General features: G+C 47.4%; 2 long non-coding RNA genes across 2 annotated transcripts; one reads left to right on the top strand and one right to left on the bottom strand.

Moving 5' to 3' along the window:
* Positions 1-11,685: 11,685 nt before the first annotated feature.
* On the bottom strand, positions 11,686-47,349 carry LOC113929145. The gene is made up of 8 exons (XR_003522116.1): positions 47,199-47,349; positions 27,312-27,529; positions 23,990-24,202; positions 15,657-15,797; positions 14,771-15,209; positions 13,946-14,120; positions 13,399-13,516; positions 11,686-11,819 (listed from the first exon to the last, which is right to left on the bottom strand). It is a non-coding gene; the product is annotated as an uncharacterized LOC113929145 (long non-coding RNA).
* Positions 18,969-23,995, top strand: LOC113929144. The gene is made up of 3 exons (XR_003522115.1): positions 18,969-19,211; positions 19,850-20,058; positions 21,734-23,995. It is a non-coding gene; the product is annotated as an uncharacterized LOC113929144 (long non-coding RNA).
* Positions 47,350-71,904: the final 24,555 nt, after the last annotated feature.

Genomic DNA, 71,904 nt, shown 5'->3' with positions numbered 1-71,904 from the left:
CAGTTGGAGCAAGGTTTCAGGACACAAGGTTAATATACAAAAGTCAGTTGCTGGGGCCCCTGGGTGGCTCAGTCAGTTAAGTGTCTGCCTTTGGCTCAGGTCATGATTTTGGGGTCCTGGGATCGAGCCCCACATCAGGCATCCTGCTCAGCGGGGAGCCCGCTTCTCCCTCTCCCTCTGCCTGCCGCTCCCCCTGCTTGTGCTCTCTCTCTCCCTCTCTCTCTCTGTCAAGTAAATAAATAAAATCTTTAAATAAATAGAAGTTAATTACTTTCCTACATACTAAAAATAAACATGAAATTTGAGGTTAAAAACACAATACCATTTACATTGGCACCCTTTGAGATAAAATACTTGGGTATAAATCTAACAAAATATGTGTGAGATTTATGAGGAAAACTACAAAACTTTGATGAATGAAATCAAAGAACTAAATATATGTCCATGGGTAGGAAGACTTGATATTGGCAGAATATTAGTTCTATAGAGTCAATGCAACCCCAATCAAAATTCCAGAAAATTATCTTGTGAGTATTGACAAAATGATTTTAAAGTTTATATGAAGAGGCAAAAGACCCAGAATTACCAACATAATATTGAAGGGGAAAAAAAGTTAGAGGATTGACACTACCTGACCTCAAGACTTACTTGAAAGCTAAAAAGAGCTACAGTCATCAAGACAGTGTTGTGTTGGCAAAAGAACAGACAAATAGATCAATGAAACAGAATAGAGAGGCCAGAAATAGACCCCCATAAATAAAGTCAACTAATCTTTGACAAAAGACCAAAAACAATACAGTAGAGAAAAGATAGTTTTCAAAAAAACGGTGCTAAAAACTGGACATCCACATGCAAAAAAAAAAAAAAATTTAGACATAGACCTTATACCTTTCACAAAAATTAACTCAAAATTAATCACAGACTGAAATATAAAACTCAAAGCTATAAAACTCGTAGAAGACAACAGAGGAGAAAATCTTCATGACCTTGGGTATGGTGATGCCTTTTCAGATACAGCACCCAAAACAGGACCATGAAAGAAAGAATTGCTAAGCTGGACTTTATGAAAATTAAAAACTTCCGCTCTACAAAAGACTGTATCAAGAGAATGAGAAAACCAGTCACAGACAGGGAGAAATATTTGCAAAAGGCACATCTGATAAAAGATTGTTACTCAAAATATACAAAGAACTCTTAAAACTCACAATAAGGAAACAAACAGCCCAATTAAACAGTGGGCCAAAGACTTTAACAGACACTGACTGAAGAAAATATACATATTGCAAATAAGTATTTGAAAAGATACACCAACATCATATGTCATCAGGGAAATGCAAATTAAAACAAAAATGAGGAGCTCCTGAGTGGCTCAGTCAGTTAAGTGTCTGGCTCTTGATTTCGGCTCAGATCATGATCTCAGGGTTGTGAGATCGAGTTCTGAGTTGGGCTCTGCACTGGGCGTGGAACCTGCTTAAGATTCTCTCTCTCTCTCTGCCCCTCTACCCCTCTAAAGAAACAAACAAGAATGAGCTATCACTACACTTCTATTAGAATGGCCAAAATCCAGAACACTGACACCACCAAATGCTGACAAGGTTGTAGAGAGCCGCAGGAACTCCCATTCAGTGCTGGTGGGAATGCAAACTGGTACAGCCACTCTGGTCAACAGTTTGGTGGTTTTTTTATAAAACTGAACATATTCTTACCATAGGATCCAGCAATCGAGCTCCCTGATATTTATGCAGAGGAGCTGAAAACTTATGTCTACCCAAAAACCTACACAGAGATGTTTACTGCAGCTTTATTCATAATTGTCAAAACTTGGAAGCAACCAAGATGTCCTCCAGTAGGTGAACGAATACATAAACTGTAGCATATGCAGACAATGGAATATGATTCAGCCTAAAAAAGAAATGAGCTATCAAGCCATGAAAAGACATGGCGGGACCTAAATTCATACTCGTAAGTGAAGGAAGCCAGTCTGAAAAGGCTACATACTAGATGACTCTCTGCTCTCAACCCCTTCTCCTCCATGGTCCCTGTGCCGACCAGCTTCCCGAAAAGTCCCTCACACCTAGCCTGGGTAACTGTCCTGGGCAGTGACCACCTTGACCTTCAGCAGTCTCCAAGCTCCCTTGGTAAGGGAGCAAGACGGAGGGCACAAATGCCAAATCTCTGTCGGATGAGATCAGCTCCTTAGGATGGAGGGAACAGTTAATCTCCTCCTTGCTCTGACAGGAGGGTTGTCAAATTTAGCAAATAAAAATATGGGACACCCACTTAAATTTGAATTTCAGATAAACAACATATAATTGGTTAGTATAAGGATGGCACATTTTGCCTGGGACAGTTACTCGGGTGTCCTGTATTCTCTCTGGCCGCCCCGTCTGACAGGGACACAGCAAAGTTAGGTTCAGTGCCATGGGAAATGAAATTGACTTTAGCAGTGGAACTCCTGACTCTTCTTTCCGAGCAAGGATGTGGCTATTCAAACTCAGGGTGTGTTTTTCAGGAGTGTCCCTGATCTGAGAAGTGGCTGGAGATTACCCTGTGACAGAAGGGATATGGGGCCGCTGCCCCCCAAGCAGGTCGGTGACTCCGAGTCAGATGGCCAGGTCTACGAATAACAGACCTGAAATTGTGAGAATATCACCTCTTCTCTCTGACCCTCTTTTTCCACCTGTAAAATGATAGTTCCAAGGTCCTTGGGTGGTGTGAACATTAAATACGAACACATAGGTGTAAAATGTATGCCTAGAAGTCAGTGGTGACTTTCCCTAAGTTAGGTTTTTATCGTCAGCCATTTAGAAAAAAAGACATTTTCCCCAACTGTTGGACCTGCTCTGCTGGAACTGGCAGCCGGAGGATCTCAGGTGCACATGCATGGTCACCAGCTGGGCACCCCTCCGTGTGGAAGCCTCTGTTCTGTGTTGAACGTGCCTGTCATCTTTGTTCCTGCAGTAGGGGTTGGCAGGTGGCCCGCTGGGCTGTTTTTCCAGGGAGCCCCGGTGGAGGCCCCCCCCCCCCGGCCCCGCCTGGCCTGCGACAGCTGTGGGTTCCGTGGCCCCGGAGCGTAAGCTGCTGACGCCCATCTCCCGCCCTCCGGGTGGCCAGCCCTGCCCTCAGACACACCAGGCGCGTCCCTGGGGCTGCTTCCACCTGCCGCTGCAGAGTGACCACAGCATACTGAGACGTGGGTGGCCCTTGACACCGTACGGTATGTCTCCAGTGAGCCCAGCAGCCCCCGCTCGGGCGTCAGCACACCCACTTCTGCGGATGTGGAAACTGAAACTCAGGGAAAGAACAGCTACTGCTTGCTGGCACCATCTCCGAGTTGAGAGCAGACAGGTGTCGTTGTTACTCCATTAACGTAATACAGGCTAGCCTTAGAGAAGTATGATAGTATGAAAAATAAGTCTCCTTCCTCACGTTCCAGAGCCCTTCTCTCTCTCCATAGCAGGCTTTTCTCAGCCTCGGCACTATGGACATTTGGGACCAGACGGTTCCTTGCTGGGGGGGAGCTCTCCTGTGCGCTGTAGGATGTCAGGCACCATCCTTGGCCTTTGTCCCCTAGATGCCGGTGCCACCCCTTCCCCCCACCTTCCCAGACAACCAGAAATGTCTCCAGGTTTTGGCAGATGTCCCTGGGGGCAAAATCACCCCTGCTGAGAACCACCACCGTAATCAATGTTAATAGTTTCTTGTAAATCTTTTTAGACTATTTCTAAGCACATGTGTATGCCTTACCTTTTTCTTAAAACAAAGATGGAAGAATGTGTACAACGCTTCTACCACTTGCTTTTTTACTTAATATATTGTGGCCATCTTTCTGTACGCACACAAACTTGCATTTCGCCTTCCAGCAGCTGCATGCTATTTCTCTGTGGGTCCTGCCAACAATCGATAGGACCAGTTCCCTGACAATGGGCATTTGAGTTCTTTCCAGTGTTTTGTGGTTAGAAGTGATGCTTCAATCAGCATCCTCTCACATAAATCTTGATAGATCCCTGGGATAAACTCCTGAAAGTGGAATTGCTGAGCCAGAGGTAAGGGCATTTGAAATTTGATCTGCCACATTGTTATCCAAAATTGTTTGTACCAAATATACCCCACTGCCACTAATCTCTTGATTTAAAGTACCAAATATTGAGTGAGCACTTACCATATTTCATGTGCCATGCTAAGCAATTTACAGGCTTTATCTTATTTACTCCTATATTATTCTATTTGGTAAATATTGTTACTATTTCCATCTTACAGATTAAAGAACGATTAGAGAGGTTTAAAATGTTTTCTTCACTTTGCCTATGACAGCACTGGAACCCCAACCCAGAGCTGTCTCACACTAAAACCTGTTCTCTTAATTTTCCTAACAATCTTGTGAGATGGGCCCGATTATTCCCTTTTTCTAATGAGACTACAAGACCCAGAGTCATCAATGTCACAGTATCCAAAGGGCCACAGAATCCAATCACAAATCTGAGCTTGACTCCAGAATCTATGCTCTTCCATTGGGGTTCCAGTGGCACCTTTTCCAGGAAGCTCTCTGGGATTACCCCCGTGTTCTTATCATCTGACCTCCAACGGCAGCACCTTGGGAGCCCTGGAAATCTGCAGCAGGCACTTTACCCCAGAGTAAGGAACTGTGTGGGTGTGTGGGGCCTCACTGGCATGGGTATCATACGGACCTACATGAGGACCCCCCTCTGCCCTCTCCCCACTGCGAGTGAACTTGGGCTAGAGACCTCCCCACTGGGGCTTTACTTAATCATCATAGTGACTCTTGTTATTGCTGTCATGAAATCACTTATGATAACAGCAGTTGCCACCTACAGCATACCTCCTCTGCAGCACATTTTGCAGCGGACAGTGTCTTCGTTTGGGTCCCCGAGAAGTAGGGGCGGGGGGTGCCAAGACAAGGAGCTGGGGCAAGTATTTATTTGAGAGGCAGCCCCGGGAGGCTTGGTGAGGGAGTGGGGAAGCGACACAGGGAAGGGAGGGAAACCGCTGTATGATGAGCAGGCTCCCGCTGTGGGCCCCCGGGCTCTGTCCTGCTGGGGACCTCTGAGAAATCATGGGCCTCACACTCTTGCGTGTCACATGGAGGGAACCCACCGCTCCTGTCCCTCCCTAGTTGGAAGGTGCTCTTGCTTTCTTGACCGCAAGGCATTCCTGTAGCCTCAGGTGGGCAAGGGACCTGTCTGCAGGTGACCAACAGCACCACCTCCCTGCAGGCTGTTGGCAGGAGCTTTAGAATGAACACTTACTTACCACTGACCTTGTGTTTCTCCCTGCTAGCTCTGTAACCCTTCCTGTGGGTCTATGCCTTGTTACCTCATCTGGGCTTTTTACATCCCCGTGGTGGGTATGGAGAAAACCTCCATAAATTGAGGCTGACCAGTTGATTCCTTCCATCACTGGCAAAGACCTACTGGGCACCTGCCAAATGCTACGTGTTTGTTTTGTTTTGTTTTAATTAATAGACTATTTCTTGAGCAGTTTTAGGTTTACAGAAAAATGAGTGGAAAGTGTCCGAGAGTTCCCATATACCCCCAATTCCCACCGCCGGCCTTTTCTCCTGTTACAGTGAGGCACACTTGCTACAATTGATGAACTAACATTAATATATTATTATTAACTAAACTTCATAGTTTATCCACTTCTTTTGTGTTGTACAGTCTATGGGTTCGAACAAATGCCTAATGACATGTGTCCCCCATTATAGCGTCACACAAGAATAGTTTCACTGCCCTAAAAAATCCCTCGTGCTTCACCTGTTCGTTCCTCCCTCCCCTCCCCCATCTCCTGACCTAAGTGCTGGTGACCCAGTTGGGACAAGCTAAAGTTGCTGTCTTCGTGGACCTGACATTCTAGTGGGAGAGATGGACAGTAAACAAGCAAATAACACACAAGTTCAGGTGATAAGAGTGTGTTTTGGGGGGAATGGGGCTTCTTTAGACAGCGTGGTCAGAAGAGGCCTCTCTGAGGAGATGGCACTAGATCAGGCCCTGCCTGTCTGTGAACAGCCACAGATGCTGCTGGGAACCCTGAGCCCAGAGGCCTCTGTCCCTGAGAGGGAGGCCAGAGTGTGAGGCCCAGAAAGGCACCCTGACCCCTCACAGTCAGGGCAAGTGTTATGGGCTGAATAATATTCCCCCTAAATTCATATGTGGAAGTCCTAACCCCTACTACTTCAGGATGGGACTGTATTTGGAGAAAGAGGTAGCACGATTAAAATGAGATCATATTGGGTGGTCCTAATCCAGTCTGTGTGACATCCTGACAAAGAGAGGAAATAAGCACACAGACACGCAGAGAGGATGCAGAAAGGAGATGGTCGCCCACAAGGCAAGGAGAGAGGCCTCAGAGGAAGCCCATCCCGCCAACACCTTGGTCTTGGACTTGCAGTCTCCAGAACTGTGAGGAGCTAAGTGTCTGTTGTTCAGGCCACCCAGTCTGTGGTACTTGGTTGTGGTAGCCCCGACCACTAACGCAGGAGGCGAGAAACTGCCCTTCACTCCCTGGCTCTCCCATCCCGCTCAGAACTCAGAGATGTTAGTGAGGGCAGTCTGCTGTGGCCCAAATAACTCGGTACAGAAGTCTGCATTGCAGTGGCCCTCCTATCCTTCTGGGGGTAGCAGAGCTGTCCTCTCTGTTCTAGTCCATTAGTCGCTGCTGGTTGTGGTAGCCACTTACCAAGGACCCACCAGGCACCAGGCATGCCCAGAACAGCCCTGTGATTCGGAGCACAGAAATCTGGAGTCTGACAGACAGACAGGGGTCAAGCCTCCCCTCTTCCTTCCATTTCCTTCCTTCCTTCCAGCTGTGTGACCTTGAGGGGGTGATTTCCTTCCTTCCTTCCAGCTGTGTGACCTTGAGGGGGTGAGTTCACCTCCACAGGCTTCAGTTTCCACGTGTGTCAAATGAGGGGGAACGAGGGCTGCCGCCTCCTGAGGCTGTTGGGGCCAAATGAGCGAATGTTTGGGAAGCGCTGGGGGCAATGCCCGCCACACAGATGAGGTTAGCAGCTCTTCTGTTCTGGGTAGTAGTCATCCTTCAATAAGCCTGGGATGGAGGAAGGATTCTCATTTCATGGCTAGGAAACTGACCCGAGGGCAGCTAATGCTGATCAGCTCATCCATCCACAGCCTTGAAGACAGGGCCAACCAGGGGCCAAAAATCCTTCGTTGGAACAACCCGCATAGTTGGCTATGGCACTGACGTCACTGGGGTCGAGGCTGTGGACCCTGGCCTTGTAAATAAGCCTTAAACATCCTAATCATACTGCCTGTCCATCAGTAGCGCCTTGAGTCAGCAGTATTGGCTCTGGAAGAGCTCAAGAACAGACTTTCTGTGGCATTTCCAGCTTTTTTTCTACTTCCATTGTAAGTTACCTTGGTCCGTTCCTCTGGAAAATGAAGGTTAGAGATTCAGTGATTTTTCAAGACTCCTCCCAGCAGCAGAACCATCCTGGGCTTTTGCCCTAAAATGCCATCGGAGGATGCTATCCCATGGTGATGGTCACACTTGATGAAAGCTAGTATTGATCGTGAATCTCCTGTGTTGGGTACTTTTCAAATGTTGTCTCCTTTTACAGCTGACAAAGGGCCTTTTGGGTGGGCAGTATTGTCCCTATTTTACAGATGAGAAGACTGAGGTCCAGGGATGTGCCATGATATGTTCAGGGTCTCTGGGCCCAAGCACGGCAGAGCTGGAATTTGAATGCAGGTCTGTGTGGGTTCGATGCCTATACCTCTGGCACCCCTCCCTTGCCCCCGGTCATGCACCTCATGGCTTGAGTTTTAGGTGTTTTGTTTTATTTTTAGGCAAAACATTATTTTTGTCTGGCCTCCAATTCAATTCAGGTTTATAGAAAAAGTAACATTCATAACAACACAGGTGATCTTCATGTTTTAGTATCAAGCTCAGTGTCCAGGGCACAATTTTTACCAACCCCACTCTTCCTTTCCTCTTCCGTATGAGGGAAAAGTCCCTATGCCATGAGAGTTTGCTTTAATTTCCACAAAAAGAACCTGGAGGCAGGTACATTTCTCCAGCTGTCCTTTGAAATGGGGGGAAGCGAAGAACAGAGATATTATTGAGGCTGGGGGCTGAAATTTAAGGGCAAGATGAAATCTTGGAGAGGTTACTTGTGCTGATTTCCTCTAGATATTAAAAAAGCCTGTCAGAAAGATGCTAATTGTGAAGCTTCCCAGAGCTCAGAGGAGCTTTCCAGAATGCACTGCAAGAGAGGACAAAGGCAAAATAGACAAGGTGGCCTGGACCCAATTATCTTTGTTCTGCATGTGGCTTCAAATCAGGGGTTGTGGCAGCCTGGCCTGATGGGAACAGATACATGGGAGAACATTTTGTACACTAGATTGTGCAACGAGAAAGAGAGCAGAAGGCCTGGATTCGGGCTTAGTTCTGCTGCCAGCTACCTGTGGGACCTGGAGGAAGTTGCTTATCTGGGTCCCAAAGTCTCAGTCGTGAAGAAATCGTTGAACATTGGCTCCCTCATTGTTCCACCGGGGTCTAAAGAAGATGATCTTGGCCAATATGACCCATCCTTCTGTTTCCCAGGAACACACCCTGAACAGCAGTGGTGACGATAAAGGACAAAAGTAGCTCATGTTTGTTAAGCATTTGGTGTGGGCCAAGCACACAAAATATTTTGCATGGCTTGTCTCACTTGTGTCCCAGCATAAATGCGAGAACTGGGTACTTTTTTGTATCCTCACACTAAAGATGAGGAAAGTGTGGCCCAGAGAGGCTAAGGGATTTGCTTACATCCATCCCAGAGCTGGCAAGTGGCAAATCTAGATCAAACCAGACACTTCCTTTTTAAAAGTTTCAAGGAGCAACAATAGTCCCTCGCTCTGGGGTCTCCAGCGAGCCGAAGCCTGACCTCCCTCAACTGCGCATCCCTGGCTTAGGCAGGCATTGCTGGAGTGCAGCCGGATCTGCTCCGAGAGGCCCCGGTTAGGGCCCGTCACTCGACCAGAAACCTGAGCTGCTCCCAGACCTGTCCCAGAGGTTGCTGGGATGTCGCATGGGGCTTGGGGATTGGTTCACACGATTCTGACTCCTCCCTAGTGGCTTCTAGCCTGTGTTGATGGCATCATCTTGGGTCAGTGCCAGGGAGAACCACTGGCCATTTGGGGCACTCTAGTGGGGAGGTGGCACGTGGTGAGTGGCACCCCCCACTCCTCCTCCTCCTCAACCCTTGGTCCCTTTGGTTGACCCACCACCTGCTTCAGGTTGGCACAGCAGAAACTTCAGGTAGGAGGAATGCCCAGGTGCGGAGTCAGTTGCATTCCTGCATGTCCATTGCTTGCAAGCCCAAACCACAGCCTGCCTGAAAATCCCGGGCCACCCTCCCAGAAGCCGATCTGATCAAATATTCATGGACACCGATGGGTTGTCATCATCATGAATCCCACGATCTGCATTTATTGCTTTGGCACTATTTTATGAGATTTATTTTCCCCTTCAGCTCTATGCTGCATTTTCAACACCCTCCAAGAAAATCCAGCTTAGAGCAACTTACACATCTGTGGCTCAGGCCTCAACTTGGGAGAGGGAAGATAGCTGAAAATTAATTTACATATCAGGCATTGATAACAGGGATGGAACCACTAAAATCTTTGTTTGTAGATGTGCAGGGTATGGTAGAAAGAACCTTCTAATCAGAGACCTGGCTTTGAGTCCCAAAGCTGCCCTTTGCAACAACATGGTAATAATAGCTTACAATTAGTCAGGCTTTATCACATGCCAGACAAAGAACTCACATGACAAATCTAGGAGCTAGATGCTATTACTGTCACCTCCATTTTTCAGATAAGGAAACTGAGGCACAGAGAAGTTAAGTAACTTGCCCAAGTTCTCATAATTGCAAAAGGCAATTTGCTAAGCTCAGTTCCCCTTAATTATCATCCTGAAAATAAGGGATGATAATTCCCAGTTTATCAGCACTTAGGAAGATTAGATTCTGTAAGGGAGGAGTGCTTAGCACATAGAATATTCACCTTCGTTCCTCCCTCCTTCCTTCTTTCTAATATTGATAAAAGGCTGCCATTGTGTCAAGTCTAGTGCTAGGTCCTGGAGGGATAGCTCAAACAGGCAGTGTCCTCACCCTTTCTCTCTCCCTGAAGCCTGCCATTTTACAGGGGGTGGGCAAAAACGTCGACCCTTGAATTGTCTCATTCTCCCGGGGTGCCAGGGGAGGGTTATTATTTCCCCTCATATGGCTTCTGCCTCCTCCCTGATTCTGGAGAGAGCAGTGATTCTTATTGGCAGGTGGAATCAGAGAATCTTTGTCAACGGTTACCCCTTCCTTAGCATGTTATGTGCTCAAAACTCTGACCCAGGCAGAGGCCCAGAGAAGTAGAAATATTTGCCCAAGGTCACACAGGAATAAGCAGCTAAGCCAGGATTTGAATAAGGTGTGTCTGACCCAAACCCCACAGTAAGGCTGTGCGTTCCAAACTTAGGCAACTGTGTTGCATTCAAAGTCCCTACTCGGAGCCCAAATCTCCAGCCTGCCATTTGCATCCAACAGTCTCCAAAGTTGGATCCAACATTGCATACAACACTCCCAAAATAGCAGTCACTCTTTGCAACACCACTCTGGGAACTGTTTGGCATCATGACTCTCTCTTCTCTCAAGATCCCCTATTCCTTCAACCTTCTTGTTAGGGAGTGTGTTGAGTTCTCTTCCATTTCCCGTGGCTCTTACTGGATGTGCTACCCTTTATCAAAGTCCCCTTTTAAGCAAGGTGCCTGAAGTCAAATGGGCCACTGTAGAGGAGGGCTGAAGTGCAGGGAGCAGCAACTTTCTCCCCTTCCCTACTGAGTGCTTGCTCTGTCTGCCTTCCTATTGGGCACATCCAACACAGCATAATCGTTGAGTCCACTAGAATCCCTAGGTGACAGGCACATCTGCTGCTATTCAGGAAAGGATGTGTAGGCACCAATGTGCACTGAGCACCTCCTAGATTCCAGGCTCAGTTCACATATGGTTGTGCTTTGAACCTTCACCACACTTCTCCAAGGCAGGTCTTATTAGCCCCATTTTGCAGATGAGGCAACTGAGGCTCAGAGAGGGTCTCTACCTAGAAGCACAGAACTAAGTAAAATCCCCGACCTTGTGCCCACGTGATCAAGTTTTGAGCCCCAGGTGGCAAGACCTACGACTACCCCTGTGAACATCATGTGATTGGATTCAGTCTCACACATGCCATTCACAATATTTTTAGGTTCCAAATGTTTCAGGACCCAGGGCTGGGCTCTTACCCCTACCTCTGTAATTCCCCTGAATTTGATGATCATGACTTTCATGAACGTCATGAAGAGGACACTGTTGAGTTCAGAGTCCTGAAGTCTGCATTGGAGACCTACCCCCCTCCAGCCTCTACCATCTCACTGACCAACATTGTTTGAGTCTTGACCCGGGGACAGTAAGGAATTAAGCAAACGTGCTCTCATCCTCCTCAAACTTCTACAGCTTGTCCAAACAAACATTGTGTGCGACTCCTATGGTGGACATTGGTTGTTTTTAACTGGCATCTATTCTCTTTTGATATTAGCATATTTATTTTCCTTTGAGGAATGTGGTAGATTGGAATACTGCTTCTTAATTCTTCATTCCCACATAACAGGATTATACATCATAACCATTACCTCTTGGGTTTGCAGTGCTTCTCGGCAGACTGGCTGAAGATTATCTCCTTATGGCACTGTTGTTGAACTTGGTCAAGAGACTTGCACTAACCGGTGGGATGTGGGTTGTGTGGTTCAATCTTGTGTACTCCTGTTATCTGAGATGAAAAAAGCACATCTCTTGGTCCACAAGGGTTGAGGAGCACATGGTGCAGACCCAACTCGACCCGCAGCCTGGAGCCAAGCCCCGGCAGCCCCAGCAGGAGCACCATTTATCCCCAGATTCATGAGCAAGAAAAAAAATGCTTGTTAGTGTAAGCCACTGGGTTTGGTGGTTGTTATACAGAATTAGTGCGGTAATTGCCAATTTCTACACAGAAGCATCCCCCTTCTACCTGCAGTTGTTTGATGGGGCTTGGCACCACCCAAGGAGGAGACCGTGACCCAGGTGCGGTCAGTAGGTGAACCTGTGCCAGTGGTGCTCCATTTGCCAACCCCCCACCACCCACTCTCTGCCCAGTTCTTGTGTGCTCCAAGTCCAGCGCCCCTTCCTCATTTGTGGTCCCTCCGGGACTGGTAACACTATTTCCTTTACTTGCTCCTCAGGCCAACAGGAGGTTAGAGACTCTCCCCGTGCCAGTACCAGCTGCCTCAGTGCCCCTAACCTATTGGCTCCCTAACCCACCGCACATCCCTGTGAACAGACCTTGGATCCCCCCTGAATGTACCCTCTACTTCCAGCTGGGAATTGGCCTGATCCAGTGCCATGCTCCTGGATGCTCTTGGGCAAGTTACTTAAACGTTATTTTTTTCCCCAATTGACAAAATCGGGATTATACTGTTGTGAGAGAGAAATCAGATCATGGACTGTCAATGCCTTGCCTTGCACTTAACGCACAGGGGTTGCAATACAGGTTAATTCCCCCAGCCCAGCTTGCTATGGACAGCATCTAATGTAGTTCCAGGCACACACTAAAGCATTAATAAATATTTGTAGTTTGAAAATCCCTATGGTAGATTTTCTTCCTTTGACCTTTTGCTTATTTTCCCTCTTGAAATAGCAGAATAAGGCCCCTAGTGCCATGGTGACCGTCTCTGTAGAAATCCATAGCTTGTTCTGAGCACACCCACAGATGCCAGTGGGAGGCTGGCATAGATTTGGACCAATAGAGGGACGCATGCTTAGCCTTGTCCTGGTTACAAAGAACATTTTTTTTTTCTTTCAAATGGACCTTCCTGTCCCCGATTCAGCATCACCTAGCTCTCTCCTAATGTGGGTTAATTTTCCACCAGCTCCTAGAAAGAGTGTATTTCCAGTCTCTCCTGGGACAGACAGAGGAGTTTCAAACAGGGTAAAGCAAGTTTCGGTGGAGCATATTTAGAGCCTGCTGAAGAGTCAGGCTGCTCTGATGGCATTTGTGCCGGGGGGTGGGACTGTGTTTGTTTGGAACCGGTAAGCCTTTTGGGCACTGTAATCTGAAGTTAGAAACAGGCTTGTGTTGCAACCAGAAATCCCTGCTCTTCTGGCCTTTTCTTTGTCAGGCTTGCCAGACAGGTTGGGAACGTATTGGTTTAGGAATGAGGGTCCTTTACTGAAACCAAGGAGGACCTCTGTCCCTTTAAGAGGGTCCTTAAACAGGGACAGTCAGAGAATCAGAGAGATGAAGGCCAGATGGCCAGTAAACAGGATGGCAGTGAGTTAGGGAGACGACCAGCTGGGCCGTCTGCTTTAGTCACCTTGCAGTGGAGAAGACTTCGGTCAGTGGCTGCAGTTGGAGATTTGGTGAAGGCCAGGCAACCTGATCCAGGGCCCTCTGAATGGTCCAACTGGCCCCATCTCCTCAGAGTTCTAGACCTGGGAGGCAGTGGGGGAAGCAACAGAAGTATGGGCTGTGAGGCCAGATAGGTCTGGCTTCAAAGCCTAGCTGTGTTCCCTGGACAGTGATGTAATCTGTCTGGACTTCATTTCCTCATCTGTAAAATGGGATGAAAATTCCATCTCACAGGTGCACTGTGAGGTGAGTACAGTGCATAAGGGAAAGGAGGTGCCCAGGGAATCTTAGCTGCCCCCCTCCTCTGGAGAGCATACTAATAACTGTTTAATAAGAAGGGCATAAGGGAAAATCTCTGAGAGTCTGGAGTCTTGGCAATTTTAAAATGAAATCCCCAAATGCTGCTTATTAAATATCTTAACTGAGAATGTGAGTATATCACTTAGGACTAGTATCAGCTACCTGTAACAGAAAACCCAGATTATAGTGGCTTAAAGAAGATAAGGATTTACTTTTCTCTGGTATAAAAGCAGTTCTGATGCAAATAGTCAAGGGCTGGCTCCCCAGTCATCCCCTCCAAGGAGCCAAGACTCCTTCTATCTGTGCTCTGCTCTCCTTAGAATGTAGTTTCCATCATCGAGGTCATTGCGTGGCCGTAGACTGTTGCTGCAGATCCAGCCATTATGCCTACATTCCAGGCATGGAAAGGAAAGGAGAAGTGTAAGAGTGTGCACCTCTTAGATGAGTCAGCACTTAAAAAAAAAAAAAACAAAAACAAATGACAAGAAGGTCCACCTGATGACTTTTAGCTTATTGGCCACCCCCTAGAGCAAGGGAGGCTGGGAAATGTATTGGGTGGGTTAGACACTCCCAATAGGAGAATGTTGTCCCTGCCATACGTAGCCAATACCACAGCTTCTTTAGTTGCACTAGACATGTCTGCCTGGACCAACATTGGGAGTATTTTCCCCTAAGACGCTAAGAAAGCATCTTAGTTTTCTGCCTTCTCTACCATTGGTTCTCACCCAGCCGACCAGCTATTTCTGGAAAGGCCACTCACTGGTGAGAGTGGTATCAGAGGGCTATGGTAGGCAGCTGACCTCAAAAGCAGAGATCCTGGCCACATGTCTTACTGGCCGGCTGTCTCTGGGCCGGTTACTTAATTGCACTCCTTCAAGGTGCACGGATTCCCATAAGGACCAATGAGATACATAAGGCAGAACATCCAGCAAGGGCCTGGTGCTCAATAGGTTGTCAGCAAAGGTGAATTTCTGCCCCTTCCACCCTCCTATTGCCCACCCACCATGCTGATGTTAGTAAATCAGACATCCTCTTACACCCAACTTCAGATGGTACATAGGTCTTATGAGTCAGAAAGGTTCAGGATCAGAAGTCCAGCTGGATGACACGTAGGTCCCAAGGTTGAACACTCATAGGGAGCAGCTGAAAACCCTAAGGATAACCACCACAATCTAAAATATTCTGTATTATCTCATACCTTCCTGCCCAATTAGCTGTATCAGTTATCTACAGCTGTGTGACAAATGGCCCCAAAACTTAGTGGCTTAGAAAACAACACAGGATTATTATGTCACAGTTTCTGTGGGTTGGGAATCTGAGTGTGGCTCGGCTGCATCCTCTGGCTCAGTGTCTCTCACTGGACTGTAATCATGTGGGGCTGCAGTCATCTCGAGGTTCCTCTTGAGTTGTTGGCAGGATTCAGCACCTCACTGGCTGTAGCCTGGAGGCTCCCTCAGTTTCTTGCCATGGGGGCTTCTTTATCAGAACAAACAAGTGAGAAAGCAAGAGATGGAGTGTGAGCAAGAAGGAAGTCTTTTATAAGTTAATCTCAGAAGAGGCATACCATTACTATTTTAGTCTATTCTAGAAGCAAGTCACCAGTCCTGCCCAACCTCAAGGGGAAGGAGGGGAGCATTTTAGAAGCACCAGTCAATGAACTGTTTCAGCCACCTTTCACTCACAGTGTTCCAGACATAGGGGCCTATTTTCTTCCATGAACAAGTCCACATTTTCCTACCACAGGACTTTTGCAAAGCAGTTTTGTCTGCCTGGTAGCCCCGCCCTCCCTGCCTAGTTCTACTTATTTACAGATTTCATCTCTGGCCTCATTTTTGCAGAGAAGCCTTTACTGACCACCCTTTTCTTGTGACACAGGAAGGAGAGATGCCCGAAACATGACTCAGCATCGCATAGCCCCATTACCTTCAAGCCTGGTCGCTGATTATCCAACTCTTATTCTTGTATGGCGTACTGTGTTGGGACTCTCCAGAGGTAACTCTAATCGCCAAACAGACAGACTTTGGATCTGGTTCATGGATTTTTGGTATATCATGTTGGGCTGCCCTAGTAATCAAAACAGAGGAAAGAGACAGACCCCTATTTCAGGCACGGTCCCAGCTCTGAATACATGTGTTTTTCTGGACAAGTTGTTTTTCATCTGTGTTCATGGATTCACTTGGAATGGGTATGATCATCAGTCCATGAACTCAGGTGTGGGACAAATATAAATTTCTCTATTATACCTAACTGAATTCAATTTCTATTTTGAGCCTCCGTTTGGTAGGGATAGGTAGCAACTCAGCTGTAGTGGGTCCACCGCCTCCCTTTCCCCAGAGACAGTATCTATGCTTGGTGTGCAAAGGTGATGGGAGGAGGGCCACCTGGCCTTTGATGTCACCTGTCAGTGTCATTTACCATTCTGAGTCACTGGTCAATGCAGGTCTCCATGGAGCTGTCCCCATTTCCTGTCTGCAGCCTGTCTCAGGTCAGGTGACTCTGTTACCTCTGTGACATTCTGGGGTTCACAGGAACATTGTATTATTCTTGGTGCCTCGCAGGATTGTGGGAAGCTAAGAAATTTCTGAACCCCCACTGCCTAGATGCCATGTGGCCGCTTCTGCTCTTTTGGGCCTTCCTGCCTCCCTGGGACTGCCTCTTCCCTTCAGCTCAGAGACCCCACCGACCCCCCACGGACTCTGGGACTTTGCCCCTGCCCCATACCTGGCCCTGGGAACCAAGCATGCGGGCCTCCCACAGGAGCGTGGGCGCGCTCGTCACTCCCCCTCCCAGCCCACTGCACATCACTCCTGGGAACATTCTTCTGTCTGCAGGGGGGAGAGGAACACCTTGCTTTGCTCGTGATTGCCTTCCTCCACATGTTTTTGGCTAAGCCACGAGTTCTTTCTACTCTTCTGAGAATCTGGTCCTGGAAGCTCAAAAGCCAAGGAAGACTCCTGAGCCTGCATGATACGGGACACCGGAGGGTGCGGGGGCCCAGAGGGGGCACCCCATCTGGGCTGGCCATCTGGGAAGGGTGGGCCTGGGAGGCCAGAGCTGAGCTGAGGGATGAGTGGAGTTACATAAACAAGGAAAGGGCAGCTCAGCCGAGGGAAGAGCCTGTTCAAAGGTGGGAGGTCTGGAGGCCAGCCTTGGAGGGGCTGCCCTGGGTCTGTATGATGCGAAGGCAGGTTGTGTCTCCGGAGTAGCTGTAGATAAGGTTCAAAAGAAAGAGGCAGGGATCTGGTAACGAAAGTTCTTGGATGCCAGGCCCGGGCATTTGGATTTTATCTTCAGGAAATGTGGCTCCATGGGAGTATTTTTAAACATGCCGCGATGTGGCTGACTTTGTACATTGTTAGAAGGTTCTTTCTGAGCCAAGGTGGAGGGTGGGCTGGGGTTAGCATGCCAGTGAGGAGCCTGTTGCAGCCACCTGGGCAGGGAAAGACAGGACTGTGGTGGGAAGATGGAGATGGGGTGCAGGGGACAGATTCCCGGGCTTGGTATCTGAGGGGAAGTGGAGGCACAGAGAAGCTACGAGTCTAGGACGACACCATGGCCTCTGATGGTTGCTATTTCCTGAGCTGGCAGGACGGCAACCCCAAGAGAGAAAGGTCAGAGGGGAGGCAAGAGTTAGTTTAGTCTGAAGTCCGGGAGTCTGTGGATGAGGAACTTTGGGTTGTCCAGGTCGGAACCTCAGCAGAAGACCTCGGAGCAGAAAAGCCCTCATCAGAAGTGTATGAAAGAGGCAGCCTCAGAACTCCAGTACTTTCTAATAGTGATTGATTACGGACTGCGGTCAACGAGGCGGTTTCAACAGCAGATGACCGTAAAATGCAGATGACTGTGACCCAGATACAGCCAGACATTAGGACTCATTGAGGAAGTGAGGTCAAGGGCTGCTTTTAGGGCCTCAGCTGTCCCATCAGGCCCCACATGTCGCTTGCTTGCAGCGCCACCATGCTCTGGACTTTTGGTCTTCAAGCTGATCCCTCTTGCTAGCAGATGCATGCCACACCCTAAATTTCGGTGTTCCAGACAACGAGACCAGTGCTCCAGGAAACAGGACATGTTTCCCGGTTGAGCCGGTATGTTAGCATTGGGCACTTGAGGTGACATTTCTTTGTCATCCCAGTGTGAACAAAGTGAGGGGTGTCTCTGCAGCAGTGTAGGAGGACTGTAAACCATCTGGGAGGTAACAGGGACCCAAGAGAAGAGTGTCACCATTGGGGCCAAACGGACCTGAATCCTGGCCTTTCCGTGAACATTGAGTAGGTCACTTCCCCTCTCTGAAAGTCCCTTTTAGCAGCTCTGAAACGGAGACAGGCAGGGGCTGTGAGCGTTCAGGGAGATGACTCTTATCAAGGGCCTGGCACAGTTCCTGGCGCGCAGCAGCTTCTCCTTAACCCCTTCAGCTCTCCTCCCTCCCCACTCACCTTACTCCACACAAGGGGACTTCGCTGTTTTAAAGAACCGCCCCAGGAGAAGACTCAGTTCAGCCCCATGAAATCAATTGCTAGTGGTAAAATTTCACGCAGATGCTGAAGGGGACAGGGGTTTGACATGACAAGGACAGGGAAAATCTGGGTTGCTTGGTTAATATATATATACAGCTTAGATCCACTCTGTTCACATGGGGCTATCCCAATGAATAGAGTCCTAACTGGGAAGCAAGAGAGTGATTAAAAAAAAAAAAAAAAAGTCTTGAAAGCCTCTTGTGTCATGTTAGAGTTCAAGCTAGCAGAAATAGAGCCTCCCTCACCCTCAGATGCCTCTGTTCTCCTGCTCGTTCGCCTGGCAAAGCTGTGAGTAAGCTCGGAGCCTGCTTGCAGGGGGAGAGTGACTGCCTGGCGTGCCCGATGAGTCACTGCCGCCTGCCCCGGTCCCCTGCCTGCCAGGTGGCCACTATCTTTGGACATTTTTATTTTCCTTTGTGGGGAAGGATAATTATGGCCTCCATGCCCTGTGGCTGTATCCACTCTGCCTGCCCAGACAGAGGCAGAGATCTTTCACAACACCCTCTTTTTTAAGGGAAACTGGGGGTGGTGGGGGAGGGGGTGGGGGATTTGAGTGTGTCTGAGGTGTGCAGAAGCGCAGGGGGTACAAGGGTAAGAACCTCTCGGGATCTGCAAAATGCTTAACTGTGCACCATCAAGTAGTTATGTAAAGTAGCTTGATTGGCCCACAGGTTGTTTGAGTTGTTTTTTTGTTTTGTTTTGTTTTGTTTTGTTTTCAGTAGGCTCCATGCTGGGCATGAACTCAGGACCCTGAGATCAAGACCTGAACTGATAGCAAGAGTCAGACGTTTAACCGACTGAACCATCCAGGCACTCCAAGGCTGGTTTTTTTAAACCCAGGGATTGTACCAATGCAAGAGAGAGGAAACCAGATTTGACAAATGCAGGATGGGGCTCTGTGGTTTACACAAACACAGAAGAGAAACATCTGGGGACGGAATGGCCTCAAATGGAAAATGGTCAGGTAATTAGACAGATAAATAGACCGATGGATGGGTGGGTGTTACTCTAGAGGGAGCAAGGGGAAATGCAGACATCAGGAGCTTTTGGATTACGTATGGGTAAAATGCAACCCTGTGGGCATATGAAAGGTGTTCTAGATGGATGCTGGAGGCTGAGAAGTCACCCCAGAATGGAAGATAAAATGTCAGATTCAGTCTAAAGGGTTACTCTGCACCTAGATAAGGCAGAGCTGGCTGGAGAAGTCATCAGTTGAGTTGTGTCACTGGTGGAAAATATCTATGCATGAAGTCTACAGTGGTTAGATTCTGAGCATGCATTTAGCAATCATACTCCTGGTTTTGAATCGCTGCCCCAGGAAGTAACCTTGGGTGAATTATTTCACTTCCCTGGATCTCAGTTTCCTCATCTACAAATGAACGTGTGTCTCATGAAGAAGATGAAATGAGGTGATATAGCTAGGGCATGTAGTTAGAACTTGGTCCGTGGTTGTGATTATGCTTTCATGTATTACTTTTTTCAACACACTTTAATTATGAGGGGGCACTTACTTCGTGCCAGGCCTGTGCTAGACCCTAAGGATATAGACTTCTTTGATTCATTTCACGAATATTTGCTGAGCGCCTACCTTGTGCCTGGCAGACACTGCTGGGTCCTGGAGGACGGACTGAGGGGGATGCAGACGAGACCCCTGCCCACAAGGTGCCCTCTAGCCTGGTGAGGAAGACGGATGTTCAAGTAACTAAAGTGCTTAGCATGGACAGGTTCTTGCTGAATGCCAGAAGGTCTAGGGGTTCCAGTCCAATGGATCGTCAACCCCTATGCAGATGGGAAAACTGAAGCACAGAAAGGTGAGACTTGCCCAGGTCCCCGCACCTAGTAAGTGGGAGAGCCTCAGCTGGAACCCACCCGAGCCTGACTCCAACGTCCACGTCCTTTCCCAACAACACACAGTTAGTTGCCAGGGTGTGCGTTCCAAGCTTCTGGATGAAGACAGGGGGCCAGGCAGAGTAGAGAAAATGCGCAGACAGAGAGGTATTCATTTTTCAGTCTCCAATTTGGGAAAGATGTAATTTCAGGGACACAGAGGAGACGATTTGAGAAGAGTCAGCATCTCCTGCCGCAGAGGGATGCTGGGTGTGTCTCAGTGTGTGTGAGTGAATGCGTGCGTCTATGCGTGTTTCTGCGAGTGTGTGACTGCACGCGTGCATCTCTGTCCCTGTGTGTGTGTTTGTATGTCTTCTGCCTGTGGAGGGGAGGCAGGCAGGTGTGCCTGTCTGTATGTGTGTCTGTGTATTTGTATGTGTTGCTCTGTGTATCTGTATAGCGCTGTATTTATGTGTGTGTCTCCATCTATGTGTGTGGGTCTCTGCTAGTGACCCTGTATATGTGTCTGAGCTGGGGGGGAGGTGTGTAGATCCGTGTGTATGTATGTATATGGATTTGTGTGTCTCTCAACCTGCGTTTGTGTCTTTGAAGGCATGTGGGTGTATTTGCACGCGTGTGTGTGTGTCTGTGTGCCTGTATATGTGTGTGCGTCAGTGTCCGTGAGTGTCTGCCTGTGTGCATGCCTCTGTGGGGGTGCGGTGCGCCCTGTGCCCGCCCTCCCCCCAAGTTGTTTCTGTGGAGCTGATCTAACTTGTCCTTCAGAATTGGGGACACAGCAACGGCAGTGACTTTCGTCTTATCTCGCAGCCTGCCACTCTGTCAGAGGAAATTAGATTTGCTTGGCACAGCCTGCTCCTTATGATGTCATTTTGGCTGTGATCTGCGTGTCCTGCTCTCCTAGGTATTTGTCTTTTGATTTGCCTGATGAATACCTGCCAATGCAGAAATTAAGAGAGCATGAGTTTTGGGTTTTTTTTTTTTTTTTAAGAATCATACCAGGGCTGGAATGTTAGCTGTCCTTTTCTTTGCTGTGGACGTGGAAGCCATGGTAAAGGAGATAGAGCCTTGGCTTTGAAATGGAAAGACCTCGGCTCAAGTCTTCAGTTGGCCCTTTCAAAAGCTGTGTGACCTTGGAGAGGACACTTACCTCTCTGAGCCACGGTTCTTTTTCTGCTAAATTCAGACAGTTCTTTGGAGGGACAAATATAATAACCGATGAAGATGTTCTCAGAAATCCACAAAGTCCTTAGACGACATGATGTCAAGGCAGAAAGGCCCTGCAGGACGACTCTGGGCTCAGACATCAGGCAAACTCTGGGTTTGGGTCCTGGCTCCATTCTTTTCCCTGTGTATGACCTAGAGCAAGTTACTATACCTCTCTGAGCCTCAGATTGCTTCTCTACTAAATAGGATATTATATATAAGGCACTTAGCTCATGGCTGGCCACCACGAGGTTCCACCAAAATGAGAGCTGTTAATATTTTTAATAATACAACAAGGGCGATAGCAGTATTAATATTTGTCCACTTTCAAACTTTCAGTGAGCATAATAAGCAAGATAAAGCCTTTGGAAGAGCAGGGTGACATGGGCAGCATGATAGAAGTGATTTACTATTATTTATTTTTACTATTTCAAGATGCAGCATCAGCAGAGTGTTCTTGGCATCACCATATTCTTGGCAAGTGCTTTGCGTTTCATCTAGAACTGAGAGACCGTTCTGGTTGCGCAAAAGGGTGAGAACAAGACAACCTCCAGGCCGGAGTGGTCTGGGCTGACTGCTGGGGGGCTGACTTCTCCAGGACCTGTCCCCAGCCCCTCCGTCCGCATCCTTTCTATACGATCTCCTCTCTCCGCCTCAAGCACCCTTGTCTTGGAAGATGCTCTTCCCTCCCCTGGAATATTCCTCACCATCACTCTAACCCCAGATCACCTGGGCTGGGCTCCAGGTGCCTCTGCTCAGGCTAAGTCCCTGCTCTGTGCCCCCAGTGCACCGTGCATTCACCCCACCATGCATGACATCCAGGGTGTTCAAATGCTCTGCTCTGTGCCTGGCTCCCTCCCAACCAGTGCCCTCCAGGAGGCAGGGACAGGAACCACAGAGTCCTAAGTGGATGTTTGCCGAGTGAACACGTGGAGATTAGCTGTCTCCTCTCACTTTCTGTCCCCACCTCCCTCAGATGCAATACCTTCAGATAGCAATATATTAATTTCAGCTGGACCCACTTCTGACAACCATTTTGTTCAATAACAGAGATCTGGAAAGATGTGCCTGTTGATTTTGTTTGGGTTTGCTTTTGAAACAGATGGGCTTATCTCCTCTGGACCGCTTGTCTCCAATAACGGTGCCACGCACGGTGGAGGACAAAAGATTCCCAAGTGTTTGACCTGCTTCAGCCTGTGTTTTGTGGCTAACGTGTGGGTTTGCTGCAGTGACCATGGGTGTCCGCGTGGGCCTGCAGCATCAGTTTTGGAGGGTGGTTGGAGGCCCAGAGTCTGGGATTGGACTGCCTGATTCCAGGCCTCAGAGTTACTGAACCTCTTTGTACCTCAGTCTCCTCATCTGTAAAATGGGGTTACATAATGAAATATGGCTGCCACACCAGGGTTTTGTCGGCATTAAATGAGATCACTCAGATAAAGCCCTTAACGCAGTGCCTGGTGTAGAGTGAGTGTTCGGTGAAGGTGGGCACGTGTTCCTATTGTGTTGCACTGGTAACCAATGGAAATATCAGACCAGGACCTCCACTGGAACAGAGACTGAGCATTTGGAGTCAAACATCTGCTTCCATTCTGCAGATCTGGGCTCCCAGGACTAGATGTTGGAATTACTCTGCAATTTCAGATGAGTCTTTTTATGGTCAGGTGGGCATCATTCAAGGAGACATGTTCAGTCTATCTGCCTGATGAAGTGTGAGCCTCACAGTGTGAGCCTGTCTTCTCTCACTTAACAGCCACCTGGCTCTCCTAGTTGGCAATCTACTTGGCACACGGGCCACCTCCTGGTGTAGAGCAGGGGTCAACAGATGACATCCCTCAAGCCAAATCTGGCCCACAACCTGTTTTTGTAAATAAAGTTTTATTGGAACACAGCCATGCCCATGCATTTACATCTTGTCTATGGCTGCTTTTGAACTATAATGGCAGAATTGAGTAATTATCATAGAGACTGTAAGGCTTGCAAAGTCTAAAATATTTTCTGTCAGGACCTTTGTGGGAAAAATTCAGCTACACCTGCTGTTCAATTGAAACAGGATTTAAAGAGTAATCTGGTTGAGCTAAATCAGTAACCTGAGCATCATCCCATCTCCTCACTCTCCCTCAGCCCTGATATCAGGTCGATCACCAAGATCAGATGATTTTGCTCCACTATATTGCCTATGTTTTCCCCTCATCTCTTTCTCAAAAGCCACTATCTTAGTTTAGCTCTGTCTCCACCCCTCTTGACTATCTCACACCAGGGCCACCACCAGCCTCTAAAGTGTCTGGGTGAATTAGATAAAGATGTCTTCTCTGGGTAGCGACAGCTCCATGACACACATGGTCAATAGCAGGAGTGCCTCTGTGCAGGGAAAAAGCCACCTCACCCTAATGGTTATACCGAATCGGTTATAGCTCTTATGCCTACTAGTTATATCTGTTGATCGTACATTCTCCTTGCTTACCTATCCAGGTAGTCCTTCACCCTAGAGCTAGAGTGATCTTTCTAACAGGCTCTGTCCCTCTCCTGCTCAGCCCCTCCATAGCTCCCCTCATCCTCATGACAGAGCCCAGGTGCATGATATTCAAATCCTGTTATGGTCTGGTCTTTGCCAGTCTCCCAGTCCCATGCCTCACCACCTGCTCAGCCTACCTCACACCTGAGCACTGTCATACAACTTGGAGTACCCTTTACCTAGACCTCCATGCTGTTCATACTTTGGGGACTGGCACAGTCTTGGCCTTCGTGAGATACTTTATTCCTCCTTTTATCCATCAGAAAACTTCCCAGTCTTCCTTCAGATCCACCGCAGGCATCTCAAACGTCTTCACACACACGGGTTCATGGTGTATTCACAGGTCAGAAAATCAGGGTAGTGGATCTTGACCAGTTTGAAAGTGCACTAATCTAGAAAACACAAGAGTGCACCACCTTTGGTCAGGTGCTGTCATAACATAGGATAAATAACATAGGCTCTGGGGCCACACTGCCTGGGCTCAAGTCTGGCTCTACATTTTATTAGCAATGACCTTGGGCAAGTGATTTAATCAGTGTGCCGCAATTTCTTCACCTGGAAAGCAATGATAATGATAGCACTTTCTTCATGGCTTGTCATGAAGATTAAATGAATATATTAAGATACGTGTATAAATTGTGTGCGCAGCTTAGAAAGCTACCCGGCGACATGGCAAGTGCTGTGGGCGTTTTTGAGCTGGTGCACGTGTGCTTGTGGGGGGGGGGCATGTGTGCGCGCACACGTGTGTGTGACCGTGGTTCTGATGAGCACTCACCGAAAGCTGCTTCTCAGGCTGGCATCTATCCTGATCCTCATTAAGGCAATTATTTGACTACATTATGATTTTAAAACGTTATTTTGCTTTCCTCTCTCTACTAGACACGGAGCTCCTGGAGGGCAGCAAGTATGTCTTATTATCTGCATTCCAAGCACCCAGCACTGTGCTTAGTTGATTTTTTTTTTAATAAACGAGAAAATGAGGCCTAAGTCCTAAAGCTGAACCGCCACGGGGCCTCCTTCCTACAGTTACAGGGACCAGAATCCTCCTGCCCTTTACCGCCTCTGCCCCGCCGCCTTCCACCCCCAACTTCTTCTGTGAGAAACATGCGGCGCTTGTGTGGGATTGGGGTGACTTTCTCAGCCTATCTGTTCTCCACGATGAGATGAGAAAACGTGACCACATCTCATCGTCAGCGAGAGGGAGGAGGGCATAAGGGACCCTCGAGCAAGAGATGGAACTTCCAAACTGATTCCGAGGAAAATGAAAACTCCAGCTGACCTAAGAGATTTCTATAATGAGAGAAAACCAATTTAAATGCAAATAGCCCAAAGCATAGTTGGGGAAAGGCGTTGTGCTGCAGAAAAAGGCTGGGAAAACAAACATAGCCCTCATCACGAGGCCAGTTCACCGTTGGATGGGAGGGCTGCTTTATCCATTTAGGATTAAAGTCTAAACGAGGGACAAAGAGTCGCATGCATTGCTGGCAGCATTCCCTGGTGCTTCGTGGTGCCGACTGAGACGTGGGCGTCCCTGAGGGAGCCAGACGCTGGCCACTACCATTTACGGGGGCCCCCAGCAGGTGTCAGTTGTTGTTCTGCAAGGCGTAGAGAACAAAAGATGTCCCATAGATGGGCACGGCCTTGGAGGGGCTCACAGCCTTGGGGAACCGTTAGAACGTGAAGTCGCTTCTGGCCCCACAACAAGTACTTATATTTTATTGAGCATTTACTTTGCACCAAACCCCGGCCTAAATATTGTATGTGATGGTTATCCATCAGATTCTCACAGTGACCTTGTGGGGGAGGGCTTATTATTATTCCCATTTGACAGGCAAGGCGACTGAGGTTCCAGGAGGTAAGAAACTTGCCCCTGTTTGTTTCAGACCCAGACAGAATGGCTTCAGCCCTGAGGAGCTGAGAAGAGACACAGGTGCAGAGCAGAGGTGCCCAAGGGCAGGAGGCCCCGGGACAGAGTTTGCTGCTGGCTTTGGCCCAGAGCAGTAAAATAACCCCGTTCAAGGAATCAAAGTGTGGATTGCTCTACTGCTCACTGTGTGAACTTGGGGGGTTACTTTCCCTCTCTGGGCCTCGTTTGGGGGGTGGCCTAAAATTATTTTAGACCATAAAATTATATTATTCTAGGACTCCAGCTGCCCTCACGAATAGCCGTTGCCCGGTTGATAAAACACCTCCTCTGTCCTCTCTGATGCCCATCCTCGCCCCCGCCCCCAGCCTTTACCCTTGCTGGTCCATCGCTGTTGCAATGGAGCACTTTAATTTCCTCCTTTGGTTTCATAATTCAAGGACAGCACCATCTGCCACATTAAATCCACGTTCCCTGCTAGCCTCCTTCTCAAAACAAGAGATGGATAAAGGCTTCATCTGGTTTATTTCACGGATGGAGCAAGAACTGGCAAAACCAAACGGGAATAGCTTTGGCCTTGCAAGCTATATTAATTCCCTAATCTTCTGGTCGGGCCCCCGAACCCATTCTGTCATCCTCGCTGCCTACCCCAGCCAAATCAGGGTGATGATGATGATGGTAGATGACATTTACCGAGGCTCTTCTGAGTCAGGCACTTTCTTAAGGTTTTTCTGTGGATTCATTTATTTCGTCCCCATTACATCTCGGCAAGGAAGGGGCTCATAATAACAGCCCCACTTTACAGATGCAGAAACAGAGGCCCAGGAAGCTTAAGAAATTTGCCAAAGACCACGTAGCCTGCAAACAACAGAGGCTGAATTGAACTGGCTGGGGAAATCGCCACTTACACACGGAGATGGCCAGCCCAAGAGGAGCCAGGCTTCCCAGCTGAGCTTTCTGACCTCTGACATTTGAGGTGTCGAGGGCACTCTCCTTTATTAAACACTCATTTGACACACTTTTACTGAGCAGCCCAGAGTGTGCCCGGCGCGGCTCTCCCTGCTGAGAGGCCAACAGAGAACAAGGCCCACCGGGGTCCTCTCTCAGAGGGCTGAACATCTAGTACAAGCACAAACAGACACGATCGTTGTAGGTGGTGATAACATGCCATGAAGAGATGCAATAGGGAGCATGAGAGGGAGAAATGTGTGAGTCAGGGCAGGCCTCCAGGAGCGGAGGGCCTCTGAGCAGAGACGTGAGCATTCAGCAGTGCCGCGGGGTTTCTCAGCCTCAGCACTGCGGAGATCGTGGGCCTGGTCATTGTTATGGGGCCTATCCTGGGCATGATCGGCCGTTGAGCAGCATCTCTGGCCTCTACCTACGAGATGCCAGTAGAAGCCCCTCTCTAGTGTGACATTGCCAAATGTCCCTGAAGGGCGAAATCACGCCCCCGTTGAGAATCCCTGACTCATGAGATCAGCAAAGCAGGCGGCGAGGGTGGAAGGGCTAGCAAGCTGGGCTGAGCGTTCGAGAAGCAGGAAGAAGACTGGTTTGGCTGGAGGGCAGGGGGCCAGGGTAGGGGTGTCAGGATCGTCACAGCTCTTGAAAACTCTCTAGAAAGCACTCAGCACACTTACAGAGTTCCTTGTCTGTGCCAGGCATTGTACCAGCTGTGTCCAAGGACACAGTGCATGCCCCAAGGTGATCACAGTCGGGGTGGCTGGATGAGACAGTTGTGTCCGAGAAGGCAGCTGTCAGCATGGGGCTGTCCGTGGTAACAGAAGATTCCGGTCAGAAGGCAAGCAGAGAGGGGCTCCGAAGGCAGTGACCGCAGTGCAGGAGGTCTGGGCCCTCTCTTGAAGAGGAGATAGGGATGAGAGAAGCCTTCACCTTCCCAGCATCCCAGCCCTTCCATCTGCCATCAGCAACCATCCTGCCCCCTGGCCTCGCAGCACACAATTTTCGTGGAATTTCTAATCACAGTGCCCCCCTTGTCTGGCCAAGGGGCTGGAGTGAGACCCAAGCTTGGCTATCAGATTCTTCCTTCCTGGAATTAGAACACTGGGCAGAGAAACCCAAGGGCAAAGAATGGCTAGAGTCCATTTTTCTAATGAAAATGGAACAAGGCAAGTTCTTTTGTTCTGGCATTATTTTCTACTCTCTCAACAACCTAAGAAGCAATTGTTTCTCTCTCTCTTCCAAAGCCTTGTTTCCTAGCTTTTCCTTCTAATGCCCTTTCAATATATATCCACTTTCGTTCACCACAGTGGGTTTCCGATGCTTGAAACCCCAATTAAAATAGAAACAGTGCTATGTGGACAGGGAAAAGAGAGTGTCGATTTCTGATTCACAGCACTCACCACTTTATATTAAATAAGCTCTATGTCCCTCTCTCTCCTAGCAACCAGCAGCTTCTCCAGGGCCGGGAGAAGGTTTTCCTCACAGCACTCAGCTCAGGGCTGGCTTCTGGCTTTGCACTCGCCCTGGTTTATAACTACTCATTTCTCTGTGGGATCATTTGCTTAATGCCATCCTCCCCCACCATGCCGAAGCTCCATGAAGACAGAGTATATGGAGCCTACCCCAGTAAGGGGACCGACCTTCCCGATTTGCCTTTGTCCCCCCGGGGGTTTTCTGGGACAGGGACTTCCCGTGCTAAAACCAGGAAAATCCCAAGCAAATCAAATCCCCAGGTGGCCCTGGCCACCCTATCAGGACCTGGCATAGAAGCCTTCGAGCACCATTTGTCCCTGACATTCAAGAAATACATGCTGAACTATAGAGGCAGCCCAGCAGAAGGCATATTCTTTCATTCTGCATTTCTTCACACTGACTGTGTGCCCAGTAACCAGCTTGTCAAAAGCAGGGGATTCAAGGAAGGGTGTCCCAGCAGCCAGGACTGGAAATGTAAATTGGAACTAGACCGGAGAGGGGGTCTTGAATGCTGGGCTCAGAAATCTGGATGCCACGCAGGTGCAGCAGATCCGGCTGATTGAGAAGCAGGGAGGAGACATGAAAACAGGAATAATTTGGGGGTGATGCCTCAGCGACTGTCCCCCAGACTCTCTATTAGAGGAAGCATCTGCAGGGGCTGCCGAACAGGCGGACAGAGCCTGAAGTCCATGTGAGTTGTTTGCTCGTTTTCTTGCTAGGGTCTAGGCTAGGCACAGAGGGGTTTTGGCTACCTCCTTTTTCAACTCAAGCACAGCCATCTGCTCGACTCAACAAGCAGAAAATCCACCCCCAGGAAACGTGAATTTATTTGTGGATATGTGATGAATCCCACAGCTTTGCTCTTGGGGAGATCCAGCAACCTGAACCACGCCACGAGGCTGTCCTCCGGGTGGACGTCACCCCTGCCCCACCAGCAGGTGAGAAAACATCCATGCACAGCCAGGCACACTTTTCGGAGGAGGCCTCCTAGACTTTGAGGACCTGGAAATCCTCTGAGAAGAACATTTCTCTGATTCACCTCCCTCGATTCAGAGAGGGGAAGGAATGTTCCTAAAACGACCTGGTAAGTGAGAAGCGGAGGGTGGGCGGCTCCCTCCTTAGCTTTTCTCAATAAAGAACTGAATCACGTAAAAGGGGGCCCCTTGCTCCTGGCAGACAGGAGAAAGTTCTAGAAGGTGAATAAACAAGGAAATAAAAACATTAAATCGTGAGCTTCGAGAATTTTTCCTCTTTGAATTCTCTTTCTGTCCTTCTTACCACACGGAGAAGGCAGTCTCATTTTGGTACTCACAGGTCTTTAGCACCTCTCTGAAACTTTAACACCTCTCCAGATCTCTCTTTTAAATGGAAATCAAACAGGCCTCAAGCCCAGAGTCTTCAATGGGCACCCCTGTTCCCCCAGAATTCAGCAATATTGCTTTATTTTCATGGTGTTTCTTTTTATGGATAGCTTCTTTTTGTGGCAGGTGGTATTGGCTTTCCATTTATGGTAATGAGTACATTTCCCTTTTGAACAAATGTATTTAAGTTTTAAATGTGAGACAAGTTAAAGAAAAATAATGAGGGAGAGACGAGGCCAAGTGGCATGCAGCTGCTGCACCAGGATTGGTGGTCCTCACACGATGGATGTTTGAACACTGGGGTGGGGATGCGATCGGAGGTGCAGTAACTCCAGGGGCGCTCACCAGAGCACACGGCAAGCCTGAGATTTAAAGGTGGCTCCTTCACTGAATTAGAAACAGAGACATTGGAAGCTCTTCACGTGACCTTGAACAGACAGAAACCTGAGATGGGAGAGAGAGTGGATCTGTTGTTTAACTCGGCAGAGGACACTGCTCGTGGGTAAGGGGTCTCCTCCCTAAAGGAAAAGATGGACAGTGAATTTGTGTATGTTTCCTACAAAGAACTACCGAAGGAGTAATAAAGGCAGGAACCGTGGTAGAAGGGCAGAAGCAGCTGCCGTGAATGGGCACCCTGTGCTAAGCTCTTCATATGCTTCCGAAAGCCACTCAGTCCCTTCATCAGCCCCATGCTGCTCGAGCTACTAGTGGATGTCTAAGGAGCACGTACCATGTGCCAAGACCTCTTCAGAGCGCTTTATCCAGCCATGTAGTCCTAACAACATCCTTTGGAGACAAGTATTATCACCACCACTTTATAGATGAGAAAACTGAGGTATTAAGAGACTAAGGAGCTCTGCAAGGTCACAGCTAGCAGGAGATAGAAGCAGATTCAAGTCCAGGCCATCTGGCTGTGAGCGTGCCCCTAACTGTTAAGCTTCATGGAGGTGAGCGACCATAAACTTAATCTCCATTTTACAGAGGAGGACTCAGGCTTGCCTAAGGTCACACAGCTACTGAATTGTAAAGTCAGCTAAACCACTGAGAGCAGCATTTTCCCAAAAGCAAGTTATTTCATTAATTCAACAAATGCTTATTGAGCATCTGTCCTGTGGGGATGGCCCCTCTTCTAGCACACATTGCTCTTGGGGGCTGTGGGTCCTCCCCCAGGCAGGGGAGTCATCCTATGGACTTCTCCCTGGGACCTCTGGATTTCTGGTTAAATCTAAGCCAGACCAGCCCGCAGGCCTGGCTCTGTGGCAAAATCAGGAAGCCTGGGCCAGGCTTCTAGAACCTCTCGTCTGGCTTCAGTTGTGCCATTTTCTGCCGGAGCCTCTTTGCCCCTCCCAGCCTCAGCTCCCTCACCTACCAAATGGAGCTAATTAAAATGATCTGACTCCACTCACAGGGTTGTTGAGAAAATCCAATGAGAGTGTGTAGGCGGAAGACTTTTCACTCTGGAGCTCCACGTTAGTGGTCGCCGTCGGTTTGCACGGCTCTCTGGCGAGTTATCTTAAAATAGGAATTATTGTTTTTTTCTAATTACGAAAGTTTGGGAATTACAGAAGAGCACACAGAAACAAATACAAATGGTCCATGACCGTCCCCTACCCATTGGTGATCTCTATTAACCCGTTGGTGTATTTCCTGCTGGTTCATAAATATGAAATAAATGTAAATATAATCATTGCCTGACTTAAAACCCAGTAGCTTCCCACTGCAGTTGGAGTAAAATCCAAACTCCATATAAACACCTCACCTTGGCTTTCATCCCTGTGTGGCCTGTGCCTCCCTCCCTCCCACCGCTTTTCTCCCACTCCCCCCTGTCTCTGCCTTTATTTGTTTTTTTCTAAAATTGCAGTTGCATCACCCCTCAAGGCCTTTGTCCCTTTGCCTGGAATGCTCTTCCCTGGATCCTCATGAATGGATGTTTTTCAACATGCAGGCCAAGATCAGAATGTCACCTCCTCGGATAATTCCCTTGTCACTCTGTCTAAACCAGCCCATGTTATGCCCTCTCCATGGCATCGCCCTACTCCTGGAAATTGTCCCGTTTGTTCTTTGACTTCGCCCCAAATGGTACGCTGAACTTGTTCCCTTCTTTAGCGCCATGCCCGGAATATTGCCCGGCACGCAGCACATTAACTATTCAATAAGTGAATGGATTAGATTAATGCACTTCCAAGCTGGGATCGTCCTAGATCGATATTGTGCAACTTGATTTTTCACTTAATCTGATGTGACCACAATGACTTTAATGACAGTGCGGTACACCATTATATGGACGTATCATCATTTTTAACCAAGCCCCTGTTATTGATCAGCTGGGGCATTTCTCATTGGTGTGTTTGCAAGTAATATTACAGCAGCCATCCTTGTACACACACAGGGAGCCTTCGCACACCTCCCTGATCGTTTCCCTAGGATTAATTCCTGCTGGTGAAACCCTGGGATCAAAGGGTAGAGAGTTTTAATCCTCTTGATATGTATTGCCAGACTGACTTGAGGAAAAGTCCTACTGTCTCTGAATTCGTTTTAATGACCCATAGTGTGCGCTATTCTTGGTAGAATCTTCTGAATGCAAAGGGAACGTCATTATCTCCTTACCCAGGAGAGCTAAGGTTGAGGCCATTGGGCAAGACAGGTCAGACCCATTTAATCTGCAGAAACCTTCTTTCCCAACAACAGCTACACCTTTGAGCCCTACTGACCAGGCCCAACACGTGATACGTAGGGATCCTGTCAGGTGGTGGTGAGGCACTAACGCTAGAAGTCACTTTAGCCAGGCCGAGGCATTTCTCCTTCTGGAGATTCATGACAGCCTGGCCCAGCCAGATGTTGTGAACTGGATGTTCCTTCTTTTGCTCTCCAAACCACACCTGGGATGGGCCAGTGGGCCTCTTGCTGAACCTTGCCCATACCTGGCCCAGTCCTCTGTGCCTTTGCTCACCTGCCTTCTCCATGCCCTGCCCCATCTCCGGTCCCAAGGCCTAGCGCTACACCCCACCCCCCCCACCCACCATCCAGGAAGCCCCTCAGGGATCCCCCTCCAGCCCAGTACTGCTACAACTCTGACCACCAACCTCTCCTTTGGCATTTAATCATCTCACTGCCTGACACTGTTCCTACACCTGTGTGTCTGAATGAGTTTCAGTCTCCAAGTGAGGGCTTTTCTCCCTCTGGGAGCTTGTCCACAGTCTGAGAGTCAGAACCTTTGGGCGAATTGGGCAAAAGGAGCCTGGTCTTTGATACTGACTTGCTCTGTGCATTTGGACAAAGTATTTGGACAACCTCAGTTACCCCATCCATAAAATGGAGATTGTAATAGTACTGACCTGAAAGAGTTGTTCTGGGAATTCATATAAAGCCCTTACCTTCGTGCCTGGCACAGAACAATTGCTAAACACAACAGAAAATAGTATTTATCTCCATTTTTTTCTTCTGTACCTCTGCACAGGCTGAGCCAGTAACATGCACAATGATAAAGGAAATATTTGTGGAATGGAATGAACGGACGTCATGTGGGCATTCACTGCGTGTGTATTTAACCTCACTCAGGGAAACCAGAACCGGTCATCTCAGGATCTCGGGGCCGGAGGAGAAAGGAATCTCTACCATAGCTGAACTGTCCCGTCCCTCAGTCATAGGTCCAGAGCTCTTTGAGAGTGGAGATATGTTATCTGATTTAATCCCCACACCCACCTGACAGGAAGATATTTTTATGTCTCTCTGATAATAACACCTACCATTTGTTGACCATCTAGTATATGTGTCAGCCCTTTGCGAGGCACTTTTTAAAAATGTGATTTCATTTAAATCCTCACACTATCAGGGAGGTAAGGGTTATTATTGCTGAAGAGGAAACAGGGTCAGAAAGTTTAGGTAAACTGCCCAAGGGCTAATGGGTAGCCAGAGAAGAGGAGAGGCCAGGATTGAAACAACAACAACAAAACCCAGAAGCTTCCGCTATACCACCTGATTTACTGACATGTTCACAGAACCGTCCAGACCTCTGCATGCAGTTGGCGCCTAATGGGAACTGGACTGCAAATGCACGGTGATCTTGGGCCTTTTACCAGATGCTTCAGATGGAGCAGTTTCTATTTCCGGTGCCCACCTCAATCTCCATCTCCAGGGAGGTTGTTCCCCACCCCCTGCTCTGCTGTCATGATGTTCTTGTTTTTCTGCAGGCCCTGTGACTCAGCATGCAGCTCCAGATGGCTTCCTGCCTTTCCAGTCTTGTTGGCTGGGGTGCTGGGGCCCTGGTACAGTAAACTAAAACCGAAAACATGTTGCCACGAAGAGTGGAACGCCTCCCTCCTCTGCCCGTGAATATGAAGATTGGGGTCTGCTAATCATGGCGGTGGCCCCCTCCGTGGCCTCCCCTTGACACAGTCCCTCCTCTCTAGCCCTGAGATCCTCATATTCCACCCCAACATGTCCCTGATGCCTTGAGGAGGCCACCCGGGGGGGAAGCAGGGACCAGAAAAGGGGAAGGGCCCAGTTCTGACATCCCCTTGGTCTGACACCACCCCCCCCCCGCCCCCGTTGACCTTAAGCAATTTACTTTCTGAGCCTCAGTGGTCAAACGGAGGGTTAGGCCTGCCTCTGAGGGGTATAGTTAGGGTTGCCAGATAAGATGCAGAATGTCCAGTGCTATGGACTGTGTCCCACCTAAATTCATGTGTTCAATCCTAACGCCCAGTGTGATGGCGGTAGAAGGTGGGGCCTTTGGGAGGTCTTAGGTCATGGGGACTCCAGGGAGCTCTCTCGCCCCTTCCACCATGGGAGGACACAGACAAAAGCCAGCCATCTGTGAACCAGAGAGAGCATTCTCACCAGACACCAAATCTGCGGGCGCCTTGATCTGGGACTTCCCAGCCTCCAGAACTATGAGAAATAAAATTTGTTTTTAAGCTAGTCTATGGGAATTTGTTATAGCGGCCCAAATGCACCAAACGAAACTAAATTTAACATCCAGTTAAATTTGAATTTCAGATAAACAATTTTTTGCTTAATTGTGTCCCAAATATTGCATTCAAATTTAACTGGATGGCCTATAACTTCACTTGCTAAACCTATAACTCTATGTAGAGTATATAGAGAGATAACAAATGTGAAGATGCTTTATCACCTATCAAGAGCTGTACACTTAATAATATCTTTCCATGAGACATATGCATATCTACCCACGGGCCACCAGCTTGGCCTAGTGCAGAGAACAGAGGCTCTTACGGTCAGGTGATGGAAAATGTGTACCGTCTCAGCCTGTGAATTGGATACCTGGGTCTTGTTTGTCAATTGATTGATCTTTGGACATTTCACCTCTGGGGCTTCAATGCTTCCATCTTTAATACTCCCAAATGCTAGAATGAAAAACATGGAAGCAACAGGTACCCAGAACTTTGTCTATTGCTGATTGACTGACACATGTCTGGACTAAATCTCCTTTTGACTACATAGTTGAAGAAGAAAACAGCATGACTTGTCAGTGAATTATTTAATGAAGGATGTGTTTGGCTCCGAGATGGTCACAGAACCCCGCCTAACATAGAAAAACAAAAGGAAACAACTAGTTTACTCCATAGAGACTTCTTATTTATTTGGGGTTTTGGGTGTCTCCTCCTATCAGAGTTCTGTGAGGGGAGAGATTTTTGTCTGTTTTGTTCCCCATTAATATTTAGGGCCTAGCCCAGGATTAGTGGAATATTTGATGCCCTGAAACCGTTTTAGCTGGCTACATTAAAGATGAACAAACACATTCATAATCTATTGGAATGGGACTTTTCTGAAGCCCGTTCAACCTCCCTTCCTTTTTAAGGAGATGACAGTCATGGCCCCAAGTTTTTTGGAACAGAGTTACCACCTCTCCACAGAATGTCCCCCAATCAGTGACCAACTCAAGTGCCCAGTGACTAGGGCCCAAGGGCTAGGTTATTTGGCCTGCATTCCCCCAAACTCCCCAAAGTTCTGTTGCCATGTTTTTGTTTTTTAATGGACTTGCCACCAGCTACCAAGACGCTAATGAATGCCCAGTACCCAATGAGCGTTTGGATTCCATGATTCGCTGGCTCTACCAATAAAGGAAGGGCAGGCTGACTTTAGGAACTTCTTAGCATCCAGAAAACCCTATAAGCCATCTTGAGATTTGCCTCTTAGAAACAACTCCTCTAGTGGGGGAGCCCGACATTGTTGGAGACTTGGGACTAGCTCATCACTTCTTACAGCTGCATTTGGGTCCCCTCACCTCAGTGAGACCCTTGGTTACATTAACTGTTACCATTTTTGCATCCCCTTCCATAGTTGTCACGGCTGCCCCTTTTTCTCCATCCCTATCACCCACCCTAACCCAGGCTTCCCCATTTCTCCCAGAACTAGAGCTTCCAGATTGCCCCAGAGTGATCCCTTTGTAAGCCGAGTACTAGCTGCAGTCAGCTTGTCCTGCATCTCCCATTCAATGAAATTTAGGGAGCCTGATGCTCATCCTAAAATCTTTCCAAGTTTCTTTGTGGGAGGTGGGAGGAGATGGGGGTTATTCTCTTCATGGCCATTTCTTGCTCTGAATACCTGTTTCCGCTGGAAGGAGTTCAGCATAGGAATTGAATACCTTACCTGCACACCCGCAGTCACACCCCCCCACCCACTGGTGGTTACAATCGTGTATCACATCAACCCAGATGTGGCTTTGGTCCTTTCCCCTATTTTCCACCCCAGAAAACTCATACCAGTCATCTTTGTGAGCATCAGGCTCCCCTGAATTTTTTTGGATGGAGTAATTTACATGTCAGTGAGGCATCAACTTAAGTTATTTTAATTATGTACTTTTAAATAAATATGAAATGCATACATTCCTTCTCATTAAAAAAAAAAGTTAAAGCAACAGAGATAATGCTAAGGAGGTAGAACAGGAAGATGGAGGAACGTGGTTTCATGACATCACCACCAAGTTGCCATCCAGCCCTGAACTGCTTACCTCTTGGACTTCCTGTTGCAAGATATAAATAAACTCCTATATGTTAGGCTACTATGAGTCAGGTTTTCTGCTGCATGCAGCTGAACACAATCCTATCTGACACACTCCCTGTCTGGCACTGAGCTTCTCCCTTCTCATCACTTTCTGACCCCTTAACCATTGAAATTTTTCTACCTAGCATTTCATCACTAGCTGAAAAGATATTCTTTCTTAATGGCTGACAAGTTTGCTGTCTGGTTTCCCAGGAGGACGTAGGCTCCACATGGGGAAGGAGTTGGTCTTGCTCTCATGATATCCCCTAGGGTCTAATGCAATACTTGGCCCATAGTAGGTGCTCAATAAATATTTGTCAATAAACAAGTGAGTGCAAATTTGATCATGTCCTTCCCCATTTAGAGGATAAAATCCAGACTACTCTGGGCAGTCAAGGTCATTTCTGCCCTGGACTCTGTCTGCCCCATCCACCTTGTCCCAAACCAGTTTGTACTGCTGTCTGTATGGGCACCAACCACTGAGCCTTTGCACAAGCTGCTCTCTCGTGTACACACACACACATTACTGAGCACCTACTGTATGCCAGACACTCTTTTTGGTATAGGAGAAAATTCAGTGAACCAGACAGACAGAATGCCCATGACTATGGAGCTCAGCAGAAAGGAGAGACATTGGCCAAGTGACTACAGTGTAGTCAATCTTAATAAAAGAGACTATTGGAGTTATGAGAGTTCCTCAATCTCTAAATGGCAAGCTCCTAGTAACCCTTTAAGGCCCAGCTCCAATGTCACTTTCTCTAGGAAGCCTTCTCCATGTCCCTGGGCTAGGGAGGTTGCTCCTAGTGCTCCCACAGACTCTTGCTGGACAGATCGAGCCATAGAACTCACCCCACTCTATGGTCTTTGCCATATTCTTGTGAGCCTGCTTATGATCCTGCTTGTGAGCTTGTGGAGCCCAGGAGCCTTGCCTTATTGATCTCTGTATCCCCAAGGTCCAGTGCAGGGCTTGGCATGCAAATTTTTATTGAGTTCAGCAATTGACCTGTCCCTTCCTTGGCCTGCCTCCTTCCTTTCGCCAGTCCTTTTTCCCATGCTCAAGCTCCAGGCTGCCTTGGTCTCCCCATTCCACAGTTAGCTCCCCAGGCATATCTTCATCTTGTTCTGATTTAACCCTTCCCTTCCCCAGGCAAGCTGCAGAGTGGGGAGGCACCAGCTTCCTCTTGGGCTGTCTAAGCAAAGCTTAAATAAAAGGTCAGGAAAAGCCATTCAAACACTAGGGATTACTTTTCTGCTTCTCTACTCCTTTACTCCTCAGGCAAATCACCTCTTCTCCCCCTCCCCTTCCTTGTCTTGCATTGTCCCCAACTACACTCTCTTCACAGAACCCTGCAGATTTCTTATGCCTCTGCACCTCTGCACATGCTGTTCCACTCTGCCAGAAATGCTGTTGTCCTACCATCCTTCCTGACAAAAGCTGCCACACCCTTTGAAGCCCAGCTTGTGTTATCTCTTCAATATGGCTTTTCCCATACCCCCTCCTCCATCCCCAAGCAAAATGAATTGTTCTGATGGTGTTTCTTGGCTGTGGCCTCATCCCACAACATTTTGTTGGTTTGTCCACCATCCACTTGCTCTCAGACAGTGAGGTTTTCACCATCTGCATCAGTGGCAAGTCTATGCCTAATCTCTGTCCTTCCAGTGCCCAACCTAGGGCTTGGCACACTGCAAAATCAAATAAATAACTGTTGCTTTGGGTGGCTGAGGTCTTGGGCAGCAGATGAGAAGAAGGGGCTACCCCTTCTGGGCAACAACACCTTGATTTGTCTCTGGACGATCATCTTACCCTTTTCCATCCATCTGGTTTGTGTGGAACTGACTAAGAGCCAGGGCTGAGCCTATGACGTGGCAACCCACTCAGATAGCACATCTCCTGACCTCAGTGACTATACAGTGATGGGCATGTGAGCTAAGCCCGGCCAGTGAAAGCATGGCAGCAAAATTGAACATGGGGAGGGGCATTGGGGGAAAAGAAAATGAAGGCAGAAGAAAAATGATGGGCCAAAAGTAGAGTTAGTGTCCCTCAAAGGGGTCCATGAAGTCCAAGATATTTGACAGAGTCTGGCTATCCCCATGACCCTGTGCTTCCGAACACAAAAGTGTTCCCACCTAAATATCTGCTGCGGATAATAAACAGGACCCACCTAGAATTAAACGAAGCAGGATGAAGCTGTGGTCAAAGAGGCTGTGCTTTGGAGTCAGATCATCCGAGTTTGTATCCTAGCTCATCGGCCTATACTATGTCTGTACGAGCCCCTTACTTCTCTGACCCTCAGTCTCTATCACTAAGATGCAGGTATCAATTTGTGGGGTCGCTCTAATAAACAGGAGGTGCATGCAAGTGGCAGCAGGTGTCCAACTATTGTTACTCTGTTGTCATCATTAGTTGATTGTCTGGTACACCAATCCAGGGTAGAGATGGCAAGGCCAATGACGAGGCTTAAACTAGGGCAGAGAGAGCGAGAACAGAGAGGAAGATGGTTGGAATAGATATTATCCAGTTGGTGTTAGTCAGAAATCTTTTGTTTGCAAATGACAAAAACGCAACTTCAAAATCTGCTTGAGCCAAGAGGAAAGTATTTGTCCATGTCACTGTCAAGTGAGAGGTACATTTTGAGTTTCACAAAAGGCTGGGAGGCTGGGTCCCCTCCTTGTATATTTTCTTGGTTCTGCTTTTCCCTGGGCTGGCCTCTTTCTCAGGCAACCACCATGCCCATGGAGGCCCCAGTTCCTCCAGGCTGAGAGAGTTACCCAGCTGGCAATCCTTATAGAAAAAGAGAGGGTCTCTTCCCCAACATTTGTGATGAAAGTCTTGGAATTGAGTCTCGTTTGCTATGCTTCCTCATGTTCCCATCCTGGAGCCAATCACAAGCGTGAGGGAATGTTCTGAGCCTGGGCCGTGTGACCATCCTTGGTGTTTGGGGAGGGGGAGAGAGTCCAACTTCATCTGGGCTGAGGGTGGGAAAGAGGATCTCTAAGGAAAATTGGGGTGCTATCACCCAAACACAGGAGGGTATGCTGGGGAAAACCCTAATAGCTGTGCCCTGCAGAAGGGGATTAGTGGGGCCCGAGGAAGGACTGGCTGTGGAAGGCCAGGGAGTCAACAGGAGCAGTGCTAACCGGGCTGTTTTGAGCTCGTGGCCTCTGACTTTGGTCCCCAGCAGGCCTCAGGAGCATGACTCAGCAGTGAAGCTGCCACACGCAGGGTTTTGCAACCGACCTTTCCCCTCCTCCCCAGCCCTGCATTGGTGTGTCCCTGGAGTTGGGCCCGGCTCCTGCCTGGAAATGTCCCTGACCGGGACCTCCTCTGGTCCCTGGGAGAGGGAGGGTCTCCGGTCTCCTCAGCCCAGCTCCGCCGTTTCTCTCTTGCTTCTCGCCCCAGGGCAAAGTCTGGAGTTTGCTGAGAAAAAGGTCAAATGCCACCTTGCTCTAAGTTGGGTGTCCAGCAGCCAGCGCTCTGTGGCTGCCCTGCCCCCAGCCAAGCAAGGGAAAGACCAGAACTGCTTTACACAGGCCTAGCCCCCAGAGACAGGGATGGTCGAGTGCTTCTCAACCTTCAGAGTGAGAAAATGGGGATAATAAGAGCTGTCCCCGTAAGTCCTCCTCCTCGGGAGAGTAAATAGCAAATAAGGTCATGCTGAGGGCACACCCTTTGAGAGAGGGGGCTCCCACCCTCAGCTCACCTTTCGTGAGCACCTACCACATTTCAGGCCCCAAGTGCACGCTGGAACAGAAAGCGGAATAAAATCCAACTGTAGCCCCAAGTTACTTGTGAGTTACAACAGGAAACAAACAGGTAGAAATCAGCCCGCAGTGTCCAGAGTCCTTTTATGACTAGGCACGGGCTTGGGGAGAACAGAGGAGGCACAGAGGATACAGTCTGAGGAGTCTGGGGGCAGCTGGGAGGGACTGGAGAACAGGGACCTAGCTGGCTCCTGAAGAGCAAAGAGCTGGCTGGGTCAGGAAAGGAGGGAAAGGGCATCCCAGGGGAAGAAGCCTGTGCAAAAGGGAAAGGTTGCCTCAGAAGCTGAAGGGGAGCCCAGGGCACAGGGAGAAATTATGGGAAGACATGAGCCCGCAGTGGCAGATGGGACCAATGTTCAGAAAGAAGTTCTAAATGGGGGAGTGTCCAGGTCTGATAGAGACCTCTAGTTCAGATCATTTCATTAGCCATAATTAAACAGAAGCTCTGGCAAAGCGAAGGTCTCTCTTCAGTAGGAGATCAACTTAGCGAAGATTTGGGCTCCCTGAGAAAGATGCAGAGAAGCCCAACTTTCTGAGAAACCTCATGCCCCCAGCCTCTTGTATCTGATGGTGCACCCGGATGCCAGTTTTTATGTCCTGCGTTGTCACCCCACTGTCCCTAAAGCTCCTTTCTGAGAAGTCATGGCACAGTGGGTGTTTGGACGGTAGCAATAGCCAGGCAGAGAGGAAGATGCCCCCTGCCAACCCCAGCTGCCCGGGTAAATCAGCCAGGCAGATACCTAGCCAGGAACACCTATAGATGCTAAAGGGGCCTTCCAGGAGGGCCGGAAATGTTTCTCCCTGTCCCTTTCTTTTGTCATTTCAACATTAACTTGCCATTCAGTTGGGAAAGGTGAGGGCCCTTTGGTCATCTGTCCCTGGCTGTGTGACATGGCCAAAGCCTTGTGAGCCTGAGTTTTCTCAGCCGAAAAGGTGATGCGAGGGTGGCCCTAGATCCCGCACACGAAGCGCCTGTGTGAGGAGGAGGCTGCCCACGCTCACTCCCTTCTCCCAACTCCCTCTTCCTGGAAGCCTAGGCCCCTCTCACCCCCACAGACCACGCTGGAGGTGGCGTAGGGAAGCAGGGTCAGAGAGGGAGCGGCCTTGCCTAGGGTCACAACCGCTGGTACCCACCCGGTCAGTATTTGAACTCAGATCCAGGTCCTGGGCTCTAGACAGCAGGCTCCCTCCAGATGGGGTTACAGACCATAGTCTAAATATTTCAAGTTATAAATCAAGGTAATAAACTATTAAATAAAACGTGTTTTATTGCCTGGTAGCACAGAGCTTCCTAATGACCTGGAATTAGGCCCAACCTTGCAGTTTCACACGAGCACCTGCCCTCTGCTACCCTTGTTCTGTTTGCCTGCACTGTAAGGGGCCTTGGGCAGGCAGCCCGCACCCCCCGCACCCCCCACCCCCCCGGCAATCAGCACCCACTGGCCGCATGGCCTACCCTAGTGAAAATAGGATGGGGGAGAGGCCCATGAAAGCCTGCAAGTGGGCTCAGACATTTAACAAGGAATCCCAGGATCTTGGGACCCTGGAGCATCATCTGGAAGGGAGCTGCTTAGGTTCCAACTGGAACACAACCCTTGTCCCCCCAGATTCCTCACTTGGGCAGGGGAGAGGGCTGGAGCCCCTCTTGCCCTGGTCAGAGGATGCAGGACATGGAGCCAGGAAACAAAATTATGTTCTTGGTTCTGCTATTTTCAAATGAGATCTTAAAGTCAGTCCTGGTATCTCTCTGCATCTCAGTCTCCCCGACTGCGAAATGACCGAGCCAATCTATTTAGTCTCTGAGTTTCCTTCTGGCTCTGACCCGGGGTCCTGCAGCTGACCCTGCCCTCCCTCAGGCCAGTGGGTGCCGGTCAGTTGGTCACCAGCTTCTCCAGGGCTTCCTGCCTGGGGCAGCCCCTCCAGGTCCACAGTTATCTTTGGAATTGAGCTCTTAACTTCCCTAAACAGCGGGTCTGGAACTAAGCCAACAAACTAACAAAAACCTTTAATTGATTTCATTGGTGACCTGGGATCATAAAAGTAGTCAAATCTTGACCAAGCTTGCTAATACAGGCTTCTAGGTCACCTAGGCGGGCTGGCCCTTCTTTACGCCTGTTGACAGCCGGATCAGCCCTCCCAAGCCAGTCTGTAATCAGGATCTTTAAAGAAAATAAGTGAATTAGGCAAATTGAGAGGACAGAAGGTTCCTTTGAGTTTTGGAGCTTGGGGACAGCCCTGGTGAGAACAGATAAGGCTAGAGGAGGAGTGAGCGGAGGGGTGGGGAGGAGAAGGCCCGGGGGGAGGGGCACAGGAGGAAGAAGGGAATCATTATTAGCAGTTGGTGAGTTTTACCACGGGCCGTGACCTGTGCCAAAATTTTACATACATTTTCTCAATGATTTAAAGATTTCAGAGACCAGTAAAATCCCCTCCTTTTCAATGTCCAATTTTGGGAGCTGAAAATGAGTGAGTTTCTGGCTTTTTTTTTTTTGCCAAGGAAAGACATTAAAAAACAAATATCTATTCTATTATTTATCCATTTGACAAATATTTATTGAGAGCCTGCTATGTGCCAGGCGTTATTTCAGGTACTGGGGTAGAGCTGTGAACCAGAGAGACAAAGATGCCTGTGTCCTGGGGAAAGTCAGACAATGGACCCAACAGAAAATAAGTAATAGGTCTGACGGTGGTGGTGGTGGTAAGTGCTATGAACGAGAAACGTGTCGGGCAAGGGGGAAGGGACCGGGCCCAGGGGGGTTGGATTGTATTTTAAACGGGGTGCTCAGGGAGGGTGTCCTCGAGAAACACACATCTGAATAAAGTTCTGGAGCTGGTGAGGGGGTGAGTCTCTGGTAGGTGGGTGGGTTAAGGATTCTGGCAGAGGCAACTGTAAGCACAAAGGCTTGTCGCCCTTTCACTTACAAAATAAAAATAGAGTGAGGATAAAATCTCAAAATGAAGGCCAATCTTTCTTCCGGGAGGGTAATTGGTAAACTATTCTGGTGATATATATGCATTGCCTCCCCAGCTAGCTAGCTATCACGACATAGGTATAGATGGACATATACATGTGTTCTTTGTCATGATGTTTCTTATTGTGCCATAATAGGGTAAGAACATGTCTCAAGCCTGTACCTGTCTGCGGATTAACCTGTGGCCATTGATGGTTACTGCATTTTACAGGGAGCGCATCTGAGCCTCAGAGGGGGAGCGGCCTTGCCTAGGGTCACAACCGCTGGTACCCACCCGGTCAGTATTTGAACTCAGATCCAGGTTCTGTGCTCTTAACAATAAGCTGCCCTGGTCTGCTTTTCAGCCACACCTCCACCAACCCCAGCCCCAGGGCTCCACAGGTGCTGAGTAAAAGAACAACTTGGCCATCTGGTTAAACCTGATTTCCCCTCCTTCTTTTTCTTGCCCAGGGGGCCGGGGCAGTGTGCACAGCCCCCGGGCTGGCAGGACTGAGGGTGGGCGGCTGGAGCCACAGACTTTGCTCCTTTCTGGAGATCAGTGCGCAGCTCCCTGGCGCCGGGCCTGCTGGGGCCTTTGTGTTGGCATTTGCCCCATCAGGAAGCCTAGCTATGCAGGTTGGGTCTGGCCTAGGAGAGCGCATTGCTTCAAAACCCATCCATGCCAGCGAGCAGGCTCCGGTCAGCTGCTCTGTGCCCAGCTCTGGACTGGGAACTTTGTGGGTCACTGTGCTGAGTTGAACTCTGTCAGCAACCATGAAGGGCAGGCGAGAGGGCTGTTCATTTGTTCACTCGGTCATTCCCACCTCCATTCCCACCAGAATTTGCTGAACACCGGATCTTTTCAGAGAACATGGTCTGAGTCTCTAAGATGTGCCAAGCATTAGGCCGGGCGCTTGTGTTCTTATTTAAAGAGGTATTAAATTAGCATAGGATGTAGGGAGAGATTCTCTGGGGTAGGTGGAGGGATTTATTTAGATTGGAGGAGAACTGGAGAAGTTTTGAAAGGAAGTAAGATCTGGGCTGGGCCCTGCAAAGCCAGGGACCTTGGAAAGTGTAGGGCTGGGAAAGGGCCTTCAGGCAGGGGGAGCAGCCTGCACAAAGGCTGGGCAGTCAGATAAAAAAGGGTGTGTTTGCCAACCAAGAGCTCTGGAGCAGTTTCCCTGCAGGACAGTGGGAAGAGAGGCGGTTAGGTTAGTCAGAGAGGACGCTGAGAAAGAAAGTTCGCCAACTGGTGTCTGAGCGACCCTGGGCCCATCATCTACGTCTCTGACTCTCTCCCACACATGGGTACTGATGGGGTTCAGGACAGGCCACCCCAAAATACGCTACTTTGGTATATTGATTATTTTGAATTAAAGTTACTTAAGAAACAACCTGTGCAAAAAGGACACAATGACTCTCCTTTGTCCCCTGGAAAGCAGGAAATAAATTTCCCATGTGTAGGCTACCCTCCCTGTACCAGGAGAGAGGTCCTTATCACTAGAGATAGGGAATTTAGGGCAAGAAGGCTGTATAAACAAACCCTTGTTACTTCTTCACTCATTTACTACCCCAAACCCAAACTTATTTGTCTTGTCAATTCTTCACAAATGTATTGTTTCTTTGTCTAAAAGCTGCCTGCCCTGGTCACTTCTTTGAGTCTCATATTTTTGTGAGCTCCCATACACGTGAAATTAAGTTTGTTTTTCTCCTGTTAATCTCTCTTATGTCCATTTAATTGTTTAATTGTCAATCATTTTATTGATTATTAGTTATTTGATTGTTAGAGCAGCCAAAGAACCTAGAAGGGAAGAAAGGAAAAGCTTTCCTCCCCTACAGTATACACAGTCACACATATACAAGCTTCCACACCCACACCCATACATATATGTACATGCATGCGCATGCATGCACTAGCGTGCGCGCGCACACACACACATATACACACACACACACACACACATACACTCTGTTGTGCCTTTCCTGATACCACTAGGCAATTAACTCGTTTCTTAGTGGACACTGACTGGGGGTCCTACAATTTAACTCAGTTCTGGTGCTACCTACCTGGAGTCGCACAGGTTATGGGCTCAGTCCCATAAGACTGTTCCCCAATTCAGATGCCCAGGTGGACACTGAGCTTCTGGTGGACAGGCTATAAATTGGAGGTTCCCTAACCCGCCCTCCTCGGGTTTGATTTTCTAAAGTGGCTCATGGAACTCAGAAGAACTAGGTACTTAACTAGGTTACGGATTTATTGTAAAAGGATCTAACTCAAGAACAGCCAGATGGAAGAGATGCACAGGGCAAGGTATGGGGGAAGGAGTGAGGAGCTTCCATGCCCCCTGGAGCACATCACTCTCCCCAGATCTCCATGTGTTCACCAGCCCGGAAGCTCTCTGGGGCTCTGTCCTTTGGGTTTTAGGGAGGCTTCCTTACATGGGCACGATGGATTACATCATCGGTCATTCATGACTGATTCAACCTCCCTCCAATCCTTCTCCCGTCCCAGGAGGTCAGGGGTTGGGACTGAAAGTTCCTAATCCTATAATCCTGGTTGGTTCCCAAATAACCAGGCAGCTAGCTCCCATCCTTAGGGGCTTTCCAGAAGTTACCTCACTAACAAACTTAGGGGTAGCAGAAAGGGGCTTGTTATGAATAACAAAACCTTTATCACTCTTTTCACTTAGGAAATTCCGAATGTTTTAGGAGCTCTGTGCTCTCAACAGGGATGAAAATGGGGATATATGTTTATTATAAACCACAATATCACAGACATACACACTCATAAACACACATAAACACCTCCCCCCCACATGCAAGGAGTGAGCCCAAGGACGGCATGTACAAGAGATTGGCCCTGCTACTGGCCTGGAAAGAGGAAGAAGACATGAATAGCAAAGGGAACGAGTGACATCGTTTGAGTCCCAAGTAGGGAGGGGAGCAGGCTTAATGCCGGAGTCCTGGCCTCTCCCCCAACCTTGCTGCCTCATGCTGCTGTTTTATTGGGACTTCAGGGGTTCTTTCTCCCCTGAAATACTCCTCCCCTTCACAACAGGGCTGGTGATCAGGGCCTGCCAAGAGCACATACTCCAGCCACAGTGGTGAGGGCGCCCTGGGGGGATGGGGAGACTGGTCCTTGCCCTAGGGCACCGCAAACCCTCTCCTTATCAGACTTCAGTGGAGCAGACACACCGACAGATCAGTGGAAGCCTTTTCTGATTTCTCTCTTTATTTAACCTCAGTCTCGAACTTCTTGATTCTTTGTTGATTGTGCAGACACTTTCATTTCCCAGGACTGTGACGTACATGTTACTTTTATAAATTTTGTATTAAATTTTGATTTTAAAAAAGAGAGAAAATTGAAAAAATAACATCTGTGAGTGCCTGTCAGCATTTTAGGGTTTCAAACATGTACTCATTTTAGAAGTGACTAGTCTTGTGCCCAGCAGGCTGACCCGTGGGCAGTGGTATTCATTCATTCATTTCAAAATGCTGATGGGGCACCTGCCATAAGCTGGATGGTTATAGTCACTGTGATAACAATCGTGAACCCAACAGACAAGGTTTCTGTATCCAAGGAGACTACTGGAGAATGGTGGCAAAGAAGTTAGCAGACCAAAGAATAAGCAACAGTAAGGAATGTCTTTAATGCCACTGAAGCTTACATTTAAAATGGTTAAAATGGTCATTTTTATGCTACCATTTTATGCTAAATTTTGCCAAAGTAAAAAATACTGATTTTTTTTTTTTTTTTTTTTTTTTTAACAGGGAAGAGGTGGGCTAATTTCCCCGAGATGGTTGGGGAAGACCTTTCTGGAGGAGGGACCTCTGATCAGAGAGTGGACAGAGTGGAGGGCTGATAAGACCCAGGCGGCTTGGCTGCACTGCGATCGTGGGCCAGGTGGGCAGCGGCAGCAGCCCGTGGGACCTCGGAGGCTAGGGGACGGAGGGCGAACAGAGGGAAACGATGGAAGGACTGTAGCTGTGGGAGTGACCTAATCTGGCTTACCCGTTGAAAAGACCACTCAGGCTGCAGTGTGGCACAGAGCCGGCCAGGAGACGCAGAGGCAGGCTTGGGGGGCGATGTGGCAGTCCGGGCGGAGAGGTGAGGTCTCTCCCCTTCAGTATCGCGGCCCCCTTACCCCGTTTCCCTGACTGTCCCTGCATCACGGGGCCGGCGGGTCACATGTTGGAAAGGAAGATGAGGAAATCAGTGTTGAAATCTGCTGGTGTCTGTGTCAGTGGCAAAGGCTCCATTTCTGGGGCTGGGGCGTGGCCGGCGGGGCCCCTCCCGCTAGCCTGCTGCACCCACTGGCAGGAGGAGGAGGGGGGCAGGGGCCCAGGGCTCCAGGGGAATAGCTTAAAGAGACTGGGCCTGAGAGTTTGGCAAGTGAGCTCACCTCCCTGGGCCTCGGTTTCCTCATCTGACAAAGCAGGATAATAACAGTACTCACATTGCAAGCTCATTGCAAAGGTTCAATAAGGTCACAGGTGTCAAGCTGGCCCCATAGTTTCTAGCATAGGGCAAGCACCCAGTAAAAGATAGCTGTCATCATCATCAAAATCATCATCATCATCATCATCATTTTGCTTTGGAAATCTAAAACATTTATTCAGTCTGCTCTGGGTACATTAAGACCACGAGACTTCCCCATTTGAAGGTTATACATTGAGTTTAAGTCCCTTTGATTAATAAGGGACTTATTATATTCTGAGAGCATCTCAGGGTCAGGATGTGGAACTTCATCTTGTTTTCCTCCCTGGGGTCACACGGGACGCTCTGCTATCTATGTCCCTTAATGCCCCAGTCTTTATACACTCACAGCACCTAGAGTTAGATGCTCAATCTCTGTGTTTCCTGCTAGACATGCTCCATTAAGAAAGGACCACCCCACCCCTAGGCATCACTGTGTTAATAGGGCACTGGTTAAGAATCTGGACTTCCTGTTTATATCCAAAATAATTGAAAGCAGCATCTTGAAGGGCTATTTGCACATTCATGTTCATAGCTACATTATTTTCAGTAGCCAAGAGGTGGAAGCAACCCAATGTCTGCCAACAGATGAACGAATAAGCAAAACGTGGTGTATGTAAGCAATGAAATATTATTCTGCCTAAAAGGGAAGGAAATTCTGACAGATTGCTGCGACAAGGATGGACCTTGAAGACATTATGCTAATAAACCAGTCACAGGACAAATACTGTAGGATTCCATTTGAGGTATATGAGGTATCCAAAGTAATCAAATTCATAGAAACAGAAAGTAGAATGATGGTTGCCACAAGCTTAGGAAAGGGAGAAGTGGGGAATTATTTAATAGGTAGAGTTTCAGTTTTGCAGGATGAAAAATTTCTGGATATCTGTTGCACAGCGATGTGAATACACTTAACACCACTGAACCATACACTTCAAAATGATTTCAATGGTAAGTTTTATGTTGTGTGTTTTTTATCACAATTAAAAAAAAAAAAAAGGACTCCTGACTTCTGAGAAGAGAGGCCTAAGTTACCACCTGGATTCCAACATAACTGTACCAATCGCTCACTGTGGAAGTGTGTATTGCATGAGATATTCATGTAAAACTCAGTGTTGGCACATGGTAGGTACTTAATAAATATTATCTTTGCTTTTATTATCATAAGTGCTTGATAAGTATCTGCTGGAATGAATGAATGAAGCAAATGTTTGAAGACTGAGTAACTCTCACTCATCACATGGGGACTTGTGTTTGGAGCTATTGTTGGTCTTCCCCATTCCAGTGAAGTCTCCTCCCTAACCTTGGGATGGCCTCTCGCATTGCTAAAACCAATGGTCCCATTTTGACTATCAGTGGTGATTGTCACAGTTGTTCATTCTTCCCTTCCTGGAAATCTTTTCTTCACCTGGCTTCAGGGACATCACTTAATGTCTTAGTCTCCTTTGCTGGTTTCCTCTTATCTCCCTGACCTCTCAGTGCTAATGTACCCAGAACCTAATGATGGTTTCTCTTCTTTCCTCTTCTCTTCTCTTCCCTTCCCTTCCCTTCTCTTCTCTTCTCTTCTCTTCTCTTCTCTTCTCTTCTCTTCTCTTCTCTTCTCTTCCCTTCCCTTCCCTTCTCTTCTCTTCTCTTCTCTCCTCTCCTCTCCCTTCCCCACCCCTTCCCTCCCCTCTCCCTCTCTTCTCTTCTCTTCTCTTCTTTTCTCTTCTCTCTACACTCACTCCCTAGACAATCTCAGCCAAACTTATGGCTTCACATACCATTAATACCTCTTCTCTTCTCTTCCCTTCCCTTCCCTTCTCTTCTCTTCCCTTCCCTTCTCTTCTCTTCTCTTCTCTTCTCTTCTCTTCTCTTCTCTTCTCTTCTCTTCCCTTCCCTTCTCTTCTCTTCTCTTCTCTTCTCTTCTCTTCTCTTCTCTTCTCTTCTCTTCTCTTCTCTTCCCTTCCCTTCCCTTCCCTTCTCTTCTCTTCTCTTCTCTTCTCTTCTCTTCTCTTCTCTTCTCTTCTCTTCTCTCTTTCTTCTCTTCTCTTCTCTTCTCTTCTCTTCTCTTCTCTTCTCTTCTCTTCTCTTCTCTTCTCTTCTCTTCTCTTCTCTTCTCTTCTCTACATTCACTCCCTGGAGAATCTCAGCCATACCATTAATACACTGATGACTTCTAAATTTATGGCTCCACCCTGAACCTCTCCCCTGAAATCCAGACTCATATATTCCTTCCCTACTCGATGTCTCCATATAGATGTCTAAGTCAACATTTTGGTAAACAAGTAGGAGAGGTCCAGTTTAATATAATCTAAAATAAACTTCCCATCTCAGTAAATGGCAAGTCCACTTCCAATTCTTCAGGCCAAAAACCTTGAAGTCATCCTTAACTTTTCTCTTTCTCTCATGTTCCACATTCAATCTGTCAGTAAATCCCATCTGTTCAGCCTTCAGAATATATATAGAAACTACCCACTTTCTTCCACTGTTACCATCTTGCTTCTAGCTTCAACATTCCTTGCCTGGATTATTGCTATTGCCCATGAGCTGTCTCCTTGCTTCTATCTTGAGCCCCTCTCTCTCTCAATAACTCTATCCCCAAACAGCAACCAGAGTGATTTAAAAATGTAAGTAAGAAAATATGAAAAGCCAAAAGTGAATATCATACTCAATGGTAAAAGACTGAAAGCTTTTCCTCTAAGATCAAGAACAAGGCAAGGATGCCTGCTTTTGCTAGTTCTAGAAATGTAGTACTGGAAGTTCTGGCCTGAGTAATTAAGCAAGAAAAAGAAATAAAAGATATCCAAATCAAAAAGGAAAAAGTAAAATTGTCTGCTTGCAGATTAGCTCATGTATAGAAAACTATAAAGATTCCCCAAAAAGAAGAATTAAAACTAATAAATGAATTCAGCAAAGTAGAGGTACAAAGTTAACACACAAAAATCAGATGCATTTTTATAGACAATTTACAATCTGAAAAAGAAATTACAAACACAACTTCATTTACAGCAGCATCAGAAAGAATAGAATACTTCAGAATTAATTTAACCAAGGAGGTAAAAGACATGCACAATGAAACCTACAAGACATTGCTGAAAAAAATAAATGGAAACACTTCCCCTGTTTATAGATTAGAAGGCTTAATATTGTTAAAATGTTAACACAACCAAAAATGATTTACAATTAATGATTTGCAATTCCTATGAAAATCCCATGACCTTTTTTTTTTTTTTTGCAGAAATAGAAAAGTCCATCCTAAAATTCATATGGAATCTCCAGGGACCCCGAAGAGCACAAATAATCTTGACATGGACGAAAAAAGCTGAAGGACTCACACTTACTGACCTCAAAACTTACTACAAAGCTACAGTAATCAAAACAGTGTGGCACTGGCACAAAGATAGGCATATAGACCAATGGACTAGAATGGAGAGCCCAGAAATAAATCCTCACCTATATGGTCAAATGATGTTTGACAAGGGTGCCAAGATTATTCAATGGGAAAAGGATAGGCTTTTCAACAAATGGTGCTAAGAAGACTGGATATCTACATGCAAAAGAGTGAAGTTGGACCCTTATACACAACTAAAACCATATACAAAAATTAACTCAAAATGGATCAAAGATGTAAATGTAAGACTCAAAACAATAATACTCTTAGAAGAAAACAGAGGACAAAAGCTTCCCAGCATTGGACTCGGCAATGATTTCTTGGCTGTGACACCAAAAGCACAGGTAACAAATGGAAAAATGGACAAAGTGGATTTGATGAAAATTTTACAATTCTGTACATCAAAAAAGACTATTAACAGAGTAAAAAGGCAACCCACAGAATAGAACAAATTTGCAAATCATACATCTGATAAGGGATTCAGATCCAAAATCTCTACAGAGCTCTTACAACTCAGCAAAAAAACCCCAAAAAACAGCCTGGTTCAAAAATGAGCAAAGGGCTTAAATAGCCATTTCTCCAACCCAAAGAAGATGTAAAAATTGTCAATGTGCCCATGAAAAGATGCTCAACATCACTAACGCCACGATCTGAAGGGGAGGTCACGAGGGTGGAGCCCTGTGGATGGGATTAGTGCACTTATGAGAGAGGCTTAAGAGAGCTCCCTACTTCCTTTGGCCACGTGAGGGCACAGTGAGAAGACTGTGGCCTGGAAAAGAGCCCTCACCACACGGAGACTTCCAGCCTCCAGAATGTGAGAAATAAATTCCTGTTGTTTATAAACTGCCCACTCAGAGGTATTTTGTTACAGCAGCCTGAAGGCACCAAGACACTAGTCATTAGGGAAATGCAAGTCAAAAGTACAATTAGATACCACCTCGTGCTTAGTAGGATGACTACTATTTAAAAAACAAACAAACAAACCCTCAAAACAAAAAACAAAACCCCAGAAAACTAGCGTTGGTGAGGAAGTAGAGACATTGGAACTTTTGTGCACTGTTGGTGGAAACGTAAAGTGGGACAGCCACGGTGGAAAACAGTATGGCGGTTCCTCAAAAAATTAAAAATAGAATTACCATATGATCTGACAATTCCACTTCTGGGTACATACCTAAAAGAATTGAAAATACGGTCTTAAAGAGATTTTATACCCAGGTTCATCGCAACATTATTTACAATAGCTAAAATGTGGAAGCAATCCAAGTGTTCATTGACAGATGAACAGATAAGCAAAATGTGGTAGCTACATACAATGGAATATGATTCAGTTCTAGGAAGAAAGGAAATTCTGTAATATGCTACAACATGGGTGAACCTTGAGGACATTATGCTAAGTGAAATAAGCCAGTCACAGGAAGACAAGTATGAGGTACCTAAAGTTGTCAAAATTCTAGTGACAGAAAGTAGAATGATGGTTGCCACGGGGTGGGAGGAATAGGGAGTTGCTGATTGTGTACAGAGTTTCAGTTTTTATAAATGAAAAGAACTGTGGAGATGGATGGTACTGATAGTTGTACAACATTAGCAATGCATTTAATATACTTAAAATGGCTAAGATCGTAAATTTAAATTAAATTCTATTTTTAATTTAAAGTTAATAAATTCTTTTTTTTTAAGATTTTATTTATTTATTTGAGAGAGAGAAAGAGATAGCAAGAGAGAGCATGAGCAGGGGGGAGAGGGAGAAGCAGGCTTCCAACGTGGGGCTCGATCCCAGAAGCCCAGGATCACGACCTGAGCCGAAGGCAGATGCCTAACTGACTGAGCCACCCAGATGCCCCAATAAACTCTATTTTTTAAATTATGTTCAATTAGCCAACATATAATACATCATTAGTTTTTGATGTAGTGCTCAATGATTCATTAGTTGCGTATAACACCCGGTGCTCATCATCACACGTACCCTCCTTAATACCCATCACGCGGTTACCCCATTCCCTCACTCACTCCCTTCTGTAACCCTCAGTTTGGTTCCCGGAGTCCAGAGTCTATCATGCTTTGTCTCCCTCAATTCTATTTTTAATTTAAATTTAATGTTATATGTATTTTACCACAATAAACATTTTTGGAAAAAAATACAAGTGAGATCATGTCTCTTCTGTGATCAAAACCCCCAACAACCTCTCCTTTCACTCAGGATAAGAGCAAAGTCCTTACAGTGGCCTCCAGGGCCCCCATAATTTGACACTATGATCTCGGTGACCTTAACTCCTATGACCCTCACACTGGTCCGTCCACTCTGCTCCAGCCTCTCTGGCCTTGCTGTAGTTCTTTGAACATGCTTAGTGGGTCTCTGCTCCAGGACCTTTGCACTTGCACTCCCTTTGCCCAAAACCTTCTTCCTGCTGATGTCTCTATGGTGTGCTCCCTCCATTTTCTCAGATCTCTACTCATGGGTCATCTTATCCACAAGGACTTTCTGCTCCTCCAATTGCCCACCTCCCTCTATGCCCTTTACTTTGCCGTATTTTTCTCCATAGCATCTGCCACCTTTTGACATGCTCTGTATCTCACTTATTAATCTTGTTCATTGTTAATACTCCCCCTGAAATGTCAGCTCTGTGAAGGCAGGGATCCTGCCTGACTCTTGCACTGCTGTCTTCCCAGAGCCCATCTAAAGCATACATAGATCCGTAGTAAATATGTGCCCAATGAGTGAATCAATGGGTTCAGTGTACTCATCTGTAAAGAGGCAGGGATCTGCAGGGGTTCTTGAACTGTAGGGTCTATGAATGGTTGAGATTTGCTGTGCTGTATCTTTCTTTCTTCTTTTAGAAGAAAGAGCATCACTGTCATAATCACTTCAAAACCAACTGCTTTGGGTGACCTTACTGGGTAATCCCAGGGCCCCAGCCCAAACTGGAGAATGAGACTTACTGGGTCTTTTCCCCATTTCTGCACTGACTGACTCAGTCCCTGTCTCATAGCAGCCCCTCCAGCTGGTGCTTTTACTAACAGGGATGCTGTTTGCTCATGGTACCAGGGTGGACTCCTGGATCTTCTGGGAAAAAGTCAGCAGAAGTGCAAATGCTCATCCCCAGGAGGCTGGCTTTGCTGGTCACATGCAGCAGAATGAAGAGCAAATTCTTCACCAGCAGAGCACAAACCTCCCTACCCCATCCCCACATAAGCTGGGATTCTTCCTTCCTGTGCACTGTAGCAGGGCTGCCCTAGCCATGGCATCTGGCAGCATTGCCCCGATTCCCTGGCTTTCTCTCTCTGTTGCCACAGAAATTGGCCCCTGGCACTGCAGAAAGACATATTCCAGTGGCATTCATTCACACATCCAATTGCCCTCACAGAGACCTGAATATACACACTCACACACACACATGCACGCACCCACACATACACTGACTTCCGTGCAATCGTTCAACTGCCCCGTGACACCACAAGCATGAGAATGACTGTCACATGCCAGGTACTTAAGACTCACATGGGCGGCTCATGTGGCTCATGTGCCAAGATGAAGGGGATATAACCTCGATTCACAAATGTGATAATCTTTTCAAGAATCTCTCCCCTTCACCCCCTTGACTTCAGCTAAGAGGCACAACCAGGGGAGGGGCCTTTGTTTTAAAGGAAATCAAATCATTGTTCTAAGTCTCTTCGGCAGGGAGAAGGACTACCAACACCTCGCTCTACTTAAGGACGGCTGTTATCACTTTTCCCTCACAGCGTGCCTGCTACTCCATCATGCAGCTGTGAGAAGGGTGTGTCATGCATCCTGGGCTGCTGAGGGCCACTCTGGACTCAGGCTCTTTTCGCTTCCCTTGACTTACCAGAGGGGCCTTCAAAGTTCTGGAAGGAGTCTTGTGTACTGGAACAAGTACCATGGGACAAACAGATGGTTTGGCATTTATGGTTGAGATCTGTATGTGTACGTACAGCCCACCTACATGCTTCACATACATGCACACAAGCGCCTGTATGCACACACAAGGCGTGTGTCTACAGAGATCATTTCCACACATCACCCACATATATGTATATGTGGATACATGTTCATATATACGTGTCTATCCATATATGTATATCCCTGCCCCTCAGGCCCTCTGCAGGCTCTAATGGACCCATATACAAGTACCTTCTTCCATGATACTTACCAAGCACATACCTGCATATGTAACACGTTTATCTAGCAACATAGCAAAATGGGACCCTTTCTGTGATAATTTTACAGAGATTCCAAGAAACTGAAAATAAACAATAGGTGGCACATTCCCTACCCATTGCAAAGAGAGGAGACATTCCACCTATGCAGGACTTACTAAGGTGGTTGAGGGGGAACCTAGCTTTTCAACCCTGAGCCCCATACCACTTGAGGGTGTAAAGGTGTTGAGGTTGAAGAGATTCAGGGGAAAGGCATTCCTAGGAATAATTGCTGGAATGCTCTGGAATTTTCTCTTAGCCTCACTTTCAGACAAGAGATGGGAGCGCTTCCTTGTCATCTCAAGTCTTTGGCTTGGGGCCTGAGGAGAGCTTGGCCTATCCCTGGATTTTGGGGGAACGCACGGGGCTCGTGTTTGCCCTTCATCTCAGCGGTCTACAGTCAAGAGGAGGCTGGAGAGGAAGGTGCTGGGCTGGGAATGGCCAGCACTCCAGTGTTTGTCAGGGCAAAGAATGCATGAGTATTTTTTGTAGATATGTGGACCATGCAGGAGAGCTGGCTTTACCCATAAAGGCCACCCAGGTGCAATGACCCCAATGATGAGTCTCCAAGGGATGAGGGGGTTGGTACACCCATCAGCAGAGTTAGTCCCTGCCTTACAGGAACTGCAGTTGGGAGACCCCCCCAATGATAAGGGTTTCCAAGGACCTACAGAGTACCCCGGAGGGAAAGAGTCAGGTTTAAACCTCTGCCAAAGCCAGAGGAAACCAAAGCCAAGGTCCATGGGTGCCAGGGAGATCAGCTCTTCCCTGCCCCACTCTCTATTTCACCTGAAGGAGCAAGAGGAAGCCTAGGCAGTGCCCTCCCCATCCCTCAGGAGGCCCTGATTGGGTGAGGAGACATGCCTTCACTTTAAATAAAATTTGGAGTTTCTTCAATTACCCAGACTGGAAATTTTAATTATGGAAATGAGAGTATTCTTGGGACTATAAGTATCTGGGGAGGATCTGTTATTATGTAAGTTGAGTGACCAAAGAAATTATGGCTGAGTTTCTACCCCTCAAAGCTTTCATCCAAAGTGGCAGGGAGAAGGGAGTCAAGCCAGTTTAAAAGGGCAGTCATAAGAAAAATTGAGGTTCCTTGGCTGGTGTCTGGAACCTAAGGAATTGTGCTTTTCTACCAAAGGGTATGCTTGCTACAGAGTCAGCCTGATGAGAAGATCCAGCAATGAGCTTTCTGTCCCAACCTATACCCCCATTAACATACATACCCTGTCTCTTTGTGACTCTGGGCAATACGCTCATTTGATTTCTTTACCTATACCACACACACACACACACACACACACACACACACACACACACGCCATTAACTCACTCACCATTACCACTATGGATTTGCTGCAAGTCGACCATAGCCAAACTAGGAAAGAGGGCTTCAGCGACCACTACAAAAATACATATTCTTTTTCCTTTTAGACTCATGGATAACATGTGAGAAAATGGCACGTTTGAGACCCCAGATGACAATGTCTTATTTTTCAACATTTTTTATCTTTGGCCAAAACAAGTTGCAGTGTGACCTTAGACCATATATGTTGGATTGAACCATGGAAATTGCATGACCTACAAAACTATTTCATAGGTTTTGACCTAATACCATACCTTTTTGAGATTCTGTATGTAAAATGAGGATACTAATTCATACCGAGCAGGACTGTTGTGAAGATTAAATGAGGAGCAAATACCAGGACCTAACCTGGTAGCCAAGTCCACCAGTTTCCAGATGTATTTTGGCCAGATTGACAGGAATAAGGTATCTTGCTGCCTATAGCTTGTTGCTTGGTTTCTGGTGTGCTATCCTCCCTAGACTCTGGGGGGGCCACAGCCTTTTGAGCCCCCTCTTCCTGTTCTCACTTTTCACAAGGGCTCTTTCTTATTCTCTGAACTTTTGTTTTGAAAGCCTCAATCTCTGAGATGTGACTCTGCTCTTTTGGAGAAGATCATTACTATTATTTTTCTTGTTCTTCCTTGGCAGCTTTCCATGGCAGACAATGCTCCGATATCGTCTCTGTCACCCTTGGGTCCCCTCTTTTCTCTTTGGTTTGCTCCAGAGGCTTTGTTTGGTTGTCTATAGCTTTGGCTGGTGTTCATATTTAATAGCTGGGAAGCTGTTCGGCAGCTCGTCAATGAGGTTTGTTACTGGTTACTCTTACTATTATGTAAGGAAGTAGTGAATTGGTTTTGTTCTTAGGCTCATCGGCTTCCCTGAAATGGAGTCTTTCAATCTCCTACCTGGGGATTATTACCCTGGTACCCAGTACGGATCCCTATATTCAGCATGGAGAATTTTGTTATCCCTGTAAAATAAAGTCTTTTGGCCTACTCTTAGCTGTTATAGTGTCTCTCCAGCTCCATCCCAAAAAAGCATCCAGGCTTTGTTGTGTTGGAGGAAAGACATTTGCCTGGATTTAGCAGTTGAGGGAGGGAGTGGTGGTAGTGACAGTGGTATTGGTGATGACTGTGATGATGGTGGTGGTGATGGTGATAATGGTCATGGTGGTGGTGATGGTGATAATGGTGGTGGTGACGGTGATAATGGTCATGGTGGTGGTGATGGTGATAATGGTGGTGGTGACGGTGATAATGGTCATGGTGGTGATGATGGTGATAATGGTCATGGTGGTGATGATGGTGATAATGGTCATGGTGGTGGTGATGGTGATAATGGTCAGGGTGGTGGTGATGGTATAATGGTGATGATGTTGGTGCCGGCGATAATGATGGTGGTTGGTGGTAGTGGTAGAGGTGATGGTGGTGATGGTGGTATTGATGGTTTTCGTTGTCTCAACCATCTTTTCAACCATCCCTACTATTTTCAGCTCTATTCTTCATCCAACCTCCAACCTACCCAGTGTCTCCAATTCCTGAGATGTTCTGGGGGCCTCTGGCTTTTCTCTTGTAGGCTTAAGTTGAAGCTTTCTCCAGTTGGCAAAACCAGTGACTATTCACCCATCTACTTTCATAAGAATAATTGACATATCTAAGCTTCTATTCTTTTTGTTTTTGTAAACTTGTAGTTGTATGTGCCTTTGTCATGTTAGTGGTGTTTGAGAAAGAAGCAGATATAAGTGGATGGATTTGATCTCCACCGCCCTTTTAAAAACCTAGATTTTGCTTTTTTTTAATCTTATTTTCTGCTTTTCCCCATTTTTAAAAATTTTCAACATGAAGAACTGAAAGTACATGGAACACTCCAAAATAGCCAAGAGCTATGAGCTTACCTCTGTCCCATATAAGCTCAGACACCAGGGGCCCAGATTTCTCAGGGAATAAAAGCAACCTGAACCACTTCAATTTTTTTTTTCTGAGTACCTTTTTAAAAATGAAAACACACTGAAACAAAAGTTTGGAAAATTGAGATATTTTTTAAACAATTGCATTTATCAGATTCATGGTTTCAACACTGAAAAAATTACAAAGCAATATGATTATGCCATTCACAAGATAATTGCAGGATTTATTAAAAATATTAATTCATAACACAGAGGCAGAGTGGTACAGTAACGAAATGCAAGCTTAAGACAGTGTGATGAATATCTTCTCTGAATTCTACCTCAACTCGGTTAGAGATAACATTGGCCTACCAAGTCTTAGGGCCTCCATGGACATGGTGGCCGCACATATGTTTCTACCCTCCCTTTGCCCCTGTTTCCACCCAGAACACACCCTGCCCCGTGATGAGATGCACCCCAGAACATCAACTGTGCAGCTTCCATGGGAAGCAGTGAGCAGAGTGGCAGAAGGTGTCCCCGTACAACAGGCCAGGTGGGCGAGGCGTGGGCAGTGATACCACATTGCCACAGATGCTTTGCTCTGGGCATTGAGCACAAGCCCGGGACTTGCACACAACAGTCTCTTTGGAACTGAATGTTCCTCGGGCCTTGGTAGGTAACCAGAAAAGGAGGTAAGTGACCAACATGGCTTGCCTCCCTTTAAGATATTCAGGCTACCGGGACTCAGCTCTAGAAGAAGGCCTTGGAACCTGGGTGAATTCTTCTCTTTTCAGCCCACCCTAACAGTTAAACAAATTGTATACAGACAAGAGAAAAATTACCCACCATCTTACTATTCACCAGCCAGGCAGATCATCCATTTTCATTTTTCCATGCTTTCTTTCCAGTTATCTGCCTAGCCATAGGTTGATGCACACACATGCATGCGCACATATCTTGAAATAAACAGAACACTGGTCTGAAAGTCAAGCAGAGCTGGATTCAAATGCTGTCTCCCCCTCTTTACCAAATGCATGGCCTTGGTGTGTGACCACTTCCCTGAGCTCATTTCTCATCTGTACAAGTGGGATAACAATAGTATCAACATCATAAGATTATTTCAGTATAAAATCATGTGAAATAATATATGGGAAAGGCCAGTCACAATGCCTGCTACATAGTAGGTGCTCAATAAACAGAAGCCAACATTACTGTCATTGATTCTTTATTTTTTTATTTTTATTTATTTATTTTTCAAAGATTTTATTTATTTATTTGACAGAGACACAGCCAGAGAGGGAACACAAGCAGGGGGAGCGGGAGAGGGAGAAGCAGGCTTCCCGCTGAGCAGGGAGCCTGACGCGGGGCTCGATCCCAGGACCCTGGAATCATGACATGAGCCGAGGCAGACACTTAACCGACTGAGCCACCCAGGTGCCCCTGTCATTGATTCTTTAATTCAACAAACACTTATTAAGCATTTACGAAGTGCCAGGCAGCACGGAGAGAGAAGAGAGCCTGTCCTCCAAAAATGCATCATCCAGATCTAGACACGAACACGCAGACAGACAGTGAGCCTCTCGGTACCGGCACACGAGGTAGCGAGGAGTCGGAAGCCTGAACGGAGCCAGACCACCGGACCGGGAGATGGGAAGGAGACACCAGGCTGGTCAGGATTTGATTAACGCAAACTGTGGCGGGGCTGGGAGAACCTGCAGAGAGACATGCCAGGGTTCTGCCTTTTTATACTGAACATCAAATCACAAGCACTTTCGATGTTGCAACATAATCTTCCCATCATTTGTAATGACTGCATAATATTACACTGCTTCGTGGGTCCTGTACTTTCCTTCACCTCTCCTGTCACTCGGGTTTACGGTCACCAATTTGGAGCTATTAGTGATATCACCACAATGAACATGCATATGACAGTTTTTCCTTTCAGGAATTACTTCTGTAGGATAAATTCGAGGTCAAAGGGTATGAACATTTTTTAATAGCTCTCGCAACTCACTGCGAAGTTGTTGTCAGAAGGATCATATGCTGGATATTAGCATAATTTTATGTGTTTTGTCAGGATAGACAAAATTGGGACTTCAACGTTGTTTCAATTTCCATTTCTTTGCTGAGTTGTTCGGTGGAAGCGATTGAATTAGAATGAATATTTAGGGTAAGTATAAGGGCAGGGGAGTTCTGGAAATTGTGACTGCAGGTCTGGGTTTGGGACTCAGATTTGGGGACCGGGATTTCTGCGAAACCCCAGCCTTGGGGCGGTGCGGGAGGAGAAGGAGCCTTCCCACTTCTGACACAACTGCATTTCTTAATTGCATTGTTTGTATTTCCCCTCTCTTCTGTGGCTGACTAAATGAATAATTAACATCATAATAATCACTCCTGACTGTATGCAACAGGGAAAAAAATGTGTCACTTCTCATCCTGACTGTCTTTTCAGGAGGCTGGTAACTATTAAAAGGGGATCCCTTATTCTTCTGAGCACTTTGAAAGCTTTGGAAAAGCAATCGAAAGCAGGATCTTCCGTGTGGATCTTCCATCACTGAAGGGCAGGCTGTTGGGGTTGCTGCTGTGGTCTGCCTGCACCTGTCTTCCCCATGATAGAGGAGAGGATTAGACTTTCATGAGGAGGGGAGGAAGGGGAGGAAGGGGAGGAGGGGGAGGCCAGTTGCTCCTGCTCTCTTGTGATTGTCCTGCCAGGAAGGTGGGAACGAGAGGCCAGAGGACTGTGTGTCTGGTTTCCCCCGATCAGAGAGGAGCCCTAAAAGCGGGTATGGGGGAAGCGCCCAGGTAGGACAGAGGATCCTGAGAATATGGGCTGGGCGGGGGAGATGGGCTGCTTGTGGCGTGCTTCCCTGGTCCCTGGCTGTGTGGCTGCAGGGGGCACTGCACAAGGCCACGTCCGACTGTGCGGGGACAACTGTGCAGCCCGTGCAGGAGTGAGTGGCTGGATAAATGAGCCCGAGGCAGCAGGAGATGTGGAAGGTCTCTGTGAGTTCCCAGGGGCCCCAGCAAGGACTGCTGAGCCACTGAGAATGGCTGGTGTGGGTGGACTCTGGAATCAGAGGTGAATGGCCAGGACCATGGACTTCAGCGAAGGGTGCTCACACGACGCCCCAAAGGCCAGTCGAAGGTGGTCACCCACAGCAGGCAGCAGCCCAGGGACCAGACAAAACCATCAGACAGCCCAGGCTGGTATAAGAGAATATCACTGACTGGGTGGCTTAAACAGCAAACATTTGTTTTCCCATATTTCTGGAGGCTGACACTTCCAAGATCAGGGTGCCAGTGTGGTTGGGGTCTGATACACGTTCTTCCCTTGGTTTGCTGTCTTCTTGCTGTGTCCTATGGTGGAGAACAGAGAGAAAGAGCCAGCTCTCTTCCTCTTCTTGTAAGGACACTGATCCCATTATGGGGCTCCACTCTCATGACCAACTCACCGTCCAGCCCCACCGGCTGATACTCTCATTCCCTTGGGAGTAAAGGTTTCCACCCATGAATTTTGGAGGGGACACAAGCACGCAAGCCATAACAGAAGAGAAGAGACAGCTTAAGAGCCAGCAAGATGTCAGAAGGTTGTGTGCTTTGAGGTGATCTTCCTTCCTTTGACCTTCAAATGTCCCCAAATCTACTCAGCTAACTTAATTGCTTATTTAGGTTGAAGTTTCATGAAAACCAATAATGAGGCTCAGTTTCCAGTCCAGGTGGATGTGAAGTGGGCAGGAGGCTGGCATGCAAAAGCAGGAGACCCGAAGGGCGGTGAAGGCGTGGCCCCACAGAAATGTGAAAATGAATGGAGAAGGGCTGTGGTTTTCAAGCCTGTGACAGTGGGTTGCTCCAGCCCCAACCGCACAGGCTGTGCACCCAACAAGAGATCCGTCTTCGGCTTCAAGGGCAAATGGGGCTGAAACCCCCAGACAAGCTGCCTTTTCCTAAAATGCTTATGGTCTAACCCTTAGGGCGTTGGCCAGGGTGGGAGAAACTGGAGTGTCTGGTCTGTTGCCTCTGGCCTCAATGAGGCTCAACTATTTACCCCAGGATACCATACAAGCATGATCATTTCCTATGTGTGATGTCACTCGAAAATGTTTGGGAAGTCCTACTCTAAAGCTGCCAGGCCCACTTCGGTAGAAATGTGTGTCTAGTACAAACTGAGATGTGCTGTAAGTGTAAAATATATCCCAGATTTCAAAAACTTAAAACAAAAATAAGAAACTCATTAATAAGTTGCTTTATATTGATTACAGGTTGCAATGTTAATATTTTGAATATACTGGGGTGCTTGGGTGCCTCCGTCAGTTAAGCATCTGCCTTTGGCTTGGGTTATGATCCCAGGGTCCTGGGATTAAGTTTCGCGTCAGGCTCCCTGCTTCTCCCTCTGCCCCTCCGCCCTGTTCCTTCTCTCTCTCTCAAATAAATAAATAAAATCTTTAAAAAAATATTTAAGTATATTAAATATGCTGCTAAAATTATTAGTATTACTTTCTTTTTACTTTTTCAATGCGGCTACTAGAAAAATTTAAAATGACCTATATGGGTCCCATTATATGTATGGACAGTGCTGCCCTAGGGAGAAAGTTAACATTCTGCAGAAAGAGTAAGTGGTTTTGTCTGTCTACAAGGGTAGTATATGCGTGTGTGTGTGTGTTTATGTGTATGTGTGTGAGGGTGAGTGTAGATGAGTATGCGTGTGTGCGTATCTGTGTGTGTGAGGCAGTGTATGTGTGTGAGAGAGTGAGTGTATAGGTGTGTATGTGCGTGTGTCTGAGAAAGCAAGTGCTTGTGTGTGCGTGAGCGTATCTGTACGTGTGAGTGTGAGTGTGTATGTGTGTGTGTGTGTGTGTGTGTGTGTGTGTGTGTGTGTGTGGCAGAGCCACTGAAGGGAGGCAGAGGAGGCCAGGAGACGGCGGTTCTGCAGCTGGGGCAAGGCCGCCTGACCCGATGAGACGGTATGGAACGGCCCCGAGAAGCCGAGTGAAGGTGACACCGGGGCTCTCATGAGTCCCCAGAGCCCCGAGCTGCAGCACAGTGGAACTGAAAGAGGAGCCGGCCAACAGTGGCGTGGCCCACGTTCACACCGCAGGTTTTCAGGCACAGGCTAGCCTGGTGGTTAAGAGGACAGGCTTTGGAGCCAGATGGCTCCTCGGTTCAAATCCTGACTTCTCCGCTAACTACCCGTGTGAGTTACTTGACGTTGCTGGGCCTCGGTTTATTCATCCGTAAAGAGGGCATCTCTTTATGACTTGTAACTATGCCATTGGGTCGTTATGAGGCGTGAACGTGTTCGTAGCTGTAAAGTGCTTCAAGCAGTGTGGTGGGTCCTGCTTGGTCCCTGGCTCCTCTCTGACTTCGCGCAGAGAGTACGGTCGCGCGGTTAGATTAGCCTGGGTCTTGTGCCCAGGTGAACAGGCAGGCAGCTGGGTCTGTCACCCCACAAAAGGGGAGAGGCGGGGAGCTGTGCCACCAGCTGCCCCGTCTACTCTATCCTCTTGGCTCTGGGACCTTGGGCAAGTGGCTCAATGAATCAGAAGCCCAACTTTCACACCTGCAAAACCTTCCTAGAGGAATTGGAGGAATTGGAGGGATTACAGAATCTCAGCCCCACCGAAGGTGACCAGCAAATAACTTAAGGCGGTGTTGCTGTCACTGGCGGTAGAGAGCTGACTTTCGGTTTGGGCTAGACAATGACCCAAACTTGGGAGCTGTCCTTGCTGGGGATCAGATCACACCTCAACCTCTCAACTCAGTGTCAACAGAAAGACCAGCTGGGACTTCTGGGCTGAGACCTGCTGGGTGGGTCCTGGCCTGTGTCTGTTTAATAAACATCCCCTAGCCTCCTGGAAGGCTTCCTTCCCTTGCTACACAGTTTTGGTCCAACCTGTTCTCCTTTTGTAGCTGGGGTTTTGTAAGAGGCCAAATTCCAGGCTGGGGCAGGATAAACAAGATTGCATGGCTAATGATTGGTGAGTTGGCCTGGAATGCAATTTACCGCAGGTTGCCGTGGAGGGGAGTTGGCCACCCCCCGGACAGTTTACAGGGAGGTTGTTAAAACAGGAAGTAGGGTCCACGCTCTGCAGGATGGCTGCCTGGCATTTTTCTCTACCCTTTTTTAAAGGAATGGAGACACCTGCTACTAACTGGACATTCTCTGCCTCAACCTGATTTACAAAGAAGTAAAAGCCTCTCGATCAAAGCCTTACATTTGTCTGACGTTTTGTAGCTTACTCAATTCTACCACCACTCCAGTTTTGCAGGTGGGGAAATTGGAGCTCAGAGAGGGGAAGTAACTTGCACAAGGACACACAGCCAGGAAATACAGGGCCAGCATCCCCAAATTTTCCACAAACCAAATGAGGCAAAAATAGTGTTTGTGCTCAATCTTCTGGATCCAAAGCTAACCCTTCCCTGTGGGTAGGGACACATGAATTGAATGAAATCTGAGAGGGGGGGGAATGTGGTCTAATGTGGGTATCATTAGGATAGGATGGGGAAAGATTTTTCTTTTTTCCTAGCTCAGAATTTTAGAAATCTGCTTTCTTGACCTCACACTGTTCCTCTCTGCTCAAATGAAGCCCCCGTCTCTCCAACCCAACTCTGGTGACTGCCCCATTTCTAAAGGGATTGCCTGGTGCACAGGCCGAAGGAAGAGATCCGAGTTCAGTTCCTGCTGCCTGACCTGAGGCAAATCACTCCCTTTCTCTGGACCTCAGTTTTCTTATCTGAGAAAGGGGTATGTAAAGTCTAGATGAGCTCTGGAAGCCCACCCATGCTTCTAAAGTTTTGTGGCCCCTGCCTGTGGCTCTGCCACTGAAAAGCCCTGGCCCAGGGCAACTTCTGGCCCTTCCCTGCGCTTCGGTACCCTGTCCCTCTGGGGACATGTGCAAGTCTCCCCGGGCCTCCATGGATGGCCCCAGTTGCCCTCTCTGGTGAGCTCAGCACAGCATTCGTGAGAACTGATGGTGGAGATAAAGATAGACATGCTGAAATGAGGCACACTCTCTCTCTCTCTCTTTCTGCCCCACGCAGCCTTCCTCCCTCAAGGCAGCTGCAGACTGGCCTGGGGGAGGACTGGTTGCCATTCCAGAAGGAGCAAAGCTCAGGGTGGGCAGGTTCCATTAGCTCATTCTTCTAATTGTTCTGGCTGGTTATTGTTTCTCCTGATTTATTTCCAATTAGCACTAGGGAGCCCAGCTTGGGTTTGATTCTGCCAGTTTCCCTGAGCCAGTTCTCAGCTATTTCTGGCTTGGCCAGACCCAAAGCCTTCCTGCTTCCATGCTAGCTGCCACTTGGGGAGGGCCCTCTGGGCACTTACGCCCCATTGCCGCCCTCACGACAGCTCTTGTGAAACTGGTCTCATTGTCACCATTTTACAAAAGTGGAAACTGAGGTTCAGTGAAGCAGGGGGACTTGCCCAGGGTCCCATCAGCAGTGAGTGAGTGGTGAAGGTGCATGCTGTCTTACAGATTGCCAAATGCACATGCATTGCAGTACAACCCAGGTTGCCATGCTCTTCTTTTATTGCGCCGAACGCACTGCCTTGCCATTGCATTACTTGAGCTATTTAGAAACAATTAATCCACAAATAAACCCCAGGCCTGGTCTTCCAATCGGAAAACCCAGATTCTGGGACATTCCGGCTGTTTCTGAGCTAGCCAGGAAATCTCCTGGTCATATTAGGAATAAGCAAAGCCATTTGGGTTTTAATAACATGGTGAGAAAATGGTGTGACTTTAAAGTCTTTATTAGCCCTGGAATGCATTTTCCAAAGCAGGAATTAGCTGACACAGGCAGAGTGTCAGCTGGAAAAACAAGGTCTGGGTTAGGTGGCCCAGAAAAAAACCTGCTTTGGTGCCTAGAGCCTCCCATTGATTTCAATTGCTGGTTAGCACAGGCCAGCAGAATAATTGTCCCATCGGTGAATGTGCCATTAGAAATGACCCCACATAGCTAATGGAGGTTTAATACTGGCTTGCTTGCTCCTTGGTATGGTTCCTGTTCTCATTTTTAGTAAGAAAATTACCTGTCTGTCATTCCCTTTAAACTTGCACAGTAATAATTAGCCAGGCCCCAAAGAGAAGCTGGTTACCCTTAACCTTGGCTGGCTGAAGGCTCAGTGACCCATTGAAGTCTGTGAAGTCATTTGACTCTGGCTGGCTAGGGAGGTAATGTAGCAGATATTTGATAGAAAATGGTTATAATAACTCACATTTATTCATCATTTCACAGTCTTCAGAGCTCAGGGTAACCTTGGGGTCATGAGCAAGAATTCTCACCAAGGGGTCAGTAAACCATGGCCCACCAGCCAATCCGGCCCACCTCAGATTTTTGCAAATAAAGTGTTATTGGAATACCTCTGAGCCCATTCGTTTACATTGTCTATGGCTGCTTTTGCATCAGAGACTGTATGGCCTGCAAAGTCTAAAATATTCACTATCTGACCCTTGACAGAAAGAGTTTGCTGACCTCTGTTCTAATTCACAAAAGCCAAGTTTGAATCCTGGATCAAGCACTCACCAGCTGTGTGATCTTGGACATACTGCTTTATTTCCATTCTCTGCTTCAGTTTCTTCATCTGTTAATTAAAGGCAATAATAGTATCTGTGTGGTAGATGCTACCAGCCCTCACTGACTCCTTCAGTAGCACCCACTCCCTTAAACTTGGGCATGACTAGGGGACTTGCCTTGAGCAATGAAATGTAAGTGCATCACTTCCAGACAGAAGCATTTAGAGCCAGGATGGGCTTCCCATGCCCTTTCTCTGCCACATTGACCAAGGCGACCATGTGGCCTAGGTTCCCAAGTATAGGATTCTTGAATGATTAAAATGCCTGGAGACCCCCCGCCCCCGCCCCATTCACAAAGGATGTTTGAGTGAGAAATAAAGCTTTGGTGTTTCTACCACTGAGATTTGAACATTGTCACTTCAATAAAACCTAGCTTATGGTGACTGACCCACTTCACAGTGTTTTTGTTAAGATTAGATGAATTAGGTGTGTAAAATCTTTAGAACAGTGGCTGGCATATAGTAAGTACTCGATGAATGTTAGCCAAAATTACTAATATCATGATGTCTATTGTTATTAATAAAAATGTATCCTATTTTTCATAAATTATCTCATTTTCAAGCTCACAATGACTATAAAGTAGTGACTATTATCTTCATTTTTTTGTCCAGTAAGCGTCTAATGGGCACCTGTTTTATGGTAGGTAATATGCTAGACTCTAGGGTATAGAAATAAATCAGAGAAGCTTTTGGCTCATAGAGGGAAGATCTGTCTAACTCAGACTTTGGAGTGGAAGTGGTATTATAGGAAGGCATCGCAGAGCTGAATCTTGGAAGGTAAGTGGGGGTTTACCAGATGGAGAAGGGAAGGAATGGCTTTCTAGGCAGAGGGAACCAGCATATGCAATGACATAAAAGCTGAAATTATATGCTCTTTTGGGGAAACATTGAGTGGATTTGGTGTGTTAGACAAAATTTTGATTAGGAATATAGCAGACAATGTTGCTGGGCCACTCAACAGACATTTGCAATCCACTTCTCCCTCACCAACTATACCACACAGAGAGAAGCAAGATACATGCTTTACCAGAATTCTCCTTGCTGGAGATGACCGTGTGACACTGTCTCATCCAAAAAGATGTCAAGAGATGTCTCCTGGGAGAGTTTCAGATTAAAGCAAAGAAGCCAATGAAGAGATCTCCTCACTGTTATGTATGAGTGTCGTGTCTGGAGCTGTGGCAGCCATCTTGTGATAAGAGGAAGCACAGGAGAACTGGAGAGATATGGACCCAATATCTGGACCTTAAGTGCTGCAAAAAGCAACCCTGGAAGCGTGTACCCCCAGACTTCCTAACAAGTAAACAATATATGTCTTTGTGATTTAAGTGACTGCTCATCTGTTATCTGAAGTCCAAAGGGAATTGTGAGAAATGAGGCTGGAGAGGTTAGCAGGGCCTAGATTAGGCAGGATCCCTAAAGGCAATTGGGGCACATGAAGGACCTTGCATAGGGAAAGGAAATTCAGGCTTATGGAGGGTAAGTCATTACTCAGGATCCCACTGCTAATAGGTGTCAGAGCTGGGATTTGCACAAAGATCTTCCAAGCCATAGCCATAGACCAAGCCTCTTCCCACTGCTGTGTAGGGCATTTTCCTCTTCAACTTGCTCATCGCTTGTTTTGGCCCATGGGTTATTTCTAACTGCGTGCTGGATGAATTGAGATTTTGCCAAAGCTTCTTCCTAATTTGAGACTAGATCTGTGAATTTCGTAAATAAGGAAAGAGACTTTGGAGGTGGGGGGAAGCAATTGCTGAAGGTGAGAAGGTGAAGTAACTTATGGCCAAATTGGCTTGGGGGAAAGACTCACAAAGACCAGGACATGGGGGAAACGAAATAGGAAGGATGGTGCCAATCCTTCCGCCATCTTGGTTTCATTGGCCAAGAAGTAGGGTACAGCTGCAGCATCCTCTCTTGAATCACCATGGTTTGCATCTCTCTGACATGCGTTGCTCGGACAGGCATCTCTGAGACCCTGAGCTCCTCAGGGCCAGGACAGTGCCTGACCCATCTATGTCTCTCAGAGCTTGGCTCCATGTATGACCTAGAGTGGGCACCTACCAGAATCTACCCCATTAAACTACAACTTAAGACAAGGTGAAATTAAGGATGCCCTCGCCTCTAGGGTGGCCACCTCTTCAAAAGATGACCAGAGGTCATCTCCATTTTTTCTCCCCCAGTCTCCTTTAGCCAGGTAGACCCAACTCACATAGCAGATCCCTCCCCCAGCACCCCCTCCCAATCCAGCACCAAAGACCAGCTGATAGTCAATCTAGTTTAAGAGTTAAGAAGGCCAGTTACGAGACCCAAATGGCCTGTTTCTGTCACTTCTGAGCATGACTGTGGGCAAATAATTTACCACCTTTATGTCTCAGTTCTCTCATCTGTATTAAGAAAGGATTGATTTTATATACTTGTGATGATGGAGTGAATTAATACCAGGAAATGCTGACATGTGCTAAGCACTTGATACATGTTATTATTGTTATATTATGATTTTATCAATTGTTATTGGTGTTATGCTTCAAGGCAGCCCTCAGGACCCTGACTCTTACTTAGACTCTCCTCCAGCTTACAGTACACAAATCAAGTCTTGGCCAGGGTACTCCTAGCGGCTGGCACCCATCCTGCCATTATCTGCTCTGGATTTGGAATCAATGTTCTTCCCCCAGGGCTTGGAGACCAGCATTCCCCACCCCTGGATCTTGGCTTATCCAGCCCCTCAGGCCCAGTGTCCCCTGTTGCCCCAGGTAAGACCAGCCTTGACACCATTCCCTGTTCCCCCCACCCACCCACCCCAGGCTTGCCCCCTTCCACCAGCTCTGCACTCTCATGGGTGGGGGAGGGGAAGTGTGCCCTAGTGGCCCTGCTACGCTGAGCCTTGTCTGTGTATTCCCACCTTCACGCTTCAGTTGCTGTTGCCCCTGACTCATCAGTTAGTTAACAAGCTCCAGAACCATTCCTCTTCCCTGTGGCACCTTGTCAAACAGCTCATCTTGCCTGCGAGAGTGCGGGCTCCGTGGGGATAGTTCTGTGGGAGAACTTTGCTTGTCTGTTGTTCTATGTGCCTGTCCTCCCTTTCTCATTGCTCCAAGAGCATCTCAAGGGCACAGGCTCTGTCTCTTCTTTCTTTTGCAGTTTGTATGTATGGAGAATTTTGCTTCTCACAGCGGGGAGTCGTGGGCCATCTGGCTGGCTGATCAGGAAGGTTATTAGTTTTAACAATAATAATAGTGGCTCACATTTACTGAGCACTTACTATAAGCCAGGCGGTCTAAAAAGCACTTTATGTGAATTAACTTGGAGAATGTTTGCAATAACCTTGGGATGGCAGATGGTTTTTTTTTAAATCACTATTTTCCAGATAAACACACTGCAGCTCAGAGAATTACTTGCCCACATCAGGCAACTAGTAAGTGACAAAGGTAGGATCTGACACCTGCCTGCCTGCCTGACTCCAAAACTGTGTCCTAGATCTGCACTTCTCAAACTTTTGGGGACATACAGATCACTGGGAGACCGTTTGCAGATCTGGGTTAAGACTCAAGATTCAGCATTTCTAAGAAGCTCTCACATGATGATACATACGGTTGATTGGAGCTTTAGGTAATGAAGATCTAGATTAAATTCTATTTTCTCCTGCTTTGCTCAGTTGACTACAGGATGTTCACTTAACTTTTTCCTGGAAGGAATTTCCTGAAATAAGTCATGGAAAAGGATCGTGGCTAAGAGTCCTGGGTGTGAATTCCAGCAGTGACTTAGTTATCATGACCTTGGGCAACTTCCACTCAGAAACTCCATTTCCTCATCTGCAGGATGAGGCTAAGTACCACTCGATGGATGATTATGAAGGATCAGATGTGATAATGCCCCTGAAAAAAAGGGCTTTGTAGATGCTACAGAAAGTATGGGTGTTAAAGTAATTTGCTATCAAAGTACTAAAAACCAAAATAATAGTATTACTAATTACAACTCCCAACCGAACGGACTAGCTTAGAGTTCTATGTCATGGTCATTCAAGTTGTCACTCATTCCCCAAACTCTCTTATTTTTTTTATTTTTTTTTATTTTTTTTGCCATCTGACCATCAAAGGTGAAGGGATTCATCAGTGTTTTATTGCACTAATTAGGAGCTTTCACTGCCTCAGCATGTGAGTCTTACAGAACTTCCTATGAAGTGTTTTATACCCATAAACTGATTCCCCCAAGCCCCTTCCATCTTCGGCATTATGGATGAAACAGGAAGAAAGCCTTGGTCCAGAAAAAAAGAGATCACAAGGAGGGTGTGACTGAGCAGGAACGCAGAGCAAAGCTGATGCTCACCACTGAATTCCCAGCCATGGAGGTCCTGCGTGGAGAGCAATAGATGGTTGCTATAGGCATCGCTAATGTGACCAACCAACAGATAGCAGGATTTTAGGTATTTGTCATTAGGTCCCTTGACTTGTCCTCTGTCATAAACTAGAGATGGTGGGTTCATGATAGCTACAAATTCTCTGCTGCTCCTCCTATTAAGAGGTGGAATCTAGCTCCTGTCCCCTGAAACTAAGCTGGGCTGGAGACGTGGTTTGTACCAATAGAATGTGGCAAAATGGTAATCTGGGTCTTTCAAGGCCAGGCCTTAAAAGAAAAACTGACAGCTTCTGTGTTCTCCCTTTTGGAAGCCAGCTGCTTCCAAGAAGCCTAGGCCAGACTACTGAGGGGTGAAGAGCCATGGCATGGGAAGAGGCCTTGAGGGTTGAGAGGCTATCTTGGGTGTCATGACAGTTCCAGCCCTCAGCTCCACCACATGGAGCAAGAGAACCACCCAACTGAGCCCAGTTAACCTCCAGAATTGTGAGAAATAATACA

This window comes from Zalophus californianus, chromosome 5, assembly GCF_009762305.2.
Source record: "Zalophus californianus isolate mZalCal1 chromosome 5, mZalCal1.pri.v2, whole genome shotgun sequence".
Classification (NCBI taxonomy): Eukaryota; Metazoa; Chordata; class Mammalia; order Carnivora; family Otariidae; genus Zalophus; species Zalophus californianus.
This window is presented reverse-complemented; position numbering and strand designations above follow the sequence as displayed.